General features: G+C 41.3%; 1 non-coding gene across 1 annotated transcript; it reads left to right on the forward strand.

Annotated features, from left to right (window-relative positions):
• Positions 1-33781: 33781 nt before the first annotated feature.
• On the forward strand, positions 33782-33855 carry TRNAC-GCA (transfer RNA cysteine (anticodon GCA)). The gene has a single exon. It is a non-coding gene; the product is annotated as a tRNA-Cys (tRNA).
• The last annotated feature ends 38234 nt before the right edge of the window (positions 33856-72089 follow it).

Raw genomic sequence — 72089 nt, forward strand, 5'->3', positions numbered from 1 at the left:
CTGGTAACTTCAAGATAGAGGCCTGTTATCAGAAAGACCAAGCCATGATTAGGATTTTCAGCCTCACCACCACCCCCCTCCCCCATCCTCTAGGAAGGGGACAGGGACTGGCAGTTGAGTTAGTGATTGCTCATACCTACAAAATGAAGCCTCCATAAGAATTCCAAAGGTAGAGTTGGGTGAACACGTCTGTATGCTGGAAGGATGCTGAGTGTATGCATGCTCAGTTGCTCACTTATGCCTGGCTCTTTGCAACTCCTTAGACTGCAGTCTTCCAGGCTTCTCTGTCTGTGGACTTTTCCAGGCAAGAATACTGAGGTGGGTTGCTATTTCCTACTAGAGGGTGACTTCTCTGTTGGCTCAGATGGTAAAGTGTCTGCCCACAATGCGAGAGACCAGGGTTCAATCTGTGGGTCGGGAAGATCTCCTGGAGAAGGAAATGGCAACCTACTCCAGTATTCTTGCTTGGAAAATCCCATGGATGGAGGAGCCGGTAGGCTACAATCCATGGGGTCCGTGGGGTTGCACAGAGTCGGACACAACTGAGCGACTTCACTTTCACTTCACTTACTCCAATTCTATTGGAACAGAAGCTATTATGATTAGGACTCTTCCCCATACCATGCCCTGTGAATCTATTCTATCTGTATCCTTTAATAATAAACCAGTAAATGTAAGTGTCTTCCTGAGTTCTGTAGGCCATTCTAGCAAATTATTGAACCCAAAGAAGAGGTCTTGAGAATGCAGATTTATAGCAGATCAGTCAGAAGTACTTGAGAACTTCAACTGATGTCTGCTTGGGGGGAAGGGCAGTCTTGTAGGGCTGAACCCTTAATCTGTGAGATATGATGTGATCTCCAGATAGACAGTATCATAATTGAATTAAATTGTAAGATGCCCAAGCAATTCTGGGAGAATTCCTTGATGTGCGGAAAACCCACACATCTAGGGTCAAAAGTGAAGTGAATTGTGGTAGCAGTGCAAAAAGAAAGGATAATCTAGGAGAGATTTTCCCATCTGCCTATTTTTTTTACTATATTATCTTCTAAGACATGATTTTTTTTTTTACTACATTATCATGTTATCTTCTAGAATTTTGGTAGTTTTGTATCTTACGTATAGGTCTATGACCTTTTTACAATTGATTTTCATCAAAGATATAAGACCAGGGTCTAAATTATTTTTAATTTTTTTAAGTAAAGATTTATTTATTTATGATTTATTTAGGCTGTGCTGGGTCTTCGTTGATTCGTGCAGGTTTTCTCCAGTTTGGGTGAGTGGGGCTTACCCTCTGGGTGCAGTGTTCCGCTTCTCATTGTGCTGGCTTCTCTTAACTGTGCAACACAGGCTCTAGGCTCTTGGGCTTCAGCAGTTGTGGCACATTTGCTTAGTTGTCCCACTGCACGTGGGATCTTCCCAGACCAGGGATCTAACCTAACCTAAGGTTTCTGCATTGTCAGGAAAGTTCTTTATCACAGAGCCATCAGGGGAGCCCTAGATTATGAAGATTATTATTTTTTAAAAATTGCATGTAGATGTCCACTTGTTCTAGTACCATTTATTGAAAAGAATATGCTTTCCCAAATCTTATCCATGAACATGCAATCTTTCTCCTCTTATTTATACTTACTTTGATTTCTTTTATTGGGGTTTTATAGTTTTCCTCACAGAGATCTTATACATATTTTATTAACTTTAGACCCACATATTTCATATCATTGTGTCTTTTATTCGCTATTTAATGTTGTTCTAAATAAAGAAAAGTTAAAATGTTATGATGAATTTTAACATTGATTTTATATCATGCAATGCCAGCTCTAAATGCAAATATAAGAACACTTCACTCATATGTGGAATTACCAAAATTATCCATTTGTTTTTCATAGCTTGTGGCTGCATATGTATTTTGCTCTTGACAGAATAGTGGGAAAGCTTTACAAAATTAATTCAATGGCTTTTATTTCACTTCTTGATACTCACACATTCTACCAATGCTCTTTGCCATCCACTTTACTGATAAGCAAGGAAGGACTGGAAAAAAAAAAGACCTAAATGGGTTTCCCATCTTTCCCTTTCCTTCTTTGTCATCATTTTTGGCATAAGTGGTTAGCTAATATAGAGAAATAAAATGAGTAATGAAAAATTTGTTAGTATTCCTTGATTATGTGCTTTAGAATGTCATAGCTTTCTTTCTATACTTAAAGCAAGTTCTGGTTTGAATAGAAAGCTTGGTTTCTCAGAGCTCTGAGCACCCCTGCTTCCTCAGTCAGAGACACAACACTTTGTACTTGCATTGGGTCTTAACTGAACTTCCATGCATTGTTGGTTCACTGGAATTCTGTGCCAGTGGACATCTTGAAGGTTATGCCACAGGGTGGCAAGGAACAATGGTGAACATGTGTCTTGCCTGTATCCCTTCTGCTTATGTGCATTGGATTTCACTTACAAAACACAAGTTGAAAGATAAAATATTAAGAATTTCAAGATTGTAACAGCTTGATGCTGCTGCTAAGTCACTTCAGTCGTGTCCAACTCTGTGCGACCCCAGAGATGGCAGCCCACCAGGGTCCCCCATCCCTGGGATTCTCCAGGCAAGAACACTGGAGTGAGTTGCCATTTCCTTCTCCAATGCATGAAAGTGAAAAGTGAAAGTGAAGTGAAGTTGCTCAGCCGTGTCCGACTCTTAGCGACCCCATGGACTGCAGCCTACCAGGCTCCTCCATCCATGGGATTTTCCAGGCAAGAGTACTGGAGTGGGGTGCCACTGCTTCACTGTAACAGCTTAGCATTACCCAAGCACAGGGCCCTCTGACTGTGAGGCCCTTTGTATACATAGGATACTTGTCCATGAAACTAGCGCTTCTGATAACTAAGCAGCAGTGAAGACACATGGCAGTGCAGCTGATCACAGAAGCATGTTAACTGCTTAGAGAATGAAGGATTCAGCTGGAAGGGGCATAGAGTTGATCTCTGGTTCAAGAAACTAGGCCCCCAAATATAAACCAACTAGCCAGGATCCCACAGGTAAATAATGGGATGGGAACTCCTCTTTCCATCCTAGCAACATTGTTGACATTCACTATGTGATGTTATTTTGGACTTCCTCTTCCCTGAATTTCAGGTCTGATGGCATCCAAAAGTTTAACAGCTTGAGTTGATGCCTCTGAAAATACCCAGATTTACACACAGGGACTCCACGCTGAAACCCAAAGCAGCACTGACTGTCACAGCTATAAGCACTACTACTCATCACCAACACTTGTGGAAGGGGCAAGCTGACTCACTGGAAAAGACCCTGATGCTGGGAAAGACTGAAGGCCAAAGGAGAAGAGGGCAGAGGATGAGATGGTTAGATAGCATTACCGACTCAATGGACATGAGTTTGAGCAAACTCTGGGAGACAGTGAAGGACAGGGAAGCCTGGAGTGCTGCAGTCCATGGGCTCACAAAGAGTCAGACACAACTTAACAACTGAACAAAAAGTCTTAGTAATTTTTTTTTTTTTTTTTTAGCATTGGGCATTGGTCTATGGGAAAAGAGAAAAGGAGGCATCTTCCTTCATGTGGAGAAAAGTGACTGGCCTGTGTGTATTCTTGGCTACAGTTTTTGCCACTTAAGCCAAATTCAGAAGTAGAAAGAACAAGAGATTCAGAAGGGACTTCAGAGATAAACTCATCCAATGGCTCCTAAACTGGGCTCTGTGAAAGCCAAAGATCCCACAAAACTGCTTTCAGGGATCCACAAGAATGTGAGTGAACTTAGTTTTGGTTATTTTAAAACTAAGAAAATGCACGCTATTCAAATATATTATAGACCAGAGTTGGATGCAATGGTGGTCACAGATTGTGGTCTTTTACATTGTCTCATTGGGAAATGTTATACTTCTCAACTTATGAATAAAATAGGTGCTCCCCTTTTATCTATTCTACGTATTGGGGAGTCATGTGAGACTTTAAGAAAGGGTTCCCTTGAATAAAAGTAAAATTTAAAAAACTCTGACCTATTTGTCCTCTTTCATTTACACTGCTTAGGATAGTATCAGAAATCAGAATAGATGCTTAACAAATATTAGCTGTTATTATATCCTACAGATGGAGAGATTGAGGCCCATGTTGACTAAATGACTTGTACACAGCAAGATATTTAGCAGCAAAGCCAGATTCCAGCCTGTGTCCTGACTCCTAGATCATTTCTCTTTTCATTCTATCACAGTTGCCTCCACATTCTATCCCAAGAAAACAGCTAAAATTTTAAGGCAGACATGAACTGTTTTTACTGTCCCGTTGATCCTACCCTCTTCTTGGTCTTACTAAAAGCTTCACAAGAGAAAGTACAAAGAGGAGAGAAAGGAGAAGACAGGATCTCTCTAAAACATGTTTACAAATCCCAAAGTCCCCCTACCCAAGAAGTTAGAGGATGAATTAAAAAGAGCCCCACACCCCAATCAAAATCCCAGCAAGTTATTTTATGTGCATCACCAAACTTATTTTAAAGTGTATATGAAGAGCCAATGTCTATATAGCCAAGACAACGCTGAAGCTGAAGAACAAAGTTGGAGGACTGACACTACTAAACTTCAAGACTTATTGTAAAGCTATAGGAATCATGACAGTGTGATATTGGTGAAAGTCTAGACAAATTGAACAGTGGAACAGAATTAAAAGCCCAGAAGGTGACCCACACAAATACAGTCAACTGATTTTTGACAAAGAAGCAAAGACTACATAAAGGAACAGAGATAGTGTTTTCAACAAATGATGCTGGAACAACTAGATATCCACGAATCTAGACACAGCCCTACATCCCTCACAAAAATTAACTCAAGATGGATCATTGGTCTACATGGAAAATGCTAAGCTATAAAACTCCTAGAAGAAAGTGGGAGAAAACCTAGATGACCTTGGGTTTGTCAGTTAACTTTTAGATAAAACATGGAAGATGAGACTCAGGAAAGAAATAGTTGACAAGCTAGACTTCATTTAAAAAAAAGTCTGTTCTTCCAAAGATACCATTAAGAGAATAGAAGGACAAGTCATTGACTGGGAGAAAATATTTACAAAAGACCATCTGATAACTGTTATCCAAAATATTCAGAGCACACAAAACTTAAAAACAAGAAAATAGCTCAATTTTAAGATGGGCCAAAGACTTTAACAGATATCTCACCCAAGAAGATGTGTAGGTGGCAAAAAATAATATGAAAAGATACTGCATATCATATGTCATCAAGTAAATACAAATAAAAACGAGATACCACTACATATTTTGGAAAATAGTTAAAACACTAGTGAAAATATGAAGAAACAGGAACTCTCATACATTGTGGGTAGGAGTGCAGAATGCCACTTTGGAAGACAGTTTGGTGGTTTCCTACAAAATGAAACATAGTCTTACCATATGATCCAGCACTCACAGTCCTTAGTATCTATCCAAAGGAGCTGAAAATGTTTGTCTGCATGGAAACCTGCGGAAGAATGTTTAAAGAAGCTTTATTCGCAATTGCCAAATCTTGGAAGCAAGTAAGATGTCCTTCAGTAAGTCAATGGATTAAAAACAACAACAACAACAAACCTGTGGTACATCCACACAATACAATATTTTTCAGCACTAAAAAGAAATGAGTTATTAAGCCATGAAAAGACATGGAGGAAACTCAAGTGCATGTTATTAAGTGAAAAAAGCCAATCTATAAAGGCTACAGGCTTTTGATTCCAACTGTATGACACTCTGGAAAAGACAAAATTTTGGAGACAATAGAAAGATCAGTGGTTGCCAGGGATGGGGTGGGGATGTTTTTGTTGTTGGGAGGAATGGTGGGGAGAGATAAATAGGCAGCACAGAGGAATTTTAGGGCAGTGAAAATACTCTGTATAATCTTCTAATGATGCATATGTCACTATACATTTGTCTAAAACCAAAGGAATACAATATCAAGAGTGAAACCCTAATGTAAACAATGAACTTTGGATGATACAATAAATGTACCATATCATTCTGGTGAGTGATACTGTACATTTTGATAATGGGGGAGGTTATGCATGTGTGGGAGGAGAGAGTATATGGGAAATCTTTGTACCTTTTTCTCAATCTGGCTATAAAACTAAACTGTTCTAAATGAAGCATAAAAAAAAAAAAAGATTAAGGGGACTTCCCTGGGGAATCTAGTGGTTAAGACTCTAACCTCCCAGTGTACAGGCCTGGGTTTGATCCCTGGTCAAGGAATTAGATCCTGCATGTCTCAACTAAGACCCAGTGCAGTCAAATAAATAAATAAAAGAGTCCTAAGCAGGATGGGAGGGAGAGGAGGAAGCTGAAATAGAATCCTGCTGGTGCGTGCGTTCTAAGTTGCTCAATCATGTCTGGCCTTTTGCAACCCCACAGACTGTAGCCCCTAAGCTCCTCTGTCCATGAGATTCTCCAGGCAAGAATACTGAAGTGAGTTGATATGCCCTCCTCCAGGGGATCTTCCCCACCCAGGGATCAAACCCACTCCTCTTGTGTCTCCTGCATTGGCGGGCAGGTTCTTTAGCACTAGTGCCACCTGGGATTCCCAGAATCCTGCTCATAGAAATTCAAATTAGCAACTAATCCCTGGACTATACCAGGGGCACTTTCCTAGGCACTAGAGGGTTTCAAAGGATTGTCTTCAACAGGTTAAAATCTTGGTATAGAGACAAGGCAAAAACAGTTAAGTAAAACAAAAGCTGCAATTTCCAAAACCGTGAGATAAGTAAATGGAATTAAAGTCATTCTCAAAGGGATTAGAACACGGCCTCTCTTGAAGCCCAGTAAATTTTTAAGCTTAATAATGTTATACCAAAATATGAATGGCATTTTCCCCATCTCCTGCCCAATTCCTAAGGAAATGGTGGGTGTAGTGAAAGTGTTAGTCACCCAGTTGTGTCTGACTCTTTGTGACCCCATAGTCTCTAGCCCTGCAGACTCCCCTGTCCATGGAATTCTCCAGGCAAGAGTACTGGACTGGGTAGCCATTCTCTTCTCCAGGGGATCTTTCTGACCCAGGGACTGAACCCAGGTCTCCCACACTACAGGCAGATTCTTTACCATCTGCACCATTAGATGAGTGTAGTAGTTGTTCAGTCGCTCAGTCATATCCGCTTCTTTGAGACCCAATGGACTGCAGCATGCCAGGTGTACCTGTCCTTTGCCATCTCCCTGAGTTTGCTCAAACTCGTGTCTATTGAATTGGTGATGCCATCCAACCATCTCATCCTCTGTCGTCCCCGTCTCCTCTTGCTTTCAATCCTTCGCAGCATCAGGGTCTTTTCCAATGAGTTGGCTCTTCACCTAGGATGGCCAAAGTATTGGAGCTTTAGCTTCAGCATAAATCCTTCCAATGAATATTCAGGGTTGAGGTGAGTATAAAGGGATGGTCAAACCATGCACTGTAGAGCGACGCTGTCTTGGATGAAATCCTGTCACACTCTTCTGCTGTCTGGGTGATCTTGTGTGTTATCCAACTTCTCTGTGCCTTGATACCCAGCTTCTAAATCAGTAAAAATACATCTATTCTTACACTTGTTGTGAGGATTAAATGAAAGGCACTTTGAACAATGCCTGACACATAGTAAGTCCTTACTAAATGTTAGTGATTATAATTCTCCACTTTTTTCTTGAGAATTCAGGGCCAAAGGAGTATTTAAAGGCTTTTGGTGATCCTTCCATGCCACCCCCACTGGCTGTCATTTTACTGTCTAGTCCAGCTTCTGTTTTGACATTTAGTCAGTATTGTAGACCAAAGGAAAGGAAAATTATCTCCCATATAGGTAAAGCCTCTTCCAAGAAATCAACCGAAGACAAACAGATTTGATCTTTGGAGATGACAGCCTGTGATTTTAAGGGAGAGAAGTGAGGTGAAGAGACTGCTCAGTTTGGGGGTAATATAGGAAAACTAACAGTAGTCATTGGAGAAGGTGATGGCACCCCACTCCAGTACTCTTGCCTGGAAAATCCCATGGATGGAGGAGCCTGGTAGGCTGCAGTCCATGAGGTCGCTGAGGGTCGGACACGACTGAGCGACTTCACTTTCACTTTTCACTTTCATGCATTGGAGAAGGAAATGGCAACCCACTCCAGTGTTCTTGCCTGGAGAATCCCAGGGACGGGGGGAGCCTGGTAGGCTGCTGTCTATGGGGTCGCACAGAGTCGGGCACGATTGAAGCGACTTAGCAGCAGCAGCAGCAACAGCAGTCATTGAAAACACCAGGCTGTGGGAATGTGTCTTGAAGGGAAATTAGGTCTGGCTGTAGACCATGAGAAGGAGGTTAAATTTTTTCCTTCCTTCATGGACCTTGGCTGATAGAGCAGCTGTCATATTGAACATAGCTGACCTCCGTGCCAGACAGAAGAGTGCGCTGGGGACTCTCAAAACAGCAATTAAATGCTCTGATTTATTTCATTTTTTTCAGTTTCTCTGTCAGAAACATTCACATGGCCTGAGGCAACCAAAAAGGGTGGAAAACATGCAACCTGACCACATGTCAGATTGTAGAGCGCTGGAAATATCTGGTAAATAGTTCCTCTAGTAAATGCTGATGAAAATATAAATATCTGTAGACTGGGATAGATTAGAGAAAAACAAACAAAAGCAACTTCTACATTTTCCAGCAACCAGTACTCTTTGCTAAGTCTTTGTGATATTGTTTTAATTTGGGGTCCATTGACAGTGGAAAATTACTTTGCTTGGCTGAGCCTAATTCATGCAGCTGACAAGGAATGAGTTTGAAGTAGGTCTGACATGACCCGGTTTTGATTCATAATTTGCTGTTTACCACATTTATCTTTAGGGCAAAGGACTTCCTTGTCCATGAGGCATGATTTTTCCAACCCTCAAGAAGCCCATGAAGGTTTGCTGGCCATTGCAACCATACACGTTGGTTTTTCTGTGACAATCTCAATTTAAAATCTTCAACACATTTTCCTCATAGATTGGTCAGACGGTCAGAAATTAGGTCTCTCTTCCAGAGGTCGAGAGGATAACCTGTTGTTTAGAGTCTGGAGGACAGAGAAGAGTCCACAGCCTCCATGAGTAGTTCCTCCATAAATAGAATAAATGAACTTCCAACGCCACTCTCCAATCCACACACTCTGGCCCTACACACAAATTTTAAATATCCAGAGATCCCACTTTCGGTAACTTGTGTCACTTATAGCTCTTCTGGGGGTGTTGTACAGCCACTCTGCTTATCGTCTTTCATCAATACGCAGCTTATTGGTCTCGTCCAGTCAGTGGCCCTCCATCTTCTCTATGTTGATCCACTCTTATCTGCAGGGCAAGCGTAATTTTCACAGTATCATCCTGGAGTTATTGGTGTAACAATCTTTCTAGTCTAGAAATGCCTTTGAACTAGGGGCTGGATAGACAAAAAAAATGAGAAAAACCCAGCGACCAAGATCTCTTTAAAAAGGTTTGAAAGTATGCTTAAAATAGTTAAATATCTACATTGCAAATAACAGGAGCTCAATAAATGCTCAAATTAGTGAATTTGTGTTTTGCATATTCTTTCCTGAAGATTTCCTGTTATCTTTCTACATGTCAAAGTGATTGTGAAAAGTGAAAAGAACACAGACTGATAAAGTGAATGTCAGGAAACAAAGCTATCACTTATTAGGAAGGTTCTGCCCATGTAACCCTGCTAGCTCATAGTTTTTTAGGAAGAGTGATGAGTGATTTGCCCGAATCCAGTCATCTCTAATCTACTCCCCCTTGTGGTCGGTGTGAGACCTACAGGCTGGTTTGGGTTTCCTCTTTGTGGCTTTCACTCTTTTAGCGCCATGTTCTAACCTAGAGAAACAATCATTCACTGACAAAAACGAAACTCAGATTCCAAATATTTTAACAGTAGACGTAGTCTAATGTGAATGCAGAAAGACCCAGGGAGCCGGTCCTTTTTCTTTAAGAACCAGTTCACAGTCTACCCCATTCAGAAAGTGTTATCTGATTTCTTGCTCTTTGGGTCTTGGGGTTCACTTTGTGGCTTCCTGCTTCAAGATGTCTATCACGCAGCACTTCCTTGGTGGTCCAGTGGCTAAGAATCCACCTTGCAGTGCAGGGAACATGGGTTCAATTGCTTGCCCAGGAACTAAGACCCAATGAAGAGCCGGTGTGCTGCAACTAAGACCCGATGCAGCTAAATATATGTATATATTAAAGATGCTCATCAGTTTGTATGTCTGCTTCCTAGATAGTCATCCCTACTGGACTATGAACCACTTGGGTAGGGTGGGGAAAGTAGGAGCAGGAACTGTGTCTCTTTATCCCAAAACATGTCTAGTGCCAGGTATAGAACAGAGGTTCAGTAAATTTTTGTTGATATAAACCAGTGGTTTTTGCCATTAAAACTTTAGGCCAGCAGCATAATGCCTTGGGATCTCAATTTCCTCATTTATATATTTAGCATGTTATAAATGGTATAAAGTTTGGACATTAAGTCCCAAAAGAGGCTATTAATTGGGCATTATTTTTTATCATCAGAATATTCTGCAAGGACTACTCACTTTTTGATTATCAGATCTTTTTCTGTGGGGCTTTTAAATAACTTTTCAGTGTTATAAGATTGCATGCTGCATGTCGTGGTCTGGTGATGTTAGAGGTGGGAATGGAAAATAGCCCTTTTATGACTAGCAATGGAGAAGGAAATGGCAACCCACTCCAGTATTCTTGCCTGGAGAATTCCATGCACAGAGCAGCCTGGAGGGCTATAATCCATGGGGTTGCAAAGAGTCAGATGCAACTTAGTGATTAAACCACCACCACCACATGACTAGCAAAGATGGAATTAAAGAGATTTGTTTATGGTATAAGTAATTGCATGAATAGTTCTTTTTCAAAGAAAAACATCTATTTCATGAAGAGGTCAAAGAAGTTCATATTTACATATTTTTCAAACTGAAGACATACCAGCTCATTCTTGAAGTATTTCTTCCCCTTGGCTTGGAGCTTCCTTTAGTCAAATTTCTCAACATATCAAATTTTAGCAATTTGACTCGAAGGACCACAAAGCATTATTCAGTAAATATTCAGTTTGTGTTCAAGACATTTGAGGATGATGAAAATATAAGAAAAGGTTACTGAGCTTCCCCCCAAAAGTTTTACATTTCTACTTTGGTTCAATGAATGAACATGGAGAAAAATGTATATGATAGTGAATCTAAGAACTTCAACAGTTAATACAGATTCTGCCATAAAACAAAATTGTATCCAAACTGTTCAAGATCTAGAGGACATTAGAAAGGGTCAATATGAGTTTTTCAGTGAGACCTAATAACTCAATGTCTTATTCTGCTCTATTGCGGTTTTGTGAGAATCTGGGTCTGTCTGAGGCAGAGAGCTGTGCTCAGAGGGTTACTGAAAGCTGAAACTTTGTTCTCTCTGAGGTAAGGAGCATTCAGAAGTGGGAATGTTTGGAGAAGACAGTTCTTGCAAAACCAAAGTAAAAATTTTTCAACTTAAAGTAAATTTGAAAGTCTATGGATATTTTTAATGAACTAATTTAGGAGGGAGGAAATCTTCAACTCATCAGAAAATAGAATATGGAGTAAAGAAAAGAAAAATAAATTCTTTAGATAAGAGAATCTTTATTGCTAACCTTTTTTCCTTTCTTTCTTTCTTTTTCTTTTTTTTTTTAAGAAAACCTCACTACTAGCTTGTAAAGATGGGCTGTTAGATTATAAAGAACTGCAGCTTGAAATGTAAAGTGGCCCCATAATGAGGTCTTTCTGCCTTTTTACCTTTATTGCAATCTTTCCAGGAATGTAGGTACATGTAAATCTGTGTGGATAAGATTGCAATGACTCCTTGCAGGCTAGCTGGGAAAAGGTAGCCCTATTAAAATCAGAAGGGCCTTGGTTTCTGAGGTTTTTACTTTTCCTAGGTAAAAAATCCACCAGAAAGCCTTACCAAATATCTAAGGATGATTACCAGGAATGATCTCAAATCTTCCATTTATTATCCTTGAGAATAAATAAAGTTCATGTCATTTTGGAGTTCTAGCCAATAATAAAAAGTTACTAACTTTGTGACCACATAGACCTGTTTTCTTTAGTGAGTATGCATGTACTTCCATTTTTTCCCCTTTGGTCTTTTCCTAGGAAAATAATTGTATATTCATATATCAGAGCTATTGGTCTTTTTTTGTGTGTGTGATTTGACAGAACCAGGCTTCCTTGGTGGCTCAGGCAGTAAAGAATCTGCCTGCAGTGCATGAGGCCCATGTTTGATCCCTGGGATGGAAGATCCCTTGCAGAAGGGAATGGCTACCCACTCCAGTATTCTTGCCTGGAGAATCCCAGGGACAGAGGAGCCTGGTGGGCTATAGTCCATGGGGTTGCCAACAGTAGGACATGACTGAGTAACAACACTCTCACTTTCAGGAACAGAAGAAATACTCAATAAATTGACTGACAGATGGTTAACAGACATCCATTTTAGGGATATAATGAAAATTCCATTTGGGTTATAACCAGTTTATATAATTTATTTTAATCACAGTCATTATTTTATCTAAAGTTTTCATTTTTCTCCTTTCATCTGGATTTCCTGACCTCAGAAAGATGAAGGACTTAGAATGAAGTCATTGAGAAAAGTCATCTCTAAAATCTGTGAAATACTGTCATGTGTGAGATTTGCTTCAGAATAGCCTGTGAGGGGGCAGGTATGGGAAGGGTAAAGATAAACAAGACTGGCCAGGAGTTGACAATTGATAAAACTGAGTGGTGGGGACATGGGTGTGCTTTATACTATTATCTCTACTTTCCTATATATCAGAAAATTTTCACTATATAAACTTAAAAAAAAAATTGGTAGGGTAGAGACAGAGCCCTGTGTTATTAGTTCCTGGGTCTTTCCCAAGTGTTTTGTTTGGCTTTTTGTTTCTTTTCTTCTGTGTACCTTACTTCAAAGACAGGCGGGGGTGGAGAAAGCATCTCTAGGATCAGCACTCTGATAGTCCTATTTATCTCCTTAGCCCCAGGCCTCCTCTTAAGGAGTTTCTAGGCAGAAATGAAGGCTTCTGGAAATTTCTCAATACTTATGCTTCAGCTCCCTACCTTAGTTCCCTTTAGCTTGTTTTCTAGGTTGGAGGGAAATGACCTTTAGTTTCAGCAATCCCTGGGAATGCGGTGGGGGAGGTGGTTTTCTGTCTGAATGACATCATGGCAGCGTTCCTGCCTGAGGAGGGTGCTGCAAGAATCTTTTTTCCTGTTGCCTCCAGAGACACTCTGTGTGCTAAGTCACTTTGGTCGTGTCCAACTCTGTGTGACCCTACGGACTGTAGCCTGCCAGGCTCCTCTGCCCATGGGATTCTCTAGGTAAGAATACTGCAGTTGGTTCTCATTTCCTTCTCCAGAGGATCTTCCCCACCTAGGGATCAAACCCAGGTCTCTTTTGTGTCTACCTGCACTGGCAGGCGGGCTCTTTACCACTAGCGCCACCTGGGAAGCCCAGGGATACAGGTCAACTCAAATCACCTGTTGCTGACTAAGCCAGATTTTCATTAATTATTTTGGTAATCATGTTGGCAACTTTTCCTTTCTTTGAGCCTTTGAAAAAAACAAACATATAAAGCTGATTCTACGGGATCACACAGAGTTGGACACGACTGAAGCGACTTAGCAGCAGCAGCAGCATGGTGAATGGAAGAAAGATAAGATTTTTAACCAAACTAGTGTACCTTGACCAAATTGTATTGTGTCCTGTGGGCGAGGACTGCCACTGTCCAGACTATCTGATCTGTCTCTTCTGATCTTGCACATTTTACTGGTCATTGTGTTAGTTGCTCAATCATGTCTGATTCTTTGCAGCCCTGTGGACAGGGGCCCACCAGACTTCTCTGTCCATTGAATTCTCTAGGCAAGAATACTGGAGTGGGTTGCCATTCCCTGCTCCAGGGGATCCTCCTGACCCAGGGATCGAACTCAGGTCTCCTGCTTTACAGGCAGATTCTTTACCATCTGAGCCGCTAGGGAAGCCCTTTACTGGTCACATGTCTCCACAAAAGAGAAAAGATATTCAAAGGTTGTCTTCGCTCAAAATTTTCTCACACTCCTCCACTGTGTTCACTTTGCTTACTTTATATAACTGAGCCAGTGTTAGCTTTCCTCTTTTTCTCCAATTAACAAATGCTCAAATTTACGCATAATACAATGGAATTCAATATGTTTCTAAGAAGTCTGCTCTAAGCATCATAATATGTTTGTAACACTACAATAAGGTAAAAATTGCTTTGGTCAACTTGATGATTAAATGTTGGTTAACAGAATCAAAGTATTTTTGAGCTAGAGAGAGTTTTTGTTTAGTCTCTGAAGATTATTCTAGCTAACTTTCTTATTTTACCCAGTGGAGGCCCCCCAAAACAAAATATCTTTTCCACCATCATAGGTCCCTTAACAGAAAACTTGAGTTGTTTTTGGTATCTCTGAAGAGCTGTTTCACAAGGCTTGACAAGAAGATAAACTGAGCCTGTCCATAGTTCAAAAGTTAGTGGTAACCTCTAGGAGCTACAGCTGAGTAGAAAAACAAGTTGATATCCTCAGCTTTAGTTCATGCAGGACACGTCCCAAGGAGTCTAAAGCTTTAGAATTCTCTGGAAGACAATGTCATGTTTCTGTTACCGAAGAAAATAGAGAAAAGAGCCACAAAAAGATCCAGTTCCAGAATTCTGTTAACGTGCATTTGGGAAATCAAAATATCCTTCTCATATTCAAAGAAAATAATTATTGTTAAAGTACATTTTGAAGACGTCTGCTTTTAATAATACTTTCTTTAGAGAATAGATACTCCAAAAAATTGGGAAAATAGATTCAGCCTCAAGTCAAATATTCTCTATGCACCATACTGATAAGATGGAAATGGGGTGGGGGCGAAGCTCTTTTGAAAAGAATCAGTAAAAGGAAAATATATTACCAACTGAAATGCATTCAACATTGAGTTCTGTTGAAAGAATAAAATATTTATAAGAATCAACTTTCTTCTTCTTATGAACCGTATATTACTTATAGCTGTGTAAAGGTACTTGAAAGAAAACAGAAAAAGGCAATTTCAAACTGTTTGCATTCACTTATCTTTTTTAAAATTTTGACTAATTCCAACCACTGCCACCAAATGTAGAATCTTTTCTAGTCTAGAGGCAACAGGGGCCAATTTAAACAACAGGAGTGGCCTTAACCACTCTTTTCTCTTGTGGTTTTGAGAGAGTGAAGGGAAGTGGAGGGAAAAAAAAGTCAGGAGTGTAGATGAAAGGGCTACTTTCTAACAACCTTTTAAAAGTAAGATTCTTAGAAATATTTAACCCTTGTAAACTTTGCCTCCCGTATTTGCCAAGCGTCTAAGAGAAAGAAATGAGAGAGACTGTAATAGTGGGTTATTAAGATAGAAAGAACAATGGCAACAAAGGTAAATCCAGGGGAGAAGGGCGCCTGGGTATAGACCCCAGAGAAGGGATCAGGTTGTAAACGTTGGGACCCTTGGCGCTCGGAACCACTTGACCTTTTCATCTGCGGACAGTGTAAAATAAATAACACCCTACACTTCTTATTTTCATTCCAGTTGGCTCAAGCACATGAACTTTGAGAACTGGGTCATCTGTTCCTGCTACTACTGAGAAAACAAAAATTTGAGCTGAGTAATTTTACCATATATATACCTGATTATGTATCAAAAGAATCTTTTGAGAAAATTGGATAGTGAGTGGACCTTTTAAACCAGAGACATTATTTTAAGGAGCAGCCTGTAAACCAGTGCCTTTCCAAACTGTTTTCGCTCATATGATCCATTGCAAGAAATATATTTTATATCCCAACACAGGTATAGGCACACATACAAATAAATCTGAGTTACTAAAAAGTTTTGTGAAAAAAATATTTTTCATTACTAGGTATGATACATTCTGATATTTGTCATTTAACTCTAACCTTTTTTTCCTGCAAGTTCTGGTTTGTAACCCACTAAATTGATTTTTGGAGAAAGGCAATGGCACCCCACTCCAGTACTCCTGCCTGGAAAACCCATGGACGGAGGAGCCTGGTAGGCTGCAGTCCATGGGGTCGCTGAGGGTCAGACACGACTGAGCGACTTCACTTTCACTTTTCACTTTCATGCATTGGAGAAGGAAATGGCAACTCACTCCAGTGTTCTTGCCTGGAGAATCCCAGGGACGGGGGAGCCTGGTGGGCTGCCATCTTTGGGGTCGTACAGAGTTGGACACGACTGAAGCGACTTAGCAGCAGCAGCAGCAAACTGATTTTACCACCAACTAAAGAACTGAGACTCAGTGTGTGAAACCCAGACATGAACACAGCAGGGCGCTGGATGGACTCAAGAATAATATGAGATTCAAGCATATTTGATTTGAAGCGGACAAGTTTTGTAGAATTCAGAAGTTACTACCTTTGATACTTATTTGCCGTAACGGAAAGCTTTGAACTTTATGAAATCAAGCAATTTTTGGCACTCAATATGTAGCTTCCACTGGTAAAAAAAATTGTTTGGCAATATAGTTCTTTTAAATATACATGGTACAACGAAAAGGATGGTTTCTGAGTTCTAGAAGGTCCAAGTATGAAATTGGGGCCTGAAATAGTAAAGCAAATAGTCTAAGCAGAAAGCTGCAAGGAAGAAATGGACAACAGTCTGGAAGTAGCAAAGAGTTCTGAAACATTTCAAAACATTCACTATGACATTGCATTTTTACTACTGAATTTACTTTTCCAAGGGATGATGAACACTTCCAAGAATTTCACAATTAAGGGATCTTAAACTTCCTCTATGCCCCTGTTTGATAAATGCAAGTTTTCTCTCTGTGTTATTTCTTCATTCGTTAAAGATAAATTTATTGAACATTTACAATGTGTCTAGAAATCTAGAAATGGGCCAAAGGGGGAAAAAAAAGCCTATCCTCAGCATGACAACAATTCATTAGAAGGATTAAAAGGTTAGCATAAGCACCCTATGCAAAATTGACAGTCTTCCCCAATAAGAAGTGAGATCCCTCTTCTGACTGTTGAGCCCCTTTCAACCCCTTATTTCTCATCCCAGAGGACTCAATTCATCCAGTGGCAGGCTTTTTCTATATTGGACAACTCTGGCTGTTAGGAAGTTCTTTATATTAAATTGTTTACTCAGTGACATCCATCACCAATCCTATTTCTGTCCTTCCACAGTTTAATAAGAAACAAATTTAGAGTATACTCAGCTTTGCTAAATTGACATCAGGAAAGAATGCACATTCCTAAGACACGATGAAAATCTGAGCAGGTCCTATTCTCTGACATCTCAGTCTGAGAGAAGTTACCTCCTGGACTGAATTTCTAAAACAGAACCATAGACTATTTTAGCTGACAGAGACCCTGCAAAGATTAAGCCAACTCCTATAATTCCTCAAACAAGAAGATGAGTTTGTAACCTAATCCACTGAAATATTTTCTAGGAAATAAAATTCTGATTTCACTGAGACATCAGCGGGAAAATGAGATTCACTTTTAGGAAGTTAATTGTCAGCCCTGCTGAAATTGATTTTTCTTCCTGATGCTGACATTTGATATGGTTCAGCCCCTGAAATAACCTTAAACCTAAAGCTTTTTGCTTTATGATGAAGAAAATGTGTTGGTAATATCCCCAACTGGGCTGAAGTTAGGACACATGTAAATTATAGTGGAAGCTTTTTTAAAGCTGCGGATTATTATTCTTATAATAAAATATAAGTTTACCAAGTACATTTACAAACCTGCTTGTATAAAGCCTCACAAAAAACTTTGAGGAAGATATTTTCAACACTTTATTTCATAAATATAAATTAAGGAAGAACACTTTTACACTCATAGCAAACTAGAACTGAAAATGAAAAGTGAAAGTGAAAGTTGCTCATTGTGTCCAACTCTTTGCGACCCCATGGACTATGGAATTCTCCAGGCCAGAATACTGGAGAAGGTAGCCTTTCCCCTCTCCAGGGGATCTTCCCAACCCACGGATTGCACTCAGGTCTCCCACATTGTGAGCGGATTCTTTACCCGCCAAGCCACAAGGGGAGCCCAAGAACACTCGAGTGGGTAGCCTATCCCTTCTCCAGAGGATCTTCCTGACCCAGGAACGGAACCGGGGTCTCCTGCATTGCAGGTAGATTGAACTGAAAATAGGTGAAATGATTCTCTAACTCCTTGGTCGTTCAGAAACTTAAGCTTGAAAGGGTTAAGCAATGTGGTAGACTCAGTACTAGAATTTAAGAATCAGACTCAGGAGATCTTATTGCGCAAGGTTCTGCAGGTGTTTGTCAGAATTCTACGGGAGTATTTTGTAAGTCTCTTTATATTCTTCTAACATTTATAAGTAGAGTCATGCTATACATAGTGTCATGCAACTTTATTTTCTCACTTGCCTATAACTTGGACATCTTTCCATGTTGATACCCATGTTTCAATCTCATTGTTATTTTTGAAAGATGAAATAACTGGTATTCAGTCTATATGGTCCAACACAACCATACCTATTATTTGTGGCTAGCATGGGTCCTCGGAGAAGGTGATGGCCCCCACTCCAGTACTCTTGCCTGGAAAATCCCATGGATGGAGGAGCCTGGTAGGCTGCAGTCCATGGGGTCGCACAGAGTCGGACACGACTGAAGCGACTTAGCAGCAGCAGCAGTGTGGGTCCTCACTTGTCCTTGCCCCTGCCATACTGATGATTAGTATTTTGAAGACTTATTTCTAGTCCATTTTCTGAATTCCAAAAATAGGGCAACTGAATCTTTCAATTCTTGAATGTAGCTAATCATATTTCTCAAAAAATCTAGAACTCAACAAAGGCTAGCACTATGTGATAAATACGTAAATCTTCACAAAGCAAGGAAGACAATTTAGGATTCTGAGAGCAAAGCAGAGGTCTTCCTATAGTTACCTCGGCCAAATTTGGACTCTGATGTTTGGCAACAAAAGATAACTTTCATCCTTTGATTTTCAACAAGAATTCTGATGGTTGGAGCACCTTCTGTAAATGTTGTAATCATGTTTACTTTTGAGTTAATTTAAAGAAACTGTAAGCTCTAATGATATTCTCTAGCAGTTAATAAAATCCAGCTGATATTTGAACAAGGTGAGAGTTTGGGCAGTAGTTGAAAATCCAGTATAAATTCTCAGTTGGAACTCCATATCCATGGTTCCAAATCCCTGGATTCAAACAACCACAGATGGTGTAGTACTGTAAGCTGTAGAATCTACTTTTGAAAAAAACTTAGTATTGGTGGACCCGTGCAGTTCACCACCCGGGCTTTCCAGGTGGTGCAGTGATAAAGAATCTGCCTGTCAATCCAGGAGACCCAGGTGACCAGAGTTTGATCCCTGGGTTGGAAAGATCCCCTGGAAGAGGAAATGGTAACTCCCTCCAGTATTCTTGCCTGAAGAACTCCATAGATAGAGGAGCCTGATGGGCTCCATCCATGGGGTCACAAAGAGTCAGACACGACTGAGCACAGCTCACTGCTTTGAGCAGTTCAAACCTGTGTTGTCTGAAGGAGCCCCTGTAGAATTTTTCCCTTCCACCATCTTTGGTCATGGGAGCAAACAATTGAACAGAACACTGTTTTGATGCCACCATGAAAATGGCTGAAAAGGACAATGATTTGATTGATGGCAAAAATTGATGTTTGTCATTTGATGGTAGAATTGGACAAGAAAATATTTTGTAATTTTTTCTTAATTTTCTTCCCAGCTGTAGTTTTGACAGAACACACAGTGTAAAGTTTCTTTTAAACTTCGAACTTCAAGATAGAAAACTTTCAATACCTTTGTGAATTCCCAGTTCAGTTTCATGTGTTGCCGACACCTGTGCCTTGAAGAAAAATAAGCAACTTCATAGCATTTTAAAGTAAATTTGCACAATCCTGACTCATGTCTATCAAAATGATAGTCAGTCACACAGTCCTGTTGAGTGTTGAGATTTAAAGCACATTGGGAAGTTGAATTTTTTTTTTTGCAATAAACAAGAAACCATAATTGACATGTTTCTTTTTTTTTTCTTTCAGCTATAATGAACCACATTCCAAATAATAATAACAATGTAAAAATGAGGAGTACTGAAGGGAAAGTGTCTAGTCAGCTTGGTTGAGTAATGAATGAGGCTGCTGGTGGTGATGGCTGTTTTTTCTCCAAAGATTCAGTCTTTCTAGATCTCCGAGAAATTGAATTTTTATTTTTCATCATTACATTTACTCTTAGTATAATACCTGTCATCATTTACTTTGATAATCTCTACTTATTTCTTGCAACTTTCCCAATATATGGGCAGGAAGAAAATAGAATAAGAGACAGAAATACATTATGAGGGCCTGAAAGCTTTATTTTTGTACTAAATTACTGTAAAATCAAGGCAAGCTTTAAAATAAAACACCTCATCTTAAAACATAAAACATTATGTTCATGTTATGATATAGAACCGTGTATATTATACCACATGGCTGTTAACATCAGAAGTAGCTAATAAACATGTCCTACCCCTAATTAATGTAGGACCAACTCTGAATATTTCTTCATTCTAACTTCAGCGCATCAGACTAGTCAATGTGATTTGGTTTAGGTTTTCTTATTTTAGATACTTTTATGAAAACAACAAGTATTGCTTTTGATTCTGCTCCCTGCCCCTGAGCCAACCCATGAAATATATTATAAAATTGTGCATGATTTTCAAATGACAGAATAACCCTCTCTGGAGGTTCTGTTATTCTAAACTCAGTTTTCTGTACCAACAAGCCTATTGTGACATCTGTATATTTGCTCTTAGATATTCCTTTCTTTGATCTAAGAAGGTGAATCCTGTTTAAATGAAAGGAAACATTGCCAAGAGGACTCCTGTGTAAAGATGGTGCCAGTCATTAACATTAGCATAAAATGTTGAATTCAGATAATTAACATATATTGCAGGGTCTCTGAGGACCTGTGTCAGGCTCAGTGATAGCAGGGACATGCTCCTGAAGAGCAGTTGACCTTTGTCATTGGTGTTTCATTGGGCAATGCTGGACAAGCTGGTTTACTTTGGGGCTCAAGATTGTCATCTATGAATTAGATTGGTAGTTTTCTAAGTCTGGGGACTTTCAGGTTTCCCCTTGGGAATGGAAACTAACCAGAGTAGCTCTTGGTTACCTTATTTATATATAGATTTTTACTTTTATATATTGCTTTTCTTAGATATATATTTCTGCTCTAATTATATACTGCTTTTTTCTTTTCAAGGCTTCTTTGGAAGAAAAAGTTTTGCAGCTAAAATATTAAAAATGAATAATTCTGAAAATAATTCTACTAGATGACTTTTAAAACTGTAACCTCCAATGACTTTCAATATTCTGTAACTTGATCCTGTTTTCTCTATTTACAGTTGCTAAGCCTCCTGCAAGGGCATTTTTCACAGAGAGGAGAGAAGAGAGGTAGGGGGTGTTCTGGACATTGGCCAGACTAGGGACCATGGTATCTGGTGTATGCCTAGGTGGTGGGTGTGTAGGATGATTTAGCAATGTCTAACTTTGCCAGTTACTCAGTTTTGCCAAAGGCTAGCCTAGGAGCTCACCAGAGCATGGACCACCTACTTTGAGGTCATTCCTTCTGAGTGAGAGAAAAATTCCCCCTGAGAGACTTAAGAATTTCCACAAACAGCTCCATTTCAGAGATGTCATCTCTCTCTAGGAAGGGCATTTTCTGCCCCTTGTAAGAAGGACGTTTGAGGCTCAGTAAGCAATATGTAGTTAAAAAAATAAACATAAGAGAAAGGAATTCTCTATACAACAATCTTATCTGATATCTTTGAATATAAAACATATTGTGCCTATAGCTCTTTTCTCCTGTTCCCATTTGGAATGTTTTCTAAAGTTGTTCCAAAACAACTCTTTTAACAAGGTCAAAAGAAATTTTAGGACTCTCTTTCAAAAGTCCTTTAAAATATCAGGAAGTGCAAAATCACTAAATAACTGACTTGTGCTGACTGAAACAGAGCAGGATTGTTGATATTATTTTATGATGCTTAGATAAAATCCCTTCTTGGATTGGGAGCAAGACTGGAAAAGAGTAGAAGCTCTCTGGGATCAGTTGTCCCCAGAATCTTTTTCACTTAAGCCCATAAGCTTTGAACTTCATCTCCCTCCTTCCCCCTCTCCTTAAACTCTGGTCAGAATGAAGTCAAATGGGCAAATCTACAATGAGGTAGAGGAGATGAGTTCAGCTTGGGGGGTCCTAGCATCCTGCTGTTGATCCCGACTATGATAGCATATGTGGTTGGAGGTCTGAGACATGACATTCACCTTATAGAGAACAGAGAGAGATCAGCAGAGTAGGAAGTTTCCCAGAGATTAGAGGGAAGTTGGCAAACAAAGGTAAAGGCTACCTTGAGGACTGAGGTACAGGTAAAATGAAATTGTCCACAGATGATTCTCAGTGATCTTTGAATTACTAAGCCTTGTGAGTGACTTCTGGCCAAGAACAAATTTGAATTTTAGGTGTGTGGTAGGTGTAAATCTTATTTTTGATTTCTTTCGAGATTGCTTCTTGACCTATGTGTTGTTTAGAAGTCTGTTATTCAACTTTCATGTATTTTGGGATTTTCCAGTTATCTTTCTGTTATTGATTTCTAGTTTCATTCCATTGTGGTCCAAGAGCAGGTACTTTATGATTTTATTCTTTAAAATTTGTTGTGTATTTTATAGCCTAGAATGTAGTCTATCTTGGGGAATGTTTCATATGACCTTGAGAAGAACATGTATATTGCTGTTACTTGATGAAACAGTGAATCATACCCAGTTGGTTGATAGTAGTATTCAGTTCAACTGTATCCTTATCAATTTTCTGTCTGTTCGGTGTGTCCATTTCTTCTAAAGAAGTGTTGAATCTCCAACTATGATAGTGGGTTCATCCATTTCTTCTTTGGTTCTATCAGTTTTTGCCGCATGAGATTTGATGCTCTATAAGGCGCATACATACTGAGGATTGTTACGTCTTTTTGGAGACTTGGCCCCTACCATTATGTAATGCCCCTCTTTATCCCTGATAAGTTTCCTTATTTTGATGTCTGCTCTGTCTAAATTTAATATAGCTGCTCCTGCTTTCTACTGGTTAATGTTAGCATGATATATTTTTCTTTATCTTTTAACTTTTAATCTATATATTCCTTTACATTTAAAGTGAAATTGTTGTAGAAGATATATAGTTGGGTCTTATTTTTGGATCCACCCTGACAATCTCTATCTTTTAATTGGTACATTTAGACTATTGAAATTCAGAATGATTATTGATATAGTGAGATTAATATTTACTATATTACTTACTATGTTTTCTATTCATTGCCCTTGTTTTTACTCCTACTTTTGTCTTCCACGTTTTTTTCTGCCTTTTGTAGTTTTATTGAGCATTTTATACAATTTCATTTTCTATTCTTTCTTAGCATAGCAGTTATGATTTTTCTTTTCCCTTTTCTTGATGATTACCCAAAAGTTGCAGTGTGCATAATATAGTAATCCGAGTCTACTTTCAGATGACACTCAACCACTTCATGGGTAGTGTGAGTACTTTATAAGAACAAAATAATACTAATTCTTCCCTCCCATCCCTGTATCATTGCTGTTATTCATTTCATTTATGGTGGGTACGTGTGCTGAGTCGCTTCAGTTGTGTTTGACTGTGTGCACCCCTGCGGACTGTAGCCCACCAGGCTGTTCTGTCCATGGGATTCTCCAGGCAAGAATACTGGAGTGGGTAGCCCAAGATCCATGTCAGCACTGGAGAGGAATCCTCAGGTTCCGGCCCCGACTCCACACAAGGTCTTAGGCCCCGGCATCGACGGGAGAGGAGTCCCGAGAGGCCCCCTAGTAACTCGCAAGGGGACTGGCCTTTCCTGAGGCCACCAGAGCGGGTCCCTGAGGTCCCCGTCGTAACTCGAGAGCACCTGCCGCAACTCGAGAAAATCCAGGAGGTTCTCCCCTCCAGGCGAGATGAGGCCCATTTCCGCTGAGGCGTCTCGAGGCTAATCACACCTAAACTCTGGAACTTCGAAAGGTTCCTTCACACCCTTGCTGCAACTCAAGAAGTTCCCCGACATACCCGTCTGGGGATTGAACCTGGGTCTCCTGTATTACAGGCAGATTCTTTACCATCTAAGCCACCTGGGAAGTCCTTCATTTATATATAAGCATATAAATGCATGAGGTATGTACATGTTCAATCAAACAGTTTAGATCAATTAAAATTAAGAAAAATAAATGTTTTATTTTACTTTCATTTACTCCTTCTTTGGAATAAGATGCTCTTCCTTTCTTTCTGTAGATCTGAGTTTCTGCCCTATATTATTTTTCTCCTCTCTAAACAACTTTTTCAGCATTTCTTGTAAGACAGGTCTACTGGCAACAAATTTTCTCACTTTTTCTTTGAAAAAGTCCTTATTCCTCCTTCAGTTTTGAAGGATAATTTCATAGGGTGCAGAATTTGAGATTGTTATCTGGAATTTGAGATTATTGTCTCAAATTATATCTCTTGGGCTTCTCAGGTGGCACTAGTACTAGGTAAAGAACCTGCCTGCCAATGCAGGAGACTTAAGAGACCAGGGTTTGATCCCTGGGTCAGGAAGATTCCCCTGGAGGAGGGCACGGCAACCCACTCCAGTGTTCTTGCCTGGAGAATCCCTTGGACAGAAGAGCCTGGTGGGCTATAGTCCATAGGGTTACAAAGAGTCGGACATGACTGAAGTGGCTTAGCACACACGCATGCATCTGTCTTTTCTTCCTTGCACAGTTTTCAAAGAGATTGAATGTAGCTCTTGTCTGTATTCCTCTGTGGGCAAGGTTTTTTCCCTTTAGCTTCTTTCAATATTATTTCTCTATCTGAATTTTTAAATCTATATTCTGTATTTTTATTTTTTTTACTTTAGATTTTCTGTAGTTTGAAAAATGATATGCCTAGGTACAGTTTTGATTTGTTCTGTTTTGCCTGCTCAGTATTCTCTGAGCTTCCTGGATCTGCTGTTTGTGCCAGTTTTTGAATTCTCAGTTTTGAATATCACTCATGAATTTTAGCAAATTGAAATTATTATTTTAAATATTTTATTTGTTCCTTTCTCTCTTTCTTATCCTTCTAGAACTCCCATCGTGTATGTGTTACATCTTTTTAGTTTTGCCATAATCCTTGGATATTCTTTTCTGTTTCTTTTCAGTCTTTGTTCTCTTAGTTTTTTAATTTTGGGGATTTTATTGAGATATCCTCAAGTTCAGAGATTTTTTTTTTTTTCCTCAGCTGTGTCCAGTCTACTAATAAGCTTCATTTCTATGTGTGAACATTTCACAGTGTTCTTGATCTCTGGCATTTCTTTTTTTAAAACTATTTTTAATTGACAGATAGTTGCTTTACAGTATTGCACTGGTTTCTACCAAACATCAGCATGAATCAGCCATAGGTATACCCCTGTCCCCTCCCACTTGAACATCCCTCCCACCAGTTTGCCTGATTTCTTTTTTCTAAGATTCACATCTCTCTGCTTACATGGCTCAGCAGTTCTACTTTGTTTATTAGATCCCTTAGCATATTAATCATTGTAGTTTTAAATTCCTGGTCTGATAATTCCAACATTCTGATTCTTGTTCTCTATCTCTTCAAATTGTGTGTGTGTGTGTGTGTGTGTGTGTTTAATTTTTCAGTATGCTTTGTATGTTTTTGTTTACAGCTGGACATGATGTACTGGATACAAGGAACTGCTATAAATAGGCCTTAAGTAATGTGGCAATGAGGTGTGGGGAGAGGGAAAGTGTTCAATAATCCTATGATTAGGTCTCAGGCTTTTAGTGAACCTGTGCTTCTAGACTAAGGATTTAGCAAGGATTTCTCTGTGTTTTTCTCCCCTCTTATGTGAGATAGAATGGATAGAATGGGCTGATGTTGGGTCCTTCCCTTCCTGTGTCAGTTAGATTCTGGTAATACCCTAGCAGCTTCCCCGGTAACTCAGTGGTAAAGAATCAGCCTGCAATGCAGGAGAAGCAGGAGATGCGGGTTCAATTCCTGGGTTGGAAAGATACCCTGGAGGCGGGCATGTCTAACCCACTCCAGTATTCTTGCGTGGAGAATCTCATGAACAGAGGAGCCTGGCAGGCTACAGTGCATGGGATTTCAAATGGTTGGACACCACTGAAGCGACTCAGCTGGTAAAGAATCCGCCTGCAATGCAGGACACCCTGGTTTGATTCTTGGGTTGGGAAGAGCCCCTGGAGAAGGAATAGGTTACCTACTCCAATATTCTTGGGCTTCTCTGGTGACTCAGACGGTAAATACCGCCTACAATGCGGGATACCTGGGTTCAATCCCTGGGTTGGGAAGCTTCCCTGGAGGAAGGCATGGCAACCCACTCCAGTATTCTTCCCTGGAGAATCCCTATGGACAGAGGAGCTTGGTGGGCTACAGTCCATGGAATCCCAAAGAGTCGGACACGACTGAGCGGCTAAGCACAAGCACAAGAAGGGACTGGGAGTGCTTATGCACGCCTGCTCACACTCACAACCCTAGCAGACAGGGTCAGATTAGATAGTTTGTTCCTAAGGGCAGTCTTTGTTAAGAACAGAATGCTGTGGTATATTTCAACATAGTTTCTTTTCCCCTTCTCCTCCAGGAAGCACAAGGAGATTTTTCTTCAGTGTTTACTCTGGGGACCTGGTCAAGCTCCTGGAGGAAACCCTTAACAATATTGTAAGTCCCTCTATGACTGGATCCTCCTGGGGTTTTTAACCCTCAGACTTGTTCTCACTTGGCCTCTGGCAGTTCATCAATTACGGATCAGGTTTTCCTACCTTCCAAGGGTGGTTTCCATTCCCCAGTCTCTGCTCTGGTAAGCAGCGACTCCCTGTGTTTGCTTGTCTGTCTCTTCCATTTGGGGAGCAGCAGTTTACACCGTGTCCTCCCTGCTCTTACAGATCCAAGAAGAATCGTTGATTTTTCAGTCTGTTCAGCTTTTTGCTTGTTAGGACAGAGTGGTGAGTTTCAAGCTCCTTATGTGCAGAACCTGTTGTAGATCTTATTAAATGCCAGTGTCACTGAGAAAGCTTTTTATTCAAGGTGGAAGAATTTAAAATATATCAAGGGACTCTGGATAGCCACTGAGTTCTAATTATTAATATTTCTCTCTGTCTAGGAGGATCAGAGCAAGCGTGAAGTGTTTGGTTGAAGTGAAGGATGGGATGGGAACTAAGAGAAAGTCTTGCTCCAGTCACCAGGCTGCCCAGACAGGATCCTGGCCTCCCTTAAACCTCTATCTCTATAATCTTTAGAAAAGCAACATCCATAATGAAGGAACTACGTTCCCTCAGGCTCTATGTGGCAGTATCTGTAAAATGGGTATATTGCTAGTCAGTAAAGCTGCTTGGGGCTTCCCTGGTGGTTCAGTGGTAAAGAATTCGTCTGCTAATGCAGAAGCTGCAGGTTCAATCCTGGGTCAGGAAGATCCAGTGGAGAAGGAAATGGCAGTCCATTCCAGTATTCTTGCCTGCAAAATTCCATGGACAGAGGAGCCTGGCAGGCTACATCCATGGGATTGCAAAAGGTTTGGACATGGACATGACTTAGAGATTAAACAACAAATCTGCTCAGGGTATTTTTTCTGAATATATAACGTGTAATTATTTTTCTCCATAAACCCCAAGTAGGTATCAAATGCCAGTTCTTTCTTTCTCTATCTCATTTTTAAATGAATGAATGAATGAATTTTTGGCTGCACTGGGTCTCTGTTGCTACAAGCAGGCTTTCTTTCCCTGTGGTGCGTGGGCTTCTCAGTTCTTTGGCTCCTCTTCTTGCATAGCATGGGGCTCGAGGGCACACGGGCTCAGTAGTTGTGGCACACAGGCTCAGTTGCCCCTCAGCTGCTCAGTGGCATGTGGGATCTTTCCAGACCAGGGATCGAACCCATGTCATTTGCATTGGCAGGCAGATTCTCAACCACTGGACCACCTGGGAGGTTCCAAGTGCCAGTTTTTTCTATCAGTTAGTTTTTTCTAACTCTCTACTCGTTTTTTGAATAGGAAGAGATGAAGTATGATCTGTCCTATATACTGAGAGTTTTAGGAAAACAGGCTGTTCTACCTAGGGAAAAAGTCAAAACCACAGAAAATTTATATTTTTAAGTAAAAATCAGCCAAAGAAATAATACAGTGTTTTTGTGTTGCTGATGATATTGTAGTGTTGTTTTTTTTTTTTAAACTTCTGCTATAGTCTAGTAAAGAATCTACAACCCTGTGATGAGAAAACTGTGTTCTCATAGAGAATGGAAGAGATAGAAAGCCTGTGCCTCCAAGTATAATAGAAGTGCCTCCTGGCTTTGCGGTATCTCCAGTCAATGAAACCACAAGGTGAGATCATTCGGAACATTTTATATTAACTTAGGGCAGGGTAGATAAGAGAGAGAACAATCTGGTTTAATCAAAACCAGGGAACCATGAACTGTTTGGGACTCAGAAGGAAAAAGGAGAACTTAAAAGCGATGGTAATATACAGGCATCCAATGCTGCTGCTCTGTGACAGCTTCTGCTTAATGGGAAAGCTGTGGGTTTTTTCCCGAGGTAAAGATAACCAATCTGATTAGGGATCTGGCTAGAACAGGGAGTGTACTCTGACCCCTGAGAAGGTTTTGCCCTCTCAGGAAGCCTCACCACATCCTATGTGTACATTGGATGACTAATATTTATTATAGAGTCATGTGATGGAACAATGAACAAAGGTTGTTCCTGGTCTCTGTAGGTCTGTCACCACAATCGCTGCTCTTGTGGAATGTGACATACTGCCCACCTCCTAGGACAGTTTTTGAGTCACCAGCAAATGCTATTTTATAAATACAACTCAGAACCCCCCAGGGATGTGTTAGGACAACTTATCAAACATATTGCCTGCTCACCCTGACTCTGAGTTGCAAAGGATTCCCCCAACACTTCCTTTGTCCTCGTGGCTGAGCTTTGATTGGCTATGAATGATGTCATGACACTGTTTACTTTTCTTAGTGGAAGCAAGGATTGGAGTGTGGTAAGTGTGTCTACACTGTGTTAGGTAATAGAGAAACTGTACACATAGATCTCAAGCCATGTTGTACTCATTTACTATGAGCCTATGATGTGGCAACTCAACGAAGTACACATCATCTGTGTGTCTTCTGTTATTTACAGCTTTTGAAAGTTTCTGTTTACCTTGGGTTCTTCCTCTAGGATGCCCTTTCTAAGTTGAGTATTTGAGCCGTATTATTAACAAGCTGTGTCTTTCCACAAACACAAAGCAAATTACTAGGCACAATTTGAAATGAGATTTATGGATAGAGCTCTGTCTTGACCAAGTTTTAAGACAAGTAGGCTTTGTTTATAATTGAGAGTTGATTTGCCAGGTCTTTGCAGCTCATTACCACAAAGCAGAAAATGCCTGGAAAGGAGGCATTTGACTAGGTGATTTTTAGAAAAATATTAACATATCTCATGGGTTTAGAAATATTTCTGGCATTTCAAGAGACGTAGAAAATGCTCTTCATAGAATCTACAAGTAACTCTTTAAATAGATAAAGTAGAATGTGTGCAATGCTATTCAGCTAGATAGCATAGATTAGATCAAAAGGTTTTTATGAGAGGAAAATTCTATTAAAATGTCTTCAAAGCTTTTTGTTGTTTTTTTTACTCTTAAAGAATGACTTCACCCTGCTCCATACAAAATGTATTCCAGAAATTTTGGTTGCACAGTCACAATAAGAACAATAATTTTCACAATTTCTTTAATTACAATTTGGACATAGAATGTCCAATACAAAGTTATGAACTTCAATCAAATAAAAATTTCACTTAAGAATCCAAGGGGCATCCTAAGGCAATGTCCAGCCTTTGGACATTTAATGCTTTTGTATCCTGAGTATTTCAGTTGCATGACAAGCCTCACAAATTGTTGATACTGATGAGAGATAGTTCACATGATTTTAGCATACTCTTTAAGAACATTCATATATTAAAATATCCCTCAAGGTTACTTCTTGTTTCACTGACAACTTTGGCTGCTTCCATGGGATTTCCAGAAGTTACATTCTTCTTTGAAGGCATTCAATACAACTCACTCACTGGAAACTGCTTTCCTGGACAAAATTCAAAATGTGCTATCTTTATTAAACACATTTGTATCCTAAAAGGTAAACTTACATTATATAAAGACAAATTTGGATTCTCCCTAGAGTATGTATTGGCTTGTAGACTTTTTAACTTCTTTAGATAAATACTATTTATAGATATTAACCCAAAATTCTCTGAAATAGCTAAAATCTTGAACATAAGAGGTAAAATCACTGTAAAATGTATTTGAAGTTAAGAAATTCTGTAAGGGATTATGAATCACTAATCTTTACCATGCTTTGTAGAATCACAGCTTGGACAAGACCACAAGAACCTAAGGATAACCAGTTCAGTTCAGTCACTCAGTCATGTCTGACACTATGCAACCCCATGGGCTGCAGTACGCCAGGCCTCCCTGTCCCTCACCAACTCCCAGAGTTTACTCAAACTCATGTCCATTGAGTCAGTGAGGCCATCCAACCATCTCATCCTCTGTCGTCCCCGTCTCCTCCCACCTTCAATCTTTCCCAGCATCAGGGTCTTTTCCAATGAGTAAGTTCTTTGCATCAGATGCCCAAAGTACTGGAGTTTCAGCTTCAGCATCAGTCCTTCCAGTGAACACCCAGGACTGATCTCCTTTAGGATGGACTGGTTGGATCTCCTCGCAGTCCAAGGGACTCTCAAGAGTCTTCTCCAACACTATAGTTCAAAAAGCATCAATTCTTCTGCACTCAGCTTTCTTCACAGTCCAACTCTCACATCCATACATGACCACAGGAAAAACCATAGCTGTGGCTAGACGGACCTTTGTTGGCAAAGTAATATCTCTGCTTTTGAATATGCTATCTAAGTTGATCATAACTTTCCTTCCAAGGAGTAAGCACCTCTTAATTTTATGGCTGCAGTCACCATCTGCAGTGATTTTGGAGCCCCCCAAAAATAAAATCTGATACTGTTTGCACTGTTTCCCCATGTATTTGCCATGAAGTGATGGGACCAGATGCCATGATCTTAGTTTTCTGAATGTTGAGCTTTAAGCCAACTTTTTCACTCTCTTCTTTCACTTTCATCAAGAGGCTCTTTAGTTCTTCTTCACTTTCTGCCATAAGGGTGGTGTCATCTACATGTCTGAGGTTATTGATATTTCTCCCAGCAATCTTGATTCCAGCTTGTTTCCTCCAACCCAGCGTTTCTCATGATGTGCTTTGCATATAAGTTAAATAAGCAGGGTGACAATATACAGCCTTGACGGACTCCTTTTCCTGTTTGGAACCAGTCTGTTCCGTGTGCAGTTCTAACTGCTGCTTCCTGACCTGCATACAGGTTTCTCAAGAGGCAGGTCAGGTGATCTGGTATTCTCATCTCTTTCAGAATTTTCCACAGTTTATTGTGATCTACACAGTCAAAGGCTTTGGCATAGTCAATAAAGCAGAAATAGATGGTGCAGCCAGATAGATAAAATAAACAAACCAGATCGGGTCTTCCCTTTAGAAGTCCTCATATCCACACCCTCCATAGTCCCCTAGACTGTTAACTCCAACAAAGGCAGAGACCCCATCGATTTTATTCATCCTTTGATTCATCTCACTGAGCCCAGAGTCTGACATAAGGCAACTCCATGTAAGTATATGTTTAATAAAAGAATAAATGAGTTGTATCCAGAAGCTAATGGGGAGCTACTAATGGGAGTCATGTAAAGTAGTGGCATGAGCTTTCTTTCCCTTATTACTCCATCTGGAAACACACATCTGGTAGCAAGGGGGATATGGATCAAAGGAGACCTTGTAAGAGGCCATGTGCAATAATTCAAGTAAGGAGTAATGAGGTGATGAGATAGGGTGATGCTAAGGATACTGGTGGTGGATATATCAAGGCGGGGTTAGCCTTGATATTTGGATAATGAGGGAGGTGAAGAAGTAAGAGGAGTTGAAGATTATTTTCTGAGTTCTGGTTTTGTATTTTTCCAACTAAGTCACGTGGGAGGAAGAGCAGTCTCTAGAGGCAGACCATGAGTTCAGCTTTGAACAGGTTGTGCCAGGTATGACTATGGATGGTAAGATGGGGAGATGCTCATGGGGCAGTTAGCAGACCAGGTCTGGAGCTGATGCTGCAGACGTTGTTGCTGACTCCTCAATGTCCATCCTGCTACTCTTGCAAAGTGATTCAGGAAATGGACCTCATCTCAAAGGAAAGCCTGATTGATCTGAGAGTGTTGATCCCAAAATCATCCTACTTGTTAGAAATTAGTTCAGGGAAAGTCATGTGATCTAATTTCCATCAATAAGGTGTTTGCAGGTGGCTTCTAGGAAATGCACAGGAAGCCAGGCTTTCTCTCAATGGATTTGGATGAGGAAGCCTACAGCCTCAGTGCTCCTTACAGTTTTCCTGCAGCAAAAAAGGTACCAAGCCACAGACTGAGGGCAACACTGAGGACTGGAGAGTGGAGAGAGAAAAGCTGTGTCCTTGATGATGTTGTTGAATCTATGCACCAGCCATCTTGGAAGTTTTTTCTGTTTCTTGATGGCCTCTCACAGGAGCATTCATGTGTCTTTTTATGATCATTGGGTGAGGATCTTGTTAATGACAGTTGAAAGCACCCTAAATTAAACAGCTGAAGCTGCACATTTGTTGGTCACCAGCCACTGGGTGACAGCTAAAGTTGAGGATATTATTACCTGGGAAACACTGGCTGAAAATAGAGTTCTAGGCACATTAGGCACATTACACTTATGGTTGCATCCAATTTTAACCTATGACTCAAGAGTTTTTTTAGTCAAACTCGATCTTATTAAGGCTATCCTTTAATTGAGTGGCTCTATGACTTTGAAGAGTCTACAAATCACAGCCTTTCTGTGTTTCAGTGAGCTGAATGGTGAACTGGGGGGGATATAGCTGGTCTACACACTGGCTATACACTTACATCTATACGAACAGGTTCGGGTTTGTAGGGCTTGAAGCATATATAATCTTGAGGAGTGAAGTGAAATGAAAGTCTCTCAGTCGTGTTCAACTCTTTGTGACCCCATGGACTACACAGTCCATGGGATTCACCAGGTCAGAATACTGGAGTGGGTAGCCCTTCCCTTCTCCAGGGGATCTTTCCTACCCAGAGATTGAACCTAGGTCTCCCGCATTGCAGGTGGATTCTTTACCAGCTGAGCCACCAGGGAAGCCCCATAATCTTGAGAAGCTCCATTAAAAACTGGGTACTGAGCCTTGCAAGGAAACAGAACATGTGAGTGGCCCTAAAGCTTCAAGGCACATCTTCATCTGCTTAACTTCAGGCTGTTGTGTGGAGCGAGTAAGATAAAGCATGTGACATTAGCACATGGTTCACTAAAGCTTAGCTGGCATGATTAAGAATATCTTAACATATAATTTAGATTTAAACTATGGTGATCCACTGATATCTGTATTTATTTAATTTGTATGTTGCTACTTTAAGCTCTTTCCCCCACATTTGAGCAGAGTTCTTGCTCTCTTTCCCTCATTCTGTCTATAAGGCCCACTTCTCCAGTAGGCATAAGAGAAAGGTGCCTTGGGCCCATAATAATACAGAAGCACACAAAAAGGTTTTTATTTATTTTAAAAATCAGATGAAAAAATAAGCTTTCAGGTTCAAAAATTAATATAGTCACTTTTATTCCAATGCTGTAGTAACATCTAATTTTTAATATCTTCTTATGGAAAAAGAGGTTTCCCTGGTGGCTCAGAGGTTAAAAAGTGTCCGCCTGCAATGCGGGAGACCCAGGTTCAATCCCTGGTTTGGGAAGATTCCCTGGATAAGGAAATGGCAACCCACTCCAGTATTCTTGCCTGGAGAATACCATGGATGGAGGAGCCTGGTGGGCTACAGTCCATGGGGTCGCAAAGAGTCGGACATGACTGAGTGACTTCATTTTCACCTATGGAAAAAGAAACCTGCAAGGCAAAAGTTCCCAGGCCCACAAAAGTCGGAATCATCTGTGTGTCTTCTATTGGCTTCTCTCCTTTAGTCAATATTTTTTTTTTCTTCTCCATTACTTTCTATAGCTTCATCTCTTCCTTGCCTCTCCCCACTCTTTACTATTTTAGACCTCTTATTCTCCTGACTCTAGCATTTTCTGGCTTATATCCATATGACACTTTCATGTAAAATGAAAAAAATAAAAAACAAGCATTTTCCTTGTGCTAGCTTTTCTTTTCTGTCTCAGCCTTTTAATTCCTTAGGTTATCAGCTTTCAGAGTGAAGACGTGTAATCCCTTAGAGAATGGAGGACTCAGAATAGAGAGTTTGAGACACACCTTCTGAAACTGCAGCCTCTTGAAAGCCTGATTCCTAGCAAAGAGTGTCACCACTCTGCTTTTCATATTGGAACGCGGCGTAGACGATGAACATTAATTAGGATTATCGAGCCAGGGAGACTTACCGCACTGCGACAGATCACAAGAAAGAGAATGCCGCTTCTTTTTTTGGCTGCAGTTCTGAGTGTCATGTATGTATTAATTCCTGGACTCAAGCCAAGTTACTTTAGGGTGAGATGCAGTCTATTATTTTTAGGTCATATTGGGTAGGGATGGAGGCTATTATTTTAGGTTAGTAAGAAGGTAGGTTGGGTTAATTTCAGATGATCAAGTTTCCTATTATGACCCTTCCTTCACAAGCTAATTTTGGAATGTTATCATTTACAGTTCATGCTTACAGAGAACTTAATGTTGGAAGCATTCCTTAGTTCAAGGGGATTTCACACGTAGGTGGTTTTCAAGTTTTATTGTTTTCCAGCTTACTTGTCTGACTTAGAATCCCTATTGCTTCTTAAACGTCGCAAATGAATGAGTTAAAGAAAAAAGCATACACACCAAAAACAAATCAGTACTTAACCCCTCTTCCAACAACTCCGCTGTCCCAAGGGAGATATACATAAAGGAAGAAATAAAGTGGCAAGTTTCCTGTTTCATAAATGCCTTGAATTCAAATTATATCTTAAAGACAGATTGAAAACAAAGGCTATTATGAATAACATACAGATCATTAAGATCGTAATCTCTAAACTCTGGCATATAAGTCTTTGATTTACTGTAGAAGTTCACACTGATTATCCAGGATGATTTCCAGATGTTTACTCTCTGCATGTAATTAAATTTTAGTAAAAATTATAACTGACTCAGTTGCTTTAAAAAAAAAAGAACTGTCAACAGAAATATGGAAGAAGTTTTCAGTGAGATATATTTTTTCCCTCATGGTATCACTTCTCTCATGACAGAAATCTCCTTCCTCAAATATTTCTGACTCACTTAAACCCACCCCTGATTTTAACCAGAGAAGAGAAAGCTGCTCTGAGAAATGTGATGGATTTGATCACTTCAAGTCTATCATTTGGGAGGAAACTGCCACAAAATTTTCATGACAGAACAGAAAATTGGCACAAGTAAATTATTGAGTCTGTATTCACAGACCTAAGAGGGAATAGAAAAATATGACAATGGCCAGTAAAATGAAATCTTCAGGGAGTATCAAAGTATCATGGAAAACCAGGATATGAGCATTGTCTTTTTATGTGTTGGGAATTGAAATTATAAGTTTGGGAAAATCTATGCACTGTATCAGCTAGAATGTGAGTATCATGTACAATAGCAAATGAAGAGACGGATGCCATGTGATGGAAAAAGAACAAAAGTCAGGCCAGAAAATAGTTCAAAGACGCAAATCATGAAGAAATCATTTAAATATATTATAAAGAAGGAGATGGCAGGATAATCAAATACAGAGAAATAAAGCAGAGGGGAAACACAGAGAGAAGAAGAAGGAGGCACAATAATTTGACAAGAGAGGAAAGATGAAAAGGTAGAATGAGAGTGAGCAGCAGGCAGTGGTTCTTAATGACCTGTTTCTCATGAAAAATGCATTATCCTAGAAGGGAATGATTTTCCTCCTCCCTCACACTACTTTGATTTGTGGGTCTACAACACACCAAGCCCACTGGGATGCAGCCGATGGATTCAGAGCCTCCAGAATGATCAACCAGAGACTGCCATTCCAGACACCAAATGCAGTGTAAATAATTAAATATCAATGCAAGTCAACTAACACGGATAAAGTATGTACCTTCAGGATGAAGCAGGCATCAACATTGTGACAGAGTGTAGGGTCTTGACAGAAGTGCAAAAATCCAAGGGAACCAAAATGGTGATTGTGGGTTGAGGGGTGGGGGGACTCAAAAAGGGTAAATGTAACTTAACCCAGAAGTTCTTAAGCTTATTCTGAATAGCAGACTTTGCATATTTGATGAAAGCTTCAGGCTTTTACCCAGGAAAATGCACATTTGTGTGTATAAACAAAATTCAGTTTATGTCAGAAGGTTTATAGATCCCCTGAAGTCTGTGTTCCCCCTATTGTAAAATCTTAGAGTTCTGAATTTAATAGAGATACAATTTTTTAATAGCCCACTATTTAAACTGCTTACTGATTCACTTCAGTTACAATCTCAGGAGTTATTGTAATTACTGAATTTTAACTAAAGAGTGAGGCACAGATGTTGTCCCTCTGTGAAAACTTTGTTCAAATAATGACTTCCTCAATCTTCCAGTTGGATTTGTTTATGTATTATTTATACCTTGTTCTGTTCTAGAAAAAAATTCCACTCATATATGCATATAATACAAAATAACAAGATAAATACTTGGAGGAATTGGGGTGAAATAAAAGCATAGGTAAAACCCCCACAAAATCCAGAAAAAAATTAACAGAGTATATATTCTCACGGTAGACATTAGTTACAATTTTGTAACTTTGTAGTAGCCAAAACTAAGACAAAGACAGGCTTAATTACAAGATTTATAAAAATCTATAAAATAAAAACTGATTATATGTTAGGCTGCAAGTAACTGACAGCACAACTAATGCTTTAACTGAATCAGCGGTTATTTTTCTTGCTTAACAAGAAATACGTAGGTGGGCAGTTGTTCAGTCACGTTATCAGAGACCCAGGCTTTCTCTATCTTCCCTGCTATCCTTAGGGTGTTGAGTTTTTTTCACTTTGTAGCCTCGCTGCCTCAAGTGGGCTGCTGCAACTCCAGACATCACATCCATAATCAAGGCAGAGAGAAAAGGTAAGGGACAGACTAGAGAGCTCTCCTCTCACATGTATTTTTCATCAGGAAAGCAATTGCTATCCTAGAGGCTTCCTTGCCCACTTCTTTCTGTTTCATGGCCATAACTAGATCATATGATTTCCCCATCACTACAAGAGAGACTAGAAAAGTGAGCACTGCCTTTTTGGCCTTTACAGAGAAAGGAGGGCAAGCAAAGGCCTTGAGAATGGCTTTGGTTTAGTGTCTTCTGCGCACAGTATGAACAGTTTTTCCTGATGTAGAGCAGCCTCACTTCTGGCATCAAAAGGAGGATACTGTGTGATTCCTCAGACTTTGCCCTAAACATCAATGGCTGCAGTAAATAAGTGCAGCAGTAAGTACCATAGCATCCCATGGAACTTTATGTTTCTTTCTATAGGCTGATAGTTTAGGCTAAGGCACAAATTTGGAAAAGGGAGGCCTACAAGGAATCAAAACTCAAGTCCACAGGCTTGTTATGATCTTGTTTAATCCAAGGGCAACATTTAGCCTATTTACAGTAATGTGTGGGCGGCAATGCTCTTGAACTACTCCTTTGTAAACTGGACTTTGAATGAGAATGAGACCACAGAAGTGAAAGGCTGTAATCTCCAGCACAAACCTACCTGGAACATGAAAACCTACATTGCTGATAAGAGCAGATACAGATGCTTTAACAACCTACTAGAGAGAGAGGAGGGTTAAATGCTCCTTATACAAATTCAGAAGCATAACCAAAACGTATGCCTGATGGACAGATGTTCTCTGGTGGAGATGAGCCTCAAGAAGAGGTAATCATTCTTTCCACTCTATTCCCCTAGCACTTTGTCTCTGATTGCATGTGCAGCCCAGATTTATGTAACTCTATTACTGCCTATAAGTCTACTCATTTTGCAGCCTCAGACCATGTTATTTTTCATACAATAGACAGGTATATTCTTAGAAATGTCTAGAAAAACGATTCTTTCATTGAACAGTGGGTGGTGGTTGCTTAGATAATGTTTGAAGGAATAACATTGCACAAAGAAATCAATGATAACTTCCTTCATGCTATTTTTTCATAGTAACGACTTGAAATAAGCATTGTTTGTGAATTCTTACGGCTTAAAGATTGGAATACTAGCTGCAATGGTTTAGACACAAAAGGATAAAAGTTCAAGGGAAGAAAGATTACTTTCCTTTGAAGAAACTGTGAACTAGCTGAAGGGAGGGGCATATAAAACATGTATCTGAGGAAGGAAACCAGAACATTTACAAATGCTGTTTTTAAGATTATTTTTGGCTGTGATGGGTCTTTGTTGCTGTGCATGGGTTTTCTCTAGTTGCAGCGTGTGGGCACTGCTCTCCTGTGGCGGTGCTTGGGCGTCTCACTGCCGGGGCTTCTCTTGTTGCAGAGCACAGGCTCTAGGGCACGCAGGCCTCAGTCGTTGTGGCACACAGGCCCAGCTGCCCTAGGGCATGCGGAATCTTCCTGGACCAGGATCCAACCCATGTCCCCTGCATTGGCAGGTGTATTCTTAAACACTGGGCCACCAGGGACACCCCACTGTTGTTTTAATAAAGGGTAAATTTGACATTAAGCAGAAAAAGGGTACAATTAAATTATAATGTTTTTGTGTCTAATTCCATGTTTAAGGGCTTCCTTTGTGGTTCAGCTGGTAAAGAACGTGCCTGTAATGTGGGAGACCTGGGTTCGATCCCTGGGTTGGGAAGATCCCCTGGAGAAGGGCAAGGCTACCCACTCAGTGTTCTGGCCTAGAGAATTCCACAGACTGTATGGTCCATGGGATCTTAAAGAGCTGGTCACGACTCAGCCATTTTCACTCACTCACCATGTTTAAGGTTTTCTGCTTGATAAAGAAGATTAAGGTCTATGACTTGCATTATAATTGGAGGTGTTCCATAAATAAAAAGAGTTGGTGAATCACCTGATAACAAATTTTAAAATAAACCTGTGAAATAGATTCTTCATCATGTATGATCAACTACCTCTTTTGCACTAATTGTGGGTTCCCTGGTGGCTCAGTCGGTAGTCCACTCGCAATGCAGGAGACCTGAGTTTGATTCGGAGAATTCTAAGGACAGAGGAACCTGGTGGGCTACAGTCCATGGGGTCACAAAGAGTCAGACACAACTGAGTGACTCAGTTCAGTTCAGTTCAGTCACTCAGTTGTGTCCGACTCTTTGCGACCCCACAGACTGCAACATGCCAGGCCTCCCTGTCCATCACCAACTCCTGGAGTTTACTCAAACTCATGTCCATTGAGTCGGTGATACCATCCAACCATCTCATCCTCTGTCGTCCCCTTCTCCTGCCTTCAATTATTCCCAGCATTGGGGGCTTTTCAAATGAATCAGTTCTTTGCATCAGGTGGTCAAAGTTGACTAACTTTCACCTTTCACTTTTTTAGATTGGAAATGAAACATAATCTGTTAAGTGTTTTTTTATTGCTGTAAACATTAAAGAGGCATTCCCATCTTATTTGGGGTTTAGGAGCAAATGGAAAATGACATCATATAAATTACACACTAACCTGCAAGAATAACAGCAAATGAAAGATCAACAAGACATGTGGGGAAAACAAAGAAGCTGATTTATTGGCACTGAAAGTTAAAGAATTATGGGATGGGATGTCAGGAGTGTCAGTTAGCTGGAGAGCATGAAATTTGGGCAAAGAACTTCAGATTTCATATGCTAAGAAACAGTGAAAGTATTTTTTAAAAATCTGACTATTGGATTATAAAATATTTGAGAGTAATGACTGACTTCTAGGTTTACATTTATTCACTTGATAAACATTATGAGACTATGGGGGATCAAAAATAAATAAAAAATTAAAATAAGAAATAACTCCTCTATGGTCCTTGGTCTGCTAGAGAAGAAATGATTTTTAAACAAAAAGTTGTCATACAAGGTGGACTGTCTTAAATTCCATGGAAGGAATACAGGTCAAGTTCCAGGGATTCTGCTATATGAAGGAGTTTCCCAGCTGTAGGACATCAAGAAAGTCTTCCTAGAGAAGGTGACATCTGAGCTAGGGAGATGGGAAGAAGAACATCCTAGGGAGAAGAAACATGGTAGCTAAAATGTTGGTGGCAGAAAATAGAGGCATATGTTTAGAGGTTAGAAACCAATTTGTTTTTTCTGGTCCATAAGAGCTCATTAAGTGGAAAAATGAGAGATAAGGTTGAAAACCTTAGGTTTTCAAGAAACTGTTAGGTTTAAATGAAGGTACTTGGACTTCATTTGGTAAATAGTGAGGACTATCAATGGTGTTTTGAGTCCCTTACAGAAACAGGATATATGTTTTCTGAGTGGAAGAGGCAGCAAATGATAGGAATCAAGCTATCATTCTGTACACTTTGAAGAGCCCGACACTGTCTTGTGGGTCAGTCACTGAGTCATACCCTACTCTTTGTGACCCCATGGACACAGGTAGCACACCAGGCTTCTCTGCTCTCCACTGTTTCCAGGCGTTTGCTGAAATTCACGTCCATTGAGCCAGTGATGAGTGATGCTATCAAAACAATCTCATCCTGTGCTGCTCCCTTCTCCATTTGCCTTCATCTTTCCAAGCATCTATTTATTACAGTATAGATGACAATCCTTTTAAATTGGCTATTAGAGACATACATGAGCAAGGAAGCCATCTAGGAAAGTTATTGGGAATGTCTGACATCTCCAGGGGTACAAACAAAGGATGGACCAGGTACGCTTTGTTGGCACTCACTATCCATATCCACCTCCTTCTGCATGCTCCCTGTGTCGCAGAGGCTGGAAGGCTAACATTTACATTTCTCTGCTCTCTTGCTCCCAGGGTTCGAGATGCCTCCCATGAGATTTAGAAATAAATGCAGGTGGAGGCCAATTTTATTTCTGCATCAGTGATAGATTCTGGCAGAAATGAATTTCTGCGGTAGACAGACTTCACATCCCACTGTCTTGTAACCAGCTTCACGGATATGGAGCACCCGTGACATTGGCAGTGGTTCCTTGACCTCTGGGTGTTTGACAGTGAACTCCTGCCCTCTTGTTCAGAGTTACAGGGTTATAACCTCAAAACCTAGCAGTACCACTAGCCTTGCATCTAACAGGACTTCCTCACTTACATTTAACTCTTTCAATCATTTTGTAGCGCTCAATTCCCTGGATTCAATTCCTTTCTACTTGAGGTACCTAAAATGGTCTGTTTCCTGCACTGAACCTTGACAGGAACAAGGGACTAAGAAACTTGCATTGCAGAGGGAGGTAGTCATTCAAGGGAGACAAGTCACTGTGGGCTGGAAGAAAAGAAATTGAAGTCAGAGGGCTTTTGGCACTCCCAAGGGCACCAATGTCCTTTTTGCCCAGTGGTCACATCTATTTGAAGAGGAAGGAGAGCAAGGTAATCTTTATCCTGCACAGCTGTGTACTCAACTAAAAATAGGGAGTGCCATTAAGGAAGGGGGCAAGGAAAGATATGGGAGGACAGTTAATACTTTCAGTCACATCATTGTAGCATCCAGTCTTCCCTCATAGGGAGACTGGCAGTTTCCCTTTTCTTGGCCTCTCAGACACCACCCTCATCCACGGTTATAACCTTAATGCTACTGCTTTTGTCACTTTTTGGTCATGTTACCCTCTCTCCCTTCCTGGGGCATTTTTCTCGGAGTAATTCTCCTAGCAATAGTTACTTTAAAATTCTTTATCAGTCTACCTCTGATCATCTAAATTTCCCCTCTCACTTGTCTACCTAAAAATTGAACATCCCTCAGGCCAAACTTCCGTAATGTCTTCTTCTAGAGTCATCTTGAATTTCTAGGTCCTGTCCCCAAAAGGGCTTCAGGTTGTATTGCCCTTCTCCTGACCCACCTTTCTATTCTTCCTTCCAGAAGTCCAATAGTTCTTGAAAATATCTTCCGGAAGCTTTGCTGGACTAACTGCGGTCCTCTGTATACCTCAGATGAATCTCCAACCAATGTCCCTTCTGCTGTGCCTTACCAGGGCTGAAAAATACTTTCTGTAATATAAACTGCATCTCTTACAATTTTGCCAGTATTCTTTCAGAATTATTTTTAATCTGTGAGTTTTCTCCAACCATATTTTTTTTTCCTTTTCCACTTTTTCCATTCTTATATTAAAGAAGCTCAGGGACTGAAGCCATCATAGAAATAGATGAAGAGAGACTAAACTCACATATTCTGTTGATGAAGTTTCTCTCTTGGTTTTCTTTGAGACCCAGTGAACATCTTCCTGCATCTTCTGGGACCTATCATGGCTCTTATCTACAACACCTTGGGCTTCCCAAGCTTCAGGCTTAGAGATGCAACCACAGACAACTGACTTACTGTGCCATTCCCTCGAGAAATTCCCTGGCTGTAAAAGCTCCTATTGCCTGAATGGAGTGAGGATGGTTTCCCTTACAAGTCAAGAATCAGTTCGATATAATTCAATATCTAATCTCCAGGCAACAGGACAAGGAAGGAGGCATCTTCTGTGTCTTCAGCATTTACGATAGTCCAGGTTATGTTGCTGTAACAAACAACCTTCAAATATGAGTGACTTTAAACCAAAAGCGTTGATTTCGTGTTCATGCTACTTGTCCCTTGTAGGTTGGCAGGGAAACCCTGACATTATAGTTATTTAAAGGCTCAGGCTGATGGAGAAACTACCGCATTGAATACTGACGGTCCCCATTCCCGAGAGGAAAGAGAGCTCCAGAAAGCCTTGCATCAGTAATTCAACACTCTAGCCAGGAAGAGACCCATGTCACTTCCATTCATTGGCTAGAACTAGTCACATGGCTCTGCCCAACCACAAGGAGACCGGAAAGTGCAATCCGCTTTGTACTTAAAAGGGTGGAAAACTGAAACTGTTTAGAGGACAGCACTAATAATATCCACAAAATCTAGCCGATTGTAATTATTAATATTCACAAGCCACTATGTGACCCAGAATAACTTGAGGCAATTGCAATCCACATTTCTAAACCTCTTTGTGTTTCAATCAAAGGAAATCACTTTCAACATTTTGCTCCTAATTACTGTGTATCTCTCTCAAATTGTTCCTACTTCAAGGTAAAAGGTTTTGAGAGCACTGGTACAAACTCCCAGGCCTGTCTCAGCTTCCTTGTTTAACATGCTCAGCACCTGGCTCTCCTTGAGCGTCCTCCCCACCCCTCCTGTCAGCCCCAGCCTCCCCCCTGCTCTTGCCCATCACCCTGGGAGCAGCTTGCATGCATCACTGTTTCAGTGGATGGCAGCAATACACAAGGGCACCTCATTGTTGGAAAGGAACTGCCTTCTGCCTGCCAAGGACAAATGCAGACACACAAAGCAATATCAAGCAAGACTTCACATCAAAGGGAACCCTGCCTGGGCTTGCCAAGAGCAGGGCTGCCTCTGAGCCTCTCCCTTCAGCCCTGTTAGTATTCTTAGGGCCCACAGGGCCCAGGGTGTTCCTGCCAGGCCCTCTCCCCATTCACCCAGCACTCCTGTTCACTCTGACACCTAAAGCTCAGACTCTCTCTGAATCCGGCCCCAATCACTTGAACAGAGCAGAATGCCAAGTGTTTAAAAATGTTGGATGATTAGGAAGGAAAATCCATGAGAAAGATTTACCCTGTGAACTCTGTTTGAGTAGGAGAACCAAACACTTCACTCCACTTGTTCAGTGCGAGAACACAGAGGGAGTTAAGTCCCAGCCTAGAGCTTAAGGGGGAAAAGCACAGTAGGGAAACTTACCTACTAAGGAAGGAAGGATGCTCTGGGAACAGAGGTTGGGGACCATTAGAACCAATGCTAAAATGGAGACTGGCTGTCCTAGGCACTCACACCTAGATGGGGAGAAGTGGTTTCCAGAGAAACTTCTAGTTCTATTTTTGAATCAACACACGGAGTTCAGGTTCCACTCAGGAAAAGAAAAAAGTCTCTGTTTTAGAAGGAGGATGAGGAAAAAATATAAAAAGGGACTAACAGTGACAGACAAAGGGAAAGAAACTATTTTAGAAAACAAGTGAGGCATTCTGATCTGGATGCTAAAGAACTCTTTTGGAAAGCTGCATTAATCATCAAAATACAATAGAAGATTTTGAAAGTTATAAGCCAAAGATTGTGAGAGATGGAAGAGGAATTTATAGATTTCAAAAAAAATTGTTTTGAGTTAAATTTCTGAGGCTCTGGGACGTCAAAGGACTTTTTGTCACACTGATTAGTGACAAAGCAGTGGCTAGAACCCTGAGCTCCTGGCTCCCAGGTTTGGTGGAGCAGACCTAGACATGGAATGGCATCAGAGTGAAGGTCTGAAGCTTCATCAAGTACAGTATTTTTAACACATGGCTTCAACATTTTGACTAAGATCTTCCACTGTGGCCAAGCCTACTGCCCTGTTCCAACAGTTTCCCAGAACGGTAGTAATTAGAGCAAAAAAATAAAATAAAATAATGGCCAGGGCCCAGAGAAAATGTCACAGTTCTAGAAGTGGGAGGAGGTAGAGATAATGTCTTTATATAATTTCCTACTTCATGTGACTGTGTATCCATGGAGAGAGCTCAAGCTTTCCATGATGGGGAAAAAAAAATTGACATCTTTTACTAACCTCCCACTGAAAGGCAACATTTCCTTCACTATGAAGGCAGGCAACAAACTAAGACAGTATTTGCAGAACTTGGACTTTGTCACTAGTAAAAATACGAAATATTCTCATATCAGTTTAGCAGCTATTTTGGTATATCTTTATCCTCATTAAAATCAAGTGAAGTGAAGTTGCTCAGTCATGTCTGACTCTTTGTGGCCCCATGGACTATAGCCTACCAGGCTCCTCTGTCCATGGGATTTTCCAGGCAAGAATACTGGAGTGGGTTGCCATTTCCTTCTCCAGGGAATCTTCCCAACCCAGGGATCGAACCTGGGTCTCCTGCATTGCAGGCAATTGCTTTGCCCTCTATGCCACCAGGGAAGTCCTTAATTACTACTTTGCAATTATGGTAGTCATTTGATCTGCCACTGGAGCTTGTTACTCAGTACTTAATAAATAAGCACATATATGGCTATGTTACAGATTTTTAAAAATATTTTGAAAACAAAATTTTATTATAATTAGATTCCCTTGTAATCCTCTGTATTTTATGTTATTTTATGCAGTCAAAGGCGTTGTTCTGAGAAGGGACCCATAGACTTCATCTGGCTATCAAAAGGGTCATGGCATGATGGCTGCGAACCCTTGACATATAAGGGGTGAGTAAGTGTCAGGTTGCTGACGGGCACCCATGTCACTCGAGCCATGTCTCTGTGCCATCACCCTGTGGGCTCAGAGTGACAGAGATGCTCACTTGTCATTCCGGATTGGAGAACTGCCAGTGTCTCTTGTTTGAGATTCCAGGATGTGCCAACATTTGAAAGCTGGTATGCCTATATTACAAACATGACAGAGAAGAATCCATTGTTTGGCATTATTATTAAAATGAAAGCTCATAGGGATTTGGTGACATTTATATTAAGAGGGCTGTATTCACATGTCTCAAGGAAGTTTTTTTCCCAGGGAGTTTGCATTCCAAAATCCACTCAAAAGGAAGTCAGATTTTTCAAAGATGGCAAATGTTGGTTTGGCATGGCAAATAAATGTTTAGAAAGAATGAAATTTTAAAATACCCAGGCACCATTTTCCACCTCTCCAATAGGCAAAGAATTTTAAAGATGACAGTTCGCAGGAATGGTGGGGTGTAATGAAATGGGTGCTTTCATAGGCTGCCCACAAGACCAAGAGTTGGCATAACTTTTCTAGATGGCAGTTTGGACTCTATATTTTCAGGGCTTTTTACCCAGTAATTTCACTTCCAGGAATTCATCCCTATACACAGAATTACAAGATATTCTTTCAAGGATATTCATCAAAATATTATTTATAACAGTCAAAACTGGGAAACAACATGAATGCCAACAATATGAGGTTGGTTAAAGAAATTATGCTACCTCTGCAGGGCACGCTATTATGTAGCTAATTTTAAAAAATAACCATTCTGAAAATATTTAATGATATGGGAAAATGCATGAATATAATGTTAGACTTAAAATGCAAGACATAAAACTGCATGTGTAAAATAATCTTGTTTTTTAGTTTCAAAAATAGTCACTGTATTTCTTTGTAATCTTATTTATATGCATTTGCATGTAGAGCATATATGTGTTTAAAAGAAAAACTTGGGAAGAAAGGCATCAAAGTGTCAGTCCAAATTGGCAGTGTTTGAGTGGTTGTGTTTAAATCCTATATTTTTATTTATTGACTTCGTTATACTTTTTTTTTTTTGACTTCGTTATACTTTGTCTGTGGTTTATTCTGACATTAAATAAAGCAGTAAGACACTGTGTTTTAAATGATGAGTTGGTGCCACCAGGGCTGATCTCTGTTTGCAGGGCCTTCTTGTTGCTCCAGACAAAAGTTTGTTTTGCCGGTTGCTACTGTTATTTTTCTCCTAACCTTTGCTCTCTTTCCTCACCCTGGGCTTTGAGATGTCCGATTTAACCAAGTTTAGAGTATTCTACTCATGTACATTTCCCCCTCTAGCTTAACCAAAAACTTCAGAAACTACATCAGGGCTGCCAAGCTGATAGAATCAGCACCAGCATGAACGTTAACCAGAAACCTCTAGGCATAATGAGAAATAGTTCAGTGGGGGAATTTGAAGCTTTTGTAAACAAAACTGAGGATGGAGCTTAAAATAGGGTGAGAATTTCAGAAAGCATCTGCCCCTCTTCTCTTTTTACTTATAGCTGTTTCTGCCTAGCTGTGCTTTGTGCATGTCGAAGGCCAGGAAGGGCGATGAAAAAGAATTCTTCTAGAGCCACTTACCCTTTCATTGATATTTGCCTGAAAGTCATACATTTTCAACTTTCAGTGATTATTTAGTAGGTAGTGTATAAATTGGCTGGAAAGAAATGTTTGGCTGGATGAAGATATTATCTATTGATTTTACCTTGAAAGAGAATTATGAAGGCAGTTTTCTGTCTGGGAATGTTTGTTTTAGGCATCTATTATCTGCAATGCCATTTGGAATTTTAAAAACACTAGAGTCTATATTCCCTTCCTCCTCTCTTTCTTAAACTTGGATCGATGCTCTCCTGGGTGAAGTTTAAAATAATAAAAACTGAGAAACCATTTACTCAATGCCTGCTGTTGCATAGCAATCTAAACAAACAAGCCCCTTTCCTCTGTTAAGAACTTCCAATAAAACAAATCACAAAGGTTGTGTTTAAAAAAGATGATTTCCAAGACTCCTTTTTTCTTCTTTAAAAGCTTCCTTAAAAAAAAAAAATTAGAGGCCAAAGATTGCAGGCAAAAATTGACTTTTTTGTGAGTCACTTCTCATACTACTGCAGGGATTTGAAAACTTTCGTTTGTGGTGAGGCCAGAGGGGCTGAGCTGGACACACAAGTACCAAGCCAACCAAAACAGGAAAAACAATAAGAAATAATACTAACCATCAAGGGTTCAGCATCCTCTGTGTGCCCGGCACAGGGCCATGTCAATTACCTAATCCCCTAACTAACCTCTTGTGTTGGGTGTCTGCCATCTCTATGTCCAGGCCTTCCCTCGACTCTTCTCCATCCTGTTCTCTGCTCAGGAACCATGATCTGTGTAGACTTCAACAAAAGGCTCCCTTGCCCATGGGCACTGGCAAGAGACAGGAGGGAGGAGGCAAGGATAGTGTACTTATTTTCCTGGCGCCTGACCTGCTAGTTACGACAGGTTGGCTGTGTCCCTCTGTTCAGAGTCACAGCCCTGGCCAAACAGCCCTCCCTGTTCAACTCCCCTCCTTGAGTCCAGGAATTGCTCCTCACCCTCTGCCCCTTCAGGCCTCCTGGCGGTAAGAACTCCTCACTGTTGCTAGCTCCAGAGGGTGACCCTATCCCCTTTTTTAAATTACTTTTTATCTGCACTGGGTTTTTGCTGCTGCACAAGGGCTTTCTGTAGTTGCAGCATGCGGGGGCTACACTTTAGTTGCGGTGCTTGGCTTCTCACTGCAGTGACTTCTCTTGTTGTGGAGCAAGAGCTCCAGGCATGCGGGCTTCAGTAGCTGTGGCCCACAGGCTCAGCTGCTCCACAGCAGGTGGCATCTTCCCAGACCACGGATTGAACCTGAGTCCTCTGATCTGGCAGGCAGATTCTTAACCAGTGGACCATGATGGAACCTAATGATAGAGTCCAGCCCTACCCAGACCTCTGCAAAGAGTCTCTCTGTTCACTCACTTCAGTCACCCCTTCTTTGGGTGCCATCTGTCTCCTGCATACCTGTTACCCCTGCCTCCACCCTCAGGCAGACACTGGTAGTTCTGGCTAAGAGGACTATTATAGTTCCTTGTTACCTTCTAGATTATTTTATATTCTCTTGTAAAGCAAATCTTTTTAAAAAATTATATATATGCATATATCTATATCTTATTGACATATAGTTGGTTTACAATGTTGTCTTAGTTTCAGGTATACAGCACAGTGATTCAGCTGCGCATACATACTTATATATGCATAAATATATAGAGACTCTTTTTCAGACTCTTTTCTCTTTTAGGTTGAGTATAGTTTTCTGTGCTATACAGTTGGTTCTTGTGGTTATCTGTTTCATATAGTGTGTATATGTTAATCCCAACCGCTTAATTTACCCTCCGCCCTTTCCCCTTCAGTAACCTTGTTTGTTTTCTATGTCTGTGAGGAAGATCTTTCTAAAGCTCTGCTAAGACACTCAGTTTGCCCCTGCTCCCCACAGAAAAGCATTCAGACATGCCAGAGCTCTTAGTCTGTGCTCCATTTCCAAAAGATGGTGCAATTTTCTCTTTCTTTATGATTGCTCACACCGTCAACGGGCCTTTGCTACCCGCTTCCAAAACTACACTCATCCATCAAGATTCTCCTCCAGCCCCAGCTTTTCCAGTTAGTCTTTCCTCCCTGATGTTCATGTTGGAATGTCTTTCTGTGCAAGTTACTGGGAAATTAGTGACCTATCACTTTGCCATACATCCTCTAGTATTTTAGAAACTTTATTTAAATTTTAAGTCATTTGACTTTTCAAAAACATGGGCTTTGCCGCCAAGTAGTTTTGGCCTTGACTAGAACTCTGTCAACAGTGGAAACTCGCATTACTTATGAACCTGGCAGAATCTCCTTGACTCCAGAATGAAAGGGATATAGTAATACCTACCTTTCATGGTACTGTGAGGATTAAGGGAATACCTATAAAACTCTTACTATACACAATGGCAGATAAATATTATTTTACCTCTCTTGTTTTCTCTTTCTTTCCACTAGGGCTCAAAACTAGCTCAGTTCAGTTCAGTTCAGTTCAGTCACTCAGTCACGTCCGACTCTTTGCGACCCCATGAATTGCAGCACTCCAGGCCTCCCTGTCCATCACCAATTCCCGGAGTTCACTCACACTCACGTCCATCAAGTCGGTGATGCCATCCAGCCATCTCATCCTCTGTCGTCCCCTTTTCCTCCTGCCCCTAATCCCTCCCAGCATCAGAGTCTTTTCCAATGAGTCAACTCTTCCCATGAGGTGGCCAAAGTACTGGAGCTTCAGCTTCAGCATCAGTCCTTCCAAAGAAATCCCAGGGTTGATCTCCTTCAGAATGGACTGGTTGGATCTCCTTGCAGTCCAAGGGACTCTCAAGAGTCTTCTCCAACACCACAGTTCAAAAGCATCAATTCTTTGGTACTCAGCCTTCTTTACAGTCCAACTCTCACATCCATACATGACCACAGGAAAAACCATAGCCTTGACTAGACGGACCTTTGTTGGCAAAGTAATATCTCTGCTTTTGAATATGCTATCTAAGTTGATCATAACTTTCCTTCCAAGGAGTAAGCGTCTTTTAATTTCATGGCTGCAATCACCGTCTGCAGTGATTTTGGAGCCCAAAAAAATAAAGTCTGACACTGTTTGCACTGTTTCCTCATGTATTTGCCATGAAGTGATGGGACCAGATGCCATGATCTTCGTTTTCTGAATGTTGAGCTGTAAGCCAACTTTTTCACTCTCCTCTTTCACTTTCATCAAGAGGCTTTTTTGTTCCTCTTCACTTTGTGCCATAAGAATGGTGTCATCTGCATATCTGAGGTTATTGATATTTCTCCCAGCAATCTTGATTCCAGCTTGTGCTTCTTCCAGCCCAGCATTTCTCATGATGTACTCTGCATAGAAGTTAAATAAGCAGGGTGACAATATTCAGCCTTGACGTACTCCTTTTCCTATTTGGAACCAGTCTGTTATTCCATATCCAGTTTTAACTGTTGCTTCCTGACGTGCATATAGGTTTCTCAAGAGGCAGGTCAGGTGGTCTAGTATTTCCATCTCTTTCAGAATTTTCCACAGTTTATTGTGAGCCACACAGTCAAAGGCTTTGGCATAGTCAATGAAGCAGAAATAGATGTTTTTCTGGAACTCTCTTGCTTTTTCGATGATCCAGCGGATGTTTGCAATTTGATCTCTGGTTCCTCTGCCTTTTCTAAAACCAGCTTAAAAAACATCCAGAAGTTCATGGTTCACATACTGCTGAAGCCTGGCTTGGAGAATTTTGAGCATTACTTTACTAGCATGTGAGATGAGTGCAATTGTGCGGTAGTTTGAGCATTCTTTGGCATTGCCTTTCTTTGGGATTGGAATGAAAACTGACCTTTTCCAGTCCTGCGGCCACTGCTGAGTTTTCCAAGTTTGCTGGCATATCGAGTGCAGCACTTTGACAGCATCATCAGGATTTGAAATAGCTCAACTGGAATTCCATCACTTCCACTAGCTTTGTTCGTAGTGATGCTTTCTAAGGCCCACCTGACTTCACACTCCAGGATGTCTGGCTCTAGGTGAGTGATCAGACCATCGTGATTATCTTGGTCTAGGTGAGTGATCACACCATCCTGATTATCTTGGTCTAGGTGAGTGATCACACCATCGTGATTATCTGGGTCTTGAAGATCTTTTTTGTGCAGTTCAACATTTATTAAACGCTCACCACATTTCATGCATTTTGCACACATTTGTTTCCTTATAGCAGTCTTACGTATTTTTTACCTTCCCGGGTGGCAGCAGGGGTAAAGAATCCACCTGCTAGTATAGGAGACACAAAAGACCTGGGTTTGAGTCCCCAAGATTCTCTGGAGTAGGAAATGGCAACTCACTCCAATATTCTTGCCTGGAAAACTTCACAGACAGGGGAGCCTGGTGGGCTACAATCCATGGGGTCCTGAAGAGTCAGACATGACTGAGCACATGCACAGATTTATGTATTATTATTCTCCCTATTTTAAGAATGAAGAAACTAAGGTACAGAGAGGTTAAGAAAACTTGCCCGAAGACTACAGTGGGAGCCTTAATTCACAGGTAGATCGGAGGCTTTTTGAGACAAAAACCTAGCTTTATACCAGATTTCTTTCTTTCACAGGGCCAAGCATGATGTCTTACGTATAGTCAGTGTTCAATGAATGTTGATTTCATTCCAAGAGGGGAAGGCAATTAGGCCAGTTTCGCAATAGGCAGGGGGCTAGAAAAACACTTTGTCGAAGCAGCAGCTGCTTCCAGGAAGTAAACGGTAAGTAACAGCGCAGCTGAGAAAGAGCTGGGACGTGCGGATCCAAGGAATGCGGCTGCTGCCGGAAGTCAGAGGGAAGCCAGCTGGGGTGACGTAAGAAAGAAGAGAACCTGAGCAGGGAGGCCCGCGAGGTTGGAAACCTGCGAAGCCGGAAGTCCTCTCCCAGCCATCCCCCTGGCCCCGCGGAGACACTAAATCTTACCCCATCCTGTGGTTATACCGCTGGAGCATCCTTAAAAACACTTAACCCCACACCGATGGGCCCTTTCCTGCTGCCTCTCTTACTGAAGCCCGTAACCTCAGAGCTTTTTGGAATTTCTGTTTAAAAAAAAAACAAACCCAGATCCTTGGACTCATTCGTTCTCCACCAACACAATTATCTCTCACACCAAGCATGGGACATATGGCCGAGCATCTGGGTCGGGGCAGATCGGCCAGCAGTGCTGGCGGGCGGGCGGTACAGGCTTTCATTAGAATGGATATGTCACAGTAAATCATTTTGTAAAAGTTCCCTCCCCTTCTCTCTGCATAGCGAAACATAAAGGAAGACGAATTACCCACAGCTCCATAATGCTGTTTGAATATGCCAAAGTTTGTGCCTGAGACACTTACTGACACTGCCTTAAATATCTTTTTAATATCTTGGCCAGGTCAGGCATACCAATGGCATTACAGAGCTTGCAAATCAATGCCCCAGCTGTTTTGGTTTTTTAATAAAACTGAATGTGATCTCTTTTAAATGATTGCCTTCCACCCCCTAGTTTTCTGCAGGGCTTTCAGAGAGTGGGACTCTCGGCAGCCTTGAAGTCAAGACTTGGCTCTGAAAGAACAGTTGTTCCTTTGGGGTGGGGGTTGGGGGTAGAAATTAGACATTTGCGGGATTACTGTCGTCATCTTTCCCTAGTTTTCCCGGCCTCACAAATCTGGTGATGGACATAATTCACAAAACCAATTTGTGGTTTGCTGTTTTCAAAAATGAATTTACCACAATGTTGCTGACGAATCTGAAGTTCTCAACTTTTAAAAAATCACATCGGTTTCTCTGTCTGGGTTCAGTCCAAGTGATTTATTCATAATTTTATTAGAGATCTTTTCCCAAACAAATTCTCTGTATCTGAATATCAACATCATGGAAATTGAAAGAGCCCCTACCAAGAATTCAACCATATGCATGTGACTTTTGCCCTTGGGGGGGAAAAAAATGGAATATGTAAAACTGTCATCAACAGGAACCATCTTGCCTTCTGTATATATATGGTCCCCAGTTACGACAGGAATTCCTCATGCAAGTAGGGAGGTGATCTTGTCAAATCTGAGGTCCCAGTAGGAGGAAAAATCCAATGTAAGTGCTTATAAATCAGTTTTATAATGATATTAGTTGACTGCTACTTGTGTGGGTCATAAATGTGACATCACGATAAACAGTCTAGCTACTTTGAGGATGCATTTGAAGGACTCTTTTATTGGCTTTGAGATATTACAGTACCTCCAACAGGAAGGTCTCATCTGCTCTTGCAGTTTATTGCTTTTACTTTCTATAGTTGGTGCAAATTGTCTAAGCTTTGTTTCTTCTAATAGTTTGCCTGGGGTTACATTTGTGGAAGTCTGTGTTTTCCCTGGGCCTTCGGAACCACAAGCCAAATTAAGAGGAATAGGGAATTGGAGCTTTAGCTGGGCCCCTGGAGAGGCCTTCTCCCACCGCCTTCCCGCCCCTGACTTTTCACAAACCAGCTCCGAAGCAACTAAAATTTCTCCCTACCCCACCTCCTTTTTTTTCTGACCACAGGCAAAGTTCTGTCTCCTTGGTTCTCTGAAAGATATCCATTCCTGAATTTCACCCTCAACCACAGTGGAGGAAAGGGAATAACTGAGGTCAGGAAATATGGAAAGAATGTTAACAATTTACCACTAAAATATACATTAAGAATATTTTCAGTAAGTATAATCTCCACGTTGAACTTCTAAATCTAGAATTCTTCTGTCATGGGACCATCTTCACATTTACACGTGCCCCTTTCAGCTTCAACTCAGCCCTTCCTGAAGGAACGATCTTTAAAAAACAGAGCTGATTAAAAGTAGACAAATAAGGTCTCCAAGTTTCACTCCTTGTTCAACCCTGGACTGCACTGATTATCACTGTTAAAGCAGATAGGCTAAAATACTCATCTTTTGCATGAGCAAGTGCCTGAATATCACCAGAGATGTGAATAGACATAAAAATAGAAGTGAAAATACACTCACAGGTACTGCCTTCAATTGAATAATAAGTTCTGTTAATAGAAATCCAAAGTCATGAATACTTTTGCTTTAAGAATGTCACAGAGGGACTTTCTTGGCGGTCCAGTGGTTTAAGACTTTGCCTTCCAATGCAGGGGGTGTGGGTTCGATATCTGGTTGGGAAGCTATCCCACAAGCTGTGCAGCCAAAAAACCCCCCATAAAACAGAAGCAATATTGTGACAAATTCAATAAAGACTTTTAAAATGGCCCACATAAAAAAATCTAAAAAAAAATAATGTCACAGCATGTCAGCACTAGAAAGGGACTTAGAGATTCTTTTTTAGTTTTTAATCTTTATTGAATTTGTTGCTGTATTGCTTCTGTTCTATGTTTTGGTTTTTTGGTCCCAAAGCATGTGGGATCTTTGTTTCCCGACCAGGGATTGAACCTGCATCCCCTGAATTGGAAGGTGAAATCTTAATCACTGGACCCCCAGGGAAGTCACTTGCTGCTGCTGCTAAGTCACTTCAGTCATGTCCAACTCTGTACGACCCCATAGACGGCAACCCACCAGGCTCCCCCATCCCTGAGATTCTCCAGGCAAGAACACTGGAGTGGGTTGCCATTTCCTTCTCCAATGCATGAAAGTGAAAAGTGAAAGTGCAGTTGCTCAGTCGTGTCCGACTCTTAACGACCCCATGGACTGCAGCCTACCAGGCTCCTCCGTCCATAGGATTTTCCAGGCAAGAGTACTGGAATGGGGTGCCATTGCCTTCTCTGAGGGAAGTCCCTTAGAGATCCTGTTATTCAGCCCCTCACTTTGTGATACCAGTAACAATAAACACCATTGCTAGTATATGGTTATCTCACCTAATCCTAACAATTGAATGTCTCATCCCCATTTTGCAGATGAGAAACCAAGGCAAAGAAAGGTTAAGTAACTTGCTCAAGCTGAAGTGGTAGAGGTAGTATTCAAATTGAGGCACTTAGGTTCCTAATTCAAACATCAGTTAGAGAACCTCCAGGGACTTGAGCCCTTGTCTCCAGCAACTGGCCTGTTTGCCTTGCCCTGGGGCAAGAGGATGGTTGAGAACTGCCTGACTTTATCAGCTCCTTCCTTGTCACATGGCTCCCCCTCACCCTAATCTCAGGTTGGCCTGGAGAGGCTGTCATGATCTAAGATGAATCTGCCTTGGTCCCAAGAGCTGGAGCCAGGGCCTCCCCAGACATGCATGCTGGGCTGCATCTGTCGCTAATGGGATTTCCAGATTTCTGCGTCTTGATGAGCCCCCACTTGGCAGCCTTGCATATCTGTGAATCAAATGTGTGCAGTCATGCTCTTCAGCTGTTCCAGTCTGGCAAAAAAGTGAGGATGTCTGTGGTCAGGTTAACTCTGAGAGCAGACTCACTGTGAAAGCAATGGACCTCTTAGCTGGCTTAGGTTTCTGAGCTCATCTTTGCAGGGCTGAAGCTACCTTGAGAATGCAACATGTAATGTGATAATAATGCCTCCAATACTCATTTTCCTGAGATCCTGAGCATTTCCTGTATTATTTCCTTAGAGGTATATTTTTCCCTCTTCCTCTCTTTTTTTCCTAAGTGACATATTGTAACTTTAAGTCCACTGTCTTGTTCAGCATCGTTTTCTCTGTATATTACCTAGCATAGGGCATTAAACTTTGAAAACCAACCAAGTATTATTAAATCCAAAAAAGAATAGCTTGTACCCATGCCATATTTTCTCACTGACCTGTGTAGTGTAGTGAAGTGAAGTGTGTCACTCAGTCGTGTCTGACTCTTTGTGACCCCATGGACTGAATTTTCAAGGCCAGAATACTGGAGTGGGTAGCCTTTCCCTTCTCCAGGGGATCTTCCCAATCCAGGGATCAAAGCCAGGTCTCCCGCATTGTAGATGGATTCTTTACCAGCTAAGCCACAAGGAAAACCCAAGAATACTGGAAGGGGTAGCCTATCCCTTCTCCAACGGATCTTCCCGACCCAGGAATCCAAGCAGGGTCTCTTATATGGCAGGCAAATTCCTTACCAACTGAGCTATCAGGACCTGTGTAGTGGACTTTGGCATTTCTTGGCTCCCTACACCCTTTGTATATCCCAACATATCCACTTTATTTTTGGAGAATTCTCTTTCCCTCACAGTGTGAGATCTTAGTGATCACCAAGTCCCGGTGCCCACTTCTTGCTCTGGCAGCTGCAGAGGCAAGTCTCTATCTCATAAGGTTGTAATGTGTATTTAATGGGTTAATTCAGAATAGCATCTAAAACATGCAGTGACTTCTCAGTAAGTATTAGCTCTTTACTTGCTGTTATTGTTCTTCTTCATCTTGTTCTTGTTTACCTTCTCATTTTTGTTTTTATTATTAGATTACTATCCTTTTATGGCAGTGGGACAAGGGCATTTGACCTGAACTTGGCCACTCAGACTCTTTTCTCCTGGCATGTTGAACGTTGTATGGTTTACATAGGACAGAAGATGTGGTTCGATTTTTTTTTAAATTGCAAAATATAACAACACTTAGGAAAGAGTGCATAAAGCTATATGGTTGGTGGGTTAGTCGCTAAGCCATGTTCAACTCTTGTGACCCCCATGGACTGTAGCCTGCTAGGCTCCGCTGTCATGGGATTTTCCAGGCAAGAATACTGGAGTGGGTTGCCATTTCCTTCTTCAGGGGGAACTTCCTGACCCAGAAATCAAGCCCAGGTTTCCTGTCCTGGAATCCCATGACAGAGGAGCCTAGCAGTGGGCTGGCCTCAAAGCTCAGTTGGGAAAGAATCTGCCTGCAATGCAAAACTGCATGCAAGATTTACAAATAGTTGAGCACGTGCCCGCAGAGCACCACTGTGAAGGTTTCAGCCTCCTAAAGCTTCCTGTGTGTCCCTCACCAGTTGAAACCTTCTCCCTCATCAGGGACAGCTTCATGGGTATGTTGGCTGTGCAGTGGCAAAGGACGCTGTGCTCAGAAGTGTCCCAGGCTTGGTTTCATGCTTTGAGTTGCCATCTTAAAATTCCTAATAAACTTTGACCAAACAGTCATACATTTTCATTTTGCATTAGGCCCTAAAAATTATGTATTCTGGTCCAATTTTCACTTCTTGAGGTAACCATTGTCCTGACTTTTATGAAGATAATTTTCCTGCTTTTCTTCTTTTTAAAAATTTTTTTAATTTTATATTGAAATGTAGTTGATCAATGATGTGTTAGCTTCAGGTGTACAGCCAAGTGAGCTATACTTATTCATGTATTGATTCTTATTCAAATTTCCTGCCTTTTTTTTTTTTTTTTTTGTAATTTTTTACCCTTGTGTGTATCTGGAGCTCTTCACCCCAGTGGTATTCTCTGACAGACTCCTGCTACCAATCTACCAATCCTATGGTTCTTGTTTCATAGGTGTCAGAGATGCCCTGTCTGTCTGCTTTCAATATTCTCCCAATACATTTTATTTTGCTCAGGTTTGCCAGTGTCACTTTCTGTTGTTAGTGATCAAGGAAACACGACTGGTCCAGTCTGTTACTAAAAGACTCTTGATAGAGAAAGAGACAGTACATAATATTTTTATTTGTTTTGTTTCTTATGCCTATACCCCTAAGTCTGACGGGTATTCTACAGATTTGGGATTTATTTAAGAAGCCAGATTTATTTAAGAAACATCTAACCTGACAAATTCTTGTTCTCTAGCAGAAGAAACTGAAACTTAAAGCTGTGAAAGCAGTTACCTGTGTTTAGAAAAATATCTCCAAGCAAGCCATGAAGCCCAATGTACCTGCCAATGACATTTTTCTGAAAAATTGCTTCAGGTTGCTCATGGATCGCCACTTTTTTGGAGAACTCCTCCCCACAACATATGGTTGCGGTAGGACTCCCAGTTACTTAACCTCAGGTGATTGGTTCAGCCATAGACATGTGACCTAGAAACAACCAATAATAATCTTCCCTAGGAGTTTTCTGCTTGAACCATCAAAAGGTCCCTGGCTTTGGAGACCCTGGAATGATACAGGCTAGGGCTGTCGTGGTAAATTCAGGGAATGGAAAATGGGGAAATTTTCTACTGCAGTAAAGACTGAAGCCAACACATAAAAGGCAGTAAGTAGAAGCCATGAGGTACCCAGAGGGTTGGTAGCTGATGGTGGCACAAAAGCAGAGAAATGCTGGTTGCCAGACTGCTCTGAGCCTCTTGGGGCTCTGTGATGTCTTGAGGAACATTTCACCACTCCATGACACTTGGCTTTATTGCTGTCAAGATGGTTCCCTCCTCTTCCCATGTCCCTGTGTGTCCTAAGACAAACTTTCACCAACTTGCAATCTTGTTTCCTTCAACTTCATTCTCCATGGAGCAGCCAAAGCAAACACAATAAAATTAATATTTTATAACTGCTCTCAGGATATGGCTTCAAATTCTTAGTATCATTTGGGATGGTTTATGATCTTGGCCCTTGCTTACTTCTCCAGCCTTGTTCTCACCACCCTCCCCCAACCTCCATCCCTTCTCTTACACGCTCTGCTCCGGAACCACTCCCTCTCCCTCTTACTTTTTACTCACCTCTCCCTACCTTGCTGTGAGTTTTCTCACCTCCCTCTATCTTGCTGTCTCCTACTCTTCCTTGAGGGTTTCATTTGAGTGTCTCTTCCTCCAAAAGATTTTTCCTGACCCCAAAGGCTGGGGTTCACAATCATACACTATAGAGCTCTTTTATTTTAAAATCTATTTTACTGAAAGATAGTTGAATTACAGTGTATTAGCTTCTGGTATGTGTGTGTGTGTGCAAAGTTGCTTCAGTTGTGTCTGACTCTTTGTGGCCCCGTGGACTATAGCTCCCCAGGCTCCTCTGTCCGTGGGATTCTCCAGGCAAGAACGCAGTGTGTTGCCATTCACTTCTCCAGGGGATCTTCCCAACCCAAGGAATGAACCCAGGTCTCCTGCATTGTAAGCAGATTCTTTACCATCTGAGCCACCAGAAAAGCCCAAACTAATACAATTATTCATTATATTATATATTCTTTTTCATATTCTTTTCCATTATGGTTTATCAAAGGATATTGAATATATATAGTTTCCTGTGCTATGCAGGAGGATCCTACTGTTTATCTATTCTGTATATAATACTTTGCATCTACTAATCCCCAACTATCAGTTTATCTTACCTCCACTGCCCCTTGGCAACCAGAAGTCTGTTTTTCATGTCAGTGAGTCTGTTTTGTAGATAAGTTCATTTGTGTCATGATTTAGGTTTCACATGTAAGTGATGTTGTATGATATTTGTCTTTCTCTTTCTGACTTATCTCACTTAGTATGATCATCTCTACTAGTCTAGTTGTATCTATGTTATTGCAAGTGGCATTGTTTCATTCTTTTTTTATGGCTGTGTGATACTCCATTAGAAATATTTATATGCATCTTCTTTACCCATTCATCTGGCAATGGACACTATGTCTTGGCTATTGTGAATAGTGCTGCTAAGAACATGGGAGTGCAAGTATCTTTTCAGATTTGGATTTTGTCCAGATATATGCCCAGGAGTGGGATTGCTGGATCACATAGCAACTCTATTTTTTTTTTTTTTTTTTTGAGGAACCCAGATAATGTTCTCCATAGTGGCTGCACCAGTTTTCATTCTCACCAAGAGTGTAGGAGAGATCTCTTTTTAGAGCTCTTTATTTTAAACTGTAGAGTTTAGAGAACTGTGGAGTTCTTTATTTTAATTGAATGATCCTTTAGTTTGTCTGTTTCTGACTTGGCTGTATATTCCTTAAGGGTGACAGGCACATGGCTGGTGCATAAATGAAAGTATGAGATTAGAAGAAACAACGGAACACTGCACTTCTGTAGCTAGAACCCACGGCTGTAGTGTGGGTAAAGGATTATCAGAAATTTGAACATGAATCGGCCAAAATGTGGGCCAGGGCCCAAACACTAGTTGAAGAAGACTGCTAGGGACCATGAATTACTTTGGAAACTACCTCCTTAATCAGGTTTGTTTAAGACAGCCTGGCAAATCCATCCATTTTCTTCCCTTCCAGGGGAACTGAGTCTGTGAGCACTGGATTTGGGAGAAGTGTTCCTAAGCAGAAGTTGTGAGGTCGGACTTTACGATACCACTTAGCAGTAGGAAAGCACAGGAATCACAGTTTCTTTGATCAAATTATCTTGATTTAAATCCCCCCTCATCAACTCTGCTAAAATCTCAGGCAATTTTTTGCAATGTCATTCTGTGTTTAATGCTCATCATCAAATTTTTCATCAATTTAAATCATTAAGTTGGCAAAATAGTTGCAGGAACTGAGGTTTCCCTTGCTTTTCAGTACAGAGAAGGACATAGAAGGAATGTTCAAGAATGTATTTCTTTCTGGGTCTCAATTAAAGGTGGCCATTGGTAACAGTAAGGACTGGACTCAGGATAATCACAAGCATGTACCTAGCTACATCACTTTACCATGGTAGACATCAAGAATCAACCACAGCACTTTCCCCCTCAAGCTTGCAGTTGGCCTCAGAACCCTTCCCAACACAATGGTAACTTGAGCAGATCAGGGTGAAATCCATTTGTCATGCCTGGTCTAGGCACTGATCAGAGGCATGACTCTTCAAAATTAAGTTGTTAAACAGCTATTAGGTGATGCCCTAATGTCCTACTGAGAATATAAACTAGCAACTTGCAGCTTTGTGACTTGTTATTTCATTTTAAGAACACTTACTGATTGCACTTAATTCAGAGCAAAGCAAATAGGGTAGCAGAGTTGAACCAAAATGCCTGGATTGAGATCCCATAGAAGTTTCTCTCTCTTCTTCCAGCCACACAGGATATTCGATCCTTCTAATGCTGTTAGCTGTTGGCTTCCAACAACTGTGAAGAAGAGGAGGAAACCCGACACTTCAGTTGGCTGGTGTTTGTACAGATGTAGCTTCTTCCTTAGCATATTCGGTTAGGAGGAACTCAGGGAGCGAGGAGCTGAATCTCAGGAATGTGCAAATAAAATGACTTTGACACAGACCTTTAGGAACATTTGCAAGACCCATTCTAACCCCACTTAGAGCAGAGGTTCTTAATCTTTAATGGGCATGAACTCCTTTAGCAGTCTGGTTATGCTTATAAATACTTCTCAGAAGACTGTCTTTAAAGAAGACAGTAAAAGAAAACATATTAGGTTATAAAGGAATCTGATTATAGTGAAATACAGTTATTGGAATATTTGTTTAAAAATCTGTGATGTAGGGACTTTCCTGGCAGTTCAGTGGTTAAAACTTCACCTTCCAATGCAAGGGGGTGCTGGTTCAATCCCTTGTTGGGGAACTCCCACTTGCCATGGTGTGGCCAAAAAATAAAAATGAAGCAGTTAAAAAAAAAATAAAATATGTGACATAGTAATGTATGTGTTTCTTGATTAACGTTAAGATCTACCTGAAGGTCAAAGAGAAGTGAAGTGAAAGTCACTCAGTCATGTCCGACTCTTTGTGACCCCATGGACCATGCAGTCCATGGAATTCTCCAGGCCAGAATACTGGAGTGGGTAGCCTTTCCCTTCTCCAGAGGATCTTCCCAACCCAGGGATCAAACTCAGGTCTCCCACATTGTGGGCAGACTCTTTATCAGCTGAGCCACAAGGAAAGCCCAAGAATACTAGAGTGGGTAGCCTATCCCTTCTCCAGTGGATCTTCTCAACCCAGGAATCGAACCAGGGTCTCCTGCATTGCAGGCAGATTCTTAACCAACTGAGATATCAGGGAAGGCCTGAAGGTCAAATGCCTACTATAATTTTGTAGTAAAGATGAGTGCAACTATCTGGGACAACCGCAACCTTCTGTAGTTTATGTGTGATTCCTGCCAATGAACACGTCACAAGTACTGATTGAATGATACTATTGTGCTTTGTAAGCACATTGAAAATAGAAAAGTTGTTTGATTTCAAAGAGGGATTAGTAAAAATAAAGGTGGAATTTTTTCCTGCATCCAGCTAGTTCATGAACCCTCTGAATTATGTGCTGGGACCCCAGTTACAGACCTCGGACTTTAGGTAAACTTGGACATAGGGATCTCTGACTATCAAGCAACATCCTTACCTCTAGCTTCTCATTCGGAGAATATCTTATGGAAAAGAAAAGGGTCTTCTATGGATGCCTTTGCTTTGCTATGAGACTACCACGTTCTTCTCTACTATCAGAGCTCTTCCCTCGAGGATGGAAGGCTGCTTAAGCATGTTCTCTGGCATAGAAACTGCGCACCTATCATAGACATGAAGAAATGGGAGCCTAAGAGGGATAAGCAACCTGACCTACAGAACTGAACAGTGAGAAAGGACATCAAACACCACAGTCTCTGATTTCTAGAGTTGGGAGAAACTTCTGTTACTTATATGCATTTTCTATCTCCAATAAGTTGAAGGGTTAGGCAAGTCAGACACTCTCTCTAAGTCTGACTGGAACCAGAGGTCTAGGAAAGCAATTTCAAGTAGAATCAGGGACTCCTCGTCTAGGGGAGTTGATCTGATACAGCAGGTTACTTAGAACTTTTCTGCAGGGGAGACACCAAAGAACTCGATGTCCTAGTACTGGTGGGAAATCTCTAACATGATGTCATTGAAGCATTGTTAGTGCTACATACTTCTGTTTTGTGGTTGGTTTTACATTGGATCAAATGAAATCTAATGACGTTTTAGTGGAAGTGGGAGAATGGGTAAGAGGAACTATTTTTGAAAATACTGCCTTTAGGTATGTATGACACAATTTTGTAATTTTTCTTACTGAAGTATGGTTGATTTGGGCTTCCCTGGCAGCTCAGCTGGTTGAGAATCTGCCTTCAATGCAGGAGACCCTGGTTTGATTCCTGGGTTGGGAGAAGGCATAGGCTACCCACTTCAGTGTTCTTGGGCTTCCCTGGTGGCTCAGCTGGTAAAAATCTTCCTGCAATGTGGGAGACCTGGGTTCGATCCCTGGGTTGGGAAGATCCCCTGGAGAAGGGAAAGGCCACCCACTCCAGTATTCTGGCCTGGAGAATTCCATGAACTGTATGATCCATGGGGTTGCAGAGAGTCAGACGTGACTGACTTTCACTTTCACTTCACGGTTGATTCACAGCAATGTTGTGTTAGTTTCCGGCATACAGCACAGTGATTCAGTTATCAATATGTTCTCTTTCAGATTCTTTTCCCTTATAGGTTATTATAAAATATTGAGTATAGTTCTTTGTGCTATACAGTAGGTCATTGTTTGTTTGTTTGTTTGTTTGTTTGTTTTGGTCATGCCATTTGGCTTGTGGGATCTTAGTTCCCTGACCAGGGATTGAACCTGTGCCCTGACCAGTGGAAGCTGAGTCCCAACCACTGGACCTAATTGCCAGGTAAGTTCCCAGTAAGCCTTTGTTATCTATTTTGTACAGTAGAGCATATATATTAATACAACATTATAATTTAAATTCACATTAGAACTTAAATTATGCCCTTTATGACAGCATTAAAGTTGATTGACAATTTATTTTAATGACAATATCTCTTCTTTATTTATTTGCAAGTGATTACAAAAGGGCTCCCCAGAATTACTTAACACTAGAAAAATAACCCTGAGAGAAAAATCAAATTAACTACCCTCTTCCAACAATGTGGAAGCCAGCAAACAAGTCGATGGCTCCTAGTACACCAGCTCACTTTGGTTCTCTCATTTGGGTTGTTATTTATGGTAACAGTTACAAAGTTGAGCTTCTGGGGCATCTCGGTCTCCTTGAATTTAACTGAGTGTCCAGAATGCAGGTAGCATTCTAGGTAGTGCTAATGGTAAAGAATCCACCTGCCAATGCTGGAGATGCAAGAGATGCAGGTTTGTTCCCTGGGTGAGGAAGATCCCCTGGATCTTGGCATGGCATGATCCATGGCATGATACATGGCAACCCACTCCAGTATTCTTGACTGGGAAATCCCATGGACAGAGGAGCCTTGCAGGCTAGGGCTACAAGCCAAGGGTCACAAAGAGTCTGACATGACTGAGCCAAGGAAGAAGCACCAGATGCAGGAATGTGGAAGTGAAAGACACGGACAAAGAAGACTTTGTAGCATTTCTCTGAAGAACTTTGTCCTTCTATTCAAATACTTTTTCCCCACGTTAAAAAAAAAAAAAAAAAAACTCAAGTAATACATGCTTTGGTTAAAATGCAAATACTATAGAAGTGAACCTAATAAATTGTGAAAGTTCCTCTTCCTCCAGTCTTACACCCTTTCCCAGAAGTTGAGTATCTTTCCAGAATTTTTTTCTATGTGTTTGTATATGCATGTATATGTACAGAAAATAAATAAATTCAAGTGAAGTTTCTCTTTCTTTACAAAAATGGGAACATATTTTACCTTTTTCTATGATGTACTTTTTTACTATTTCTTAGATAGCTGTTTACATATATAAATCTATCTTGTTTCTTTTAATAACTATGTACTATTCCACAATATAGATGGATGCACCGTACATGTTTAACCATTTCCCTGTGCATAGGCATGCTGGTTATTCACAGGTTGGATTTTTATTGGTTGGTTTTGCTGCTATTGCACATTAGAAACAATACTTCAATCCAATATTTTCTTTAAGCCCCAAAAAACCTGTTTGATTTTTCTCTCTTCCTGCAGGGATAAGAGTGGGAATGAGGAGAATAGGAAAAAGAGAGGTTGCAATTCTTTTTTTCCCCCATCACCCCCTTCCCAACTCCCAACAAGCCTACATCAATACAAAGAAAGAGCTCCCTCTGCTAGGAATGCTCTTCTCTTTCTCCCTCTCACCTGAGTAACTTCATCCTGCAAGTCACACCTTGGGGGTTTTATTTCCCCAAGGCCCTGTCCTACCATCCAGAGAGAAGAAGGGCCCCTCTTCCATGCCCCCATGGCCTTCTCTGCATCTCATTCATCTTAAAGTTTCCTGACCATGCTCCTGGCCCCTGAGGGGACAGAAGGAGCTCACCATGTCCTCTGTGTACCCTCAGCCCCTAGTAGCACAGTTAGAATGTAACACGGGCCCGTGACACAACTGGTTCCCTGAACTGAAGGGCTTTCAGGTGAGTAGTTCCTGACATAGAATACACTTGGTCTAGTTACCTTTCGACCTGTGTTGAAGCCAACAACACTAGATTATGAATCATCTGGATAGCATCTGAGCATGGAACGAAATGTACGGACCTGAAGAGTGTGGCAGAGGTTAAAACAACATAAAATCTCACCACATTCATCAGTTCTTTCTCTGGCCTACCCCCACACTCATCACATCCATGGGAATCACTTTGATCTTGGCAGTAGGCTCCAGCACACTGAAAAACCTGTTCTGCAGGTTCTATTTTTAATTTTGATGAAAACTGTTTACCGTGCCCTGCCTATTTCTCAGGCAGGTGGCTCTGATACAACTGGTTGGGTTATGCCCTTTCTCTGACTGACAACCTGACCATCCGGGTGCCTCCGCTAGGGCTGGTGGGAGCTGACAGGCTCCCCAGTGCCTCCACACTCCCTCCTGTGTAAGACAGGGAGGGCTGCCACAGGGAATGATGTACCTCTAGCCTGCTGGAGTAGAAAAGGAGGGAAAATAGAGTACAGAAGGGCTGGCGAGAGAGTCCACCTGAAGCAGCTGGTAGGTCAGACCCCAGTGCTGAGGCCAACATTTTGAATCCTGAAATTCTAGACTGTAAGTTATCTTGGGGATGAGCTAGTTAGAAATAGAGTCAGCAAAGGCTTGGGGGAAATGGATACCATGGTATGTAAAGCCCAGTACATGCTAATTCCACCCTTTCACCAGATGGCTGCTCCCTAACTTGGCCCATGTAAAAATTCTGGCGTGAACTGGCAATAGGCCACGGTTTCTCACTCCAGCTTCCACAGCTGGACAGTAGACTCTGATATCTACACTGTGGCCCCGACAGTGAGGGACAAGGACGAGGGCCAAGTGGAGGAGATGGAGATGGAGTAGTATGAGTGAATCTTCCTCCCATCTGTCATTCTTCAGAGAAGCAAACTGAGAAAGGTGAAGGGTAAGGCCCAAGCCACAGTGCTGAGAGCCAGCAGAGGAACTCAGCTTTCCTCCATGCTAGTCTCTGCACTTTGCTATGCCTTGCATTTTGGAGTAGGTAGAACAGGTATCTGCCACACATCTCATATAATCCATGTCCAAGAGAGGGATGGGTGTGCTGTGGCTGAAATGCCTCCTCCACCTGAGTTGCCAATTCCTCATCAAGATCAGATTTTGTTGTTGTTGTTGTTCTTGTTCATCTTTGGTTGCACTGGGTCTTTGTGGTTGACAGTGGGCTTTTTCTAGTTGTGTTGAGTGCAGGCTACTCTCTAGCTGCGGTGCTCAGGCTTCTCATCGCAGTGGCTCCTCCTGTTGCAGAGAACAGGCTCTGGGGCATGGGTTTAATAGTTGTGGTCGACAGGTTTAGTTACCCCACGGCATGTGAGATCTTGGTTCTGGACCAGGAATCAAACCTGTGTGTCCTACTTTGGAAAGCAGATTCTTAAGCACTAGACGACCAGGAGAGTCCCCATCTATATCAGTTTTAGTCTTTGATCTCTAATATTTTCATTCTTCATAAATTCAAATGCCCCTTGGAGAGACAACACACTGGTAATAAGTTCATTAAAGCTTTTCTGTAAAGCAGTTGAGTAAAGTCATGGGCTAATAAGGAAGAGAGAGACAGAGAGAGATTGTGCATATGTGTTAAGGTTTCCAACCATCCCGAGAAAATATGATGTCGAAAGAGAAGAGATGCCTCTGGGTTTACTTTTTGCCTAGAGATCAGGCTGATATCAGGGACTTTTCCCTTGAGTGTGTTCCTGGTCACTCTGGCCACAAAGTGAGATATGGAGTCACTATAGTTCATATCCTGGACTGACTGATCCTACAACCATAAACTCCCATTGACCCAGATTCTTCTTGGCAGCCCACAGGAAGATGAGTCTATGGTGATCAGCAGATTAATTCTTTAAAGTGGAAGACTGCCAGCAAGATGTGTCAGCAGCTCTCCTTGGCGGCAGAAGGTGGGAGAGCCTGCCTTTTGGGTAAGGTGTGTCCTGGGTCAGTCAATCATTTCTGAGTTCCTGAAGTCAATGGCTTATTCCCATGCATTTTCTCCATCACATGTGGATTGCCAAGGTCATTCCCTTGCTACAAAAGCAGGGGTGCCTCTGAAAAGCCTGACAAGTGCCCCTGTTCTGGTGGCTCTGCCTTTAGTAGTTATTTTAGGGTTCCTTCTGAACCTTGCTAACCCTTCACATTTCTTCTTAGTTGGAGGAGCCCAGAGTGAATATTAAGAGGTGTGGTATTCCAACAGCTGAGTATGCTAGGAGATTGTTTAATGCACTCCGACCCCCTCTGTCTCTTCGTGTCCCTTGTGAGGATGAATAAAAGACAGTGAAGTCTCCAACACTCTTTGAGGTCCTTGGGGAGAGGGATTATGGATGGCCAGATTCTGTGGTTTATACAGGATATTTAATAATAATACCATGAACAGTTAGACTTTTCCTTCCCTGACAGAATCGGATGACATGCACTCCCAAAGGTTTTCTCTGCAATAGAATTTTCTGAAAGTCAGCAAAAGGGGAAAACATCACAGTCTCCCAGTAATGATTGACCCCAGGCAAGGTTCTGCTCAATCTTGGAAAGGGGCTGCATTTCCCCCGGGACAGGCAGAACTCTCCCTCTCTCTGGGGCATCTCAGAGATGGAGCGGTAATGGGAAACATAAGAGCAAGTTTGACTACTGAGATTTAATAAGCCCTGACATTTCTATGCCTAATCCTCATATATATGCCATTATAGTGATTTTTTTCAAGACAGACCTCTAAAACCAGGCCTTCTTCTGTACATGAAGAGAGGCAGAAAGCAAAGAAGGGACTATCATCATTATAAAAATAAGAGCAATCAGGCATAATGCCAACAAAACTTCTGGAAAAAACAGCCCTGATTTCTGTTTGAAATTCTCCCTTTGAATTATCAGCCAGACTCCAGTGAAATCCTAAACTAAGTTCTTTAGAATGCTTGAAACACAAAAATCTATGTAAAAAAGCAAATATTTTAGAAATAGATACACAAAAAGACCTCGTGGAAAGCTGGGAGAAAGAGAAGGTTTGGTAAGTCAATCCTGTCTAAACTATTTCAGCCTGCCTGGACCTAGACAAGGGAGGAATTTAGAACTCAGCTGCCTGGCTTCTCTCTGTGGCTGCTCAGACATTCTTCAGTGGCTTTAGTGGTTAAAAAAAAAAAAGAAAAAGAAAGAAAAACCATCATAACTTGCTTCAGAAAGACAAGTGGCTCCCATTCATGACTGTTAGAAATCACAGAAAGTAGACTGAATTTACACCAACGCCATCAATGAAAGATCGCATGTCTCATGTAAAGGCTTCAGTACCATCTGCCCTCCAACAGAATGAGGAATTTTATGCTGTTTTTGCATGGTGTGGGTCTTTAAAACAAAGTGATAAATTAAAGTGGCCTCAGTAATGCACCAAAAATGTCAAGCTGTTTTAAGCCAAATGGAAAATGTGGTCTTCTCGTACAAGGAAGGAGTCAGCAGACAGAAAAGTTTGGAGTTGGCCCTCAAATGAATTCAAGAGAATTTCAGCCAATTGGTCCATCTGGTATTGAACTTCAGAAATTGCACTGTGCCCAGTATTGTGCTTGGGCATGAGGATTATTTCAGAGAGATTATTTTGGGGGTTTCTGAATCCCCAGTTAGTAGAGAATTTCTTAAGAGAGAATTTGTTTTCATATAATACAACTCACCCAGCCAAGTTCACATCCCATCTTCTACAGTTCTCCTAGGCTACTCCAAACAGCCTATTTTTGGTCACTGGAACCATCCACCACTTCTCGCCAGTGCTCTCTAAGTCCAGGCCTTATTTCTCCACATTTCACTTAATTAAATCCTACATCTCACACATCCTTCAAGGTCTAACATGAACCCCCTGTTTTCCCTTAATGATTGCAGCCTATGACGGTGGCTCATTCTTCCCCTCTCCTATTGCGCTTAGGGTGGACCACACAGAGATGTTTAGATGAGCTGTGCAGAGAAGGGGGACATCCCAGAAGCAGCATGGACAAGGGCAGATTGAGTGCACCCCAATGATGCTGGGGAATGGGGAGAGTGGGAGAGAGCGGCGGGGGCTGGGAGGAGGAAGAAGGTGGATCCAAGTTCAAATCCAGGTCCCTCGACTCCCGAGTTCAGCGATACTGGGCAAACCATGTCTGGGAGTCTTGTTCCTCCAGTCTCAACAATCTCCCTCAAAAGCTTTTGTGAGAGATTGCCAGTAGTACCTGTAACACAAACGAATGACTTTATGCTAAACCCATCTAACCTAAACCAAAGTGGCTCACTGGGATGAGGAGGGTATGAGGAAAGGCAGTTTGGGGAAAGCTTTCTGAATCAGGTCTCCTCGGTGATCCCACCCATAGGTCCAAGTTCTTTTTAGTTGCTGTTGCCTGTATCAGTTCAGTCTTAGGGCAGTGTATGCACGCACGGCTGTCTGACTCCCTCATGGACTCTGTGAGTATGTAGAATCTTTGTGTGCTGTTGTGTCCCGGGGGGCTGAATCCAGTGCCTCAATAAATTCCTGTGAGAGAAGTGAAGTTTACCCTTGATGCCCTGGTAGCATTTTCAAAAGTGCTTTAGAAAGGGTGTCCTGACGATGGTGTACTGCACACATTAGAGAGAGGGAGGCTCAGAAGCAGAGCTTTGACAGCTTCTGGACTTGAGAAATTCGTTGTGGGCACATTTTATGTTTTGCCAGTGAGGATAGCCCTCTTCTCAATCCCAACAACAGTTTCCGTACTGAGCATCACCACTGAAGATCTTCCAAGGGAACCCTGGAAGGATTCCAGGGTTAAAAGAACAAGCTTTAACCTGTTTGATTCAATATAATGTATCTTAATACCAAGATGTACTGAGTGCTAAGTATGTACTGGGGGTTCCCAGGTGAGGCAGTGGTAAAGAATCCACCTGCCAATGCAGGAGATGCAAGAAACTCAGGTTCCTTTCCAGGGTTGGGAGGATCGCCTGGAGAAGGAAATGGCAACTCACTCCAGTATTCTTGCCTGGAGAATTCCATGGACAGAAGAGCCTGGTGGGCTACAGTCCATGGGGTCGCGAAGAGTCAGCCAAGACTGAGCATGCCACGCCACACCAAGTATGTGCTAGACACTGTCCTGAGAACTCCATGTGTATTAGTCCAGAGAAACTGAAACCATTGCAGGAAGGGAGATCCTTTCCGGGCCTTGTAAGGAGGTTCTTGTCTAACACCTTGAAATGAACTGTCCAAGGAGACACACGGGCTGACAAAGCAAGGGACATTATAGGGAAGGGGCACCTGGGCAGAGAGCAGGAGGGTAAGGGGACCCAGGGGACTGCTCTGCCACATGGCTCACCGTCTTGGGTTTTATGGCGATGGGATCAGTTTCCAGCTTGTCTTTGGGCAATCACTCTTACTCAGGGTTCTTCCTGGTGGCATGCACATTGCTCAGCCAAGATGGATGCCAGTGTGAAGGATTCTGGGAAGCTGTAGGACATGTGGTGCCTCCTTTTGACATTTCCCAAGCTCTTCTGGTTGGTGGTGGCTTGTTAGTTCTGTGGTCCTTACCAGGGCCTCCTGTTGTAAAATAACTCACACATATGGTTACTATGATGCCTGGCCAAGACAGGTGGTTTCAGTCAGTGTGTTTCTCCTAACAAAACAATAAGCGATTTACATACATATGTGTACAGAGATTTATTGAAAGGAATTCAATAATGTGATTATGGAGGGTTAGAAATCCTAAGAACTGCAGTTGGCAAGTTGGAGGTCCAGAAAAGATCGTGAAGTGCTAGCCCCTCAGTCATGTCCAACTCTTTGTGGCCCCATGGACTGCAGTTGGACAGGCTCCTATGTTCACGGAATTTTCCAGGCAAGAATACTGGAGTGGGTTGGCATTCCCTTCTCCAGTGGATCTTCCCGACCCAGGTATTAAATCCAAGTCTCCTGCATTGCAAGCGGATTCTTTACCTTCTGAGCTACCAGGGAACAGCTGTGGGTATGGTTCTAGTTTGAGTTCACATCTTAAGGCAGGAGATGTGGTCCTAGCTTGAAAACAGGTAGAGAGAGAGAATTCTTCCTTCCTCAGCCATTCTGTTCTATTTAGGCCTTCAACGGATCCGATGAGGCCCACCCACAACGGGGAGGAAAATCTGCTTTACTCAGATACTTTATTCAGATAACTCAGATATTTTGAACTTTGTTCAAACTCACATCCACTGATTCAAATGCTAATTTCACCCAGTAATAACCTCAAAGACACACCCAGAAGAATGTTTAATCATATGTCTGGGCACCCCATGGCCCAGTCAAGTTGACACATAAAATTAAACACCTTATAGGTGTTAATTTCAATTAATCTTCATTACAATTGTGTAGGTAGGTAACATTATTATCCTCTTTATTTGGTGAGCCAGGATTTCTTGACCAGTCTATCCTCACAGCCAGTAAGTCTATAGCTAGTACAGTGTCCTACACGGCTCCACCCTGTTCGAGAAAGCCATCCGAGGGCTTCCCTTCACATGTTCAAGGGATGTTTATTTTATTTTGTTGAATAAGATACTTTAGAAACATCAAATACAAATTTTAAAAATAGCTTATTATTTTTATGTGTTACTTCTGGTCCTTATTCACTTTTACACATAACTTCACAAAGGGTCCTGGTTTGCCACAGTTCTACATGTAGACTTAGAAGTTATGTTGGCATAAAGACTGTCATCTTCACCGGGCCCTGGTTAGTCATTCAGTAACAATAAAAATGGTAATAATCGTAACATGAAATTATTATTGCCAATTAAGTTTACTAAGTAATCTTTATCTAATGAATTTTTAATGTATGTCATTCTCATGGATTGGTTTACTTTCCTGAGTTCAGTTCAGTCGCTCAGTCATGTCCGACTCTTTGCCACCCCATAAATCGCAGCATGCCGGGCCTCCCTGTCCATCACCAACTCCTGGAGTTCATTCAGACTCGTCCATCGAGTCGGTGATGCCATCCAGCCATCTCATCCTCTGTCGTCCTGAACATGACCAAAAAAATGACCCTCCAGTTGCCTCCCTTATCACACCTCAAACCAGAGCAGATTTCAGAACTTAGTGTTGTCAAACTGAAGATGAGTTG

The sequence above is a fragment of the Ovis canadensis genome, chromosome 1 (assembly GCF_042477335.2).
Source record: "Ovis canadensis isolate MfBH-ARS-UI-01 breed Bighorn chromosome 1, ARS-UI_OviCan_v2, whole genome shotgun sequence".
Classification (NCBI taxonomy): Eukaryota; Metazoa; Chordata; class Mammalia; order Artiodactyla; family Bovidae; genus Ovis; species Ovis canadensis.